The following is a 71,900-nucleotide window of genomic DNA, read 5'->3' on the forward strand; positions in this document are numbered from 1 at the left end:
TACCGCTAAAGTGACTGTGAAAAGAATATTGATAGAGGGTAGGGAGAAAGGGAAGTGGTGAAGTTCAGGTTTCAGCTTAAGACAAGGTACAAACCACACAGCAGGCATCTGGAGACACTAAGGGAGAGACGGTTTAAGACAAGCTGTGGTTCAGTTGCTAAGTCATGTCTGTCTCTTATTGACCGCACGGGTTGTAGCCCGCCAGGCTCCTCTGTCCATGGGATTTCCCAGGCAAGAACACTGGAGTGGGTTACATTTCCTTCTCCATGTTTTGGTTTTTTAGCTGTGAGGCGTGTGGGATCCTAGCTCCCCCACCAGGGATTGAACTCACACCTCCTGCGCTGGAAGGTGACGACTTGACCACCAAGCTGTGGGGAAGTGCCACCTCCTAGTCAGTTTTGACCCCTCTCACTGTTACGTCTTCTCCACTAGACTTGGAGACCATTGTAGCCTGAGATGTGCTTTTGAATATTTTGGTTTTCCATCAAAATGCTTACAGCTCAACAGTACCATGCACATAACTGGGGATCCATACATGGTTTTTGAATGAATTTATTTAGTCTTTCAAACTGTGTCTTTTGTAGTGAAATTTCAGATGAACACTTCTAATCAGGAGTTGTTTGGTTCTCCGGAATAATAAGATTGGAAGGTGTTTTCTTTCTTTCTGGCAGAATAAAATCTGCATGTCCCGGCGAGAGCTTTGGAAACGTGTAATTGATGTATTTTTGAAATGCTGCCCTGGTTTCCTGTAACTCTTCCTCCAGGAAGTCTTTCCAGTTCGTCATAATTCCCAGCTGCTTCGCGATGGACAGCAGCTCCCCCTGAGTGTTCACCAGCTTGTCCATCACATTTCCGAGTCTGGCCTGATGTGTTTTCTCTGCTTCTTGAAGCACTTCCTGAACCTCCTCTTGCTTCTGCCTCTGAGTCATGCAATAGTAGAGATTGATTTCATGCTGTTTCTCCCTTACCAGCTGGTTCACACTCTTCTTCTGATCCTGCACAACCGTGACACCTGTGCTCATAAGTTCCTCCACGGCCTTCCTACCGAAAAGAGTAAGAGCTGAATGTTAGTAGTGAGATGGATCGCCCACTAAAAACCAAAAGATTTTGTCTTTCACCACAGATGGAGAAGACATGACTGCATGGTTTACATGACTCACCAGTCTGAGACAGGCTTGTCAAGATGAGCTTTTGATCAGATGTTAACAATCAAAAAGTACTTTTCAGAACAGGGAAGGAACGCATGGATTTCCTTGCTGTGGGCTAGAGTGAAGCCACCAGTCTACTGACTAATGCTAATTTAGGGAGTCCACCAAGGTCAGAAAATATGAATGCAGAGTTCTATTAAGATGAAGAAATAAAGCCAGAGCTCCAAACCCCTAGAGAAAATATTTCTATATATCAACACAGCTACTCACCTTTAGCTAGAGAGCAGGAAACTATCTCACAAAGTGAGTTTAGCCTTAATTTTGATTCTATCTGAGCAATATTCTATGACAGCCAAACTGTTTGGTCTCAAGATCACTTTCACTCTTAAAATGACCAAGAAACCCAAAGAGCCTTTGTTTATATATATAGTTTATATCTATTGACCCTATCAGTTTAAAAATTAAAGTCAGACATTTCATAAGCATTATAAATTCATGTGAAATATTGGATAAATCCATTAAATGTTAAAATAAAAAGCTTACCTTGTATGAAAAATATTTGTTTATAAATCAAAAATCTTTTGATGGGAAAAGTGGCATCATTTTACATTTCTGTAAAATCCTTTATTGTCTGGCTTAATAGGAGAAAAGCTAGATTTTCATTTTGCTTCAATCTGTTGAGGTATCATCACACATCATAAAACCCTGGAAAATGCCACTATATACTCCTGAGATGGAGTGAAAAGACAAATCATGTCTTAATATTATTAAGAAAGTAGCTTTGACCTTAGTGTCCTATTAAAGGATCTGGGACCATACTTTGAGAACCATCGCTGAACAAATTCATAGGCCTCTGATTATAATATATATAAAGTAAATCAACCTTGAATATTCATTGGAAGGACTGATGCTGAAGATGAAACTCCAATACTTTGGCCACCTGATGTGAAGAACTGACTCGTTGAGAAAGACACTGATGCTGGAAAAGATCGAAGGCAGGAGGAGAAGGGGACGACAGAGGGTGAGATGGTTGGATGGCATCACTGACTCAATGGACATGAGTTTGGGCAAACTCCGGGAGACAGTGAAGGACAGGGAAGCCAGGTGTGCTGCAATCCATGGGGTCTCAAAGAGTTGGATGCGATTGGGCAACTGAACAAGAACAACAAGAGATCCACAGTGGAATTCTAAACAGTGGGCTTCCTTAGCGGCTCAGCTGGTAAAGAACCCGCCTGCAATGTGGGAGACCTGGGTTTGATCCCTGGGTTGGGAAGATCCCCTGGAGAAGGGAAGGGAGTGGCTACCCATTCCAGTATTCTGGCCTGGAGAATTCCATGGACTGAATAGTCCATGGGGTTGCAACGAGTTGGACACGACTGAGTGACTTTCACATCTACTCCACATGTGAAATGCTCTAAAGAATGCTGGAATCGAGCAAAGTCTCTAAATGAGATCTGGCATGCTGCAGAGTGGGTTCAGCTGACTGGAACAAATCTGAACCTTTGACAATTATTTGAAGAATGCCCACCGTGTGCCAGGCTCTCTTATAGGCCCTAGGGACACATCAAAGACCAAAATTGGATATTCTAGGTGGATATACTTACATAACAGGCATGGCAGGTCCCTAGTCTCAGTCAACTGGTTCAGTGAAAGATGGCCACTGAAAGTCTTCCACCTGTGAACTTCATGGAGGAAGGGGCCAAAGGTGGACGAAAGTGAAGGAGGGAAGGAGGGAGCAGGAGGCTCAGGGGAGTGTGAGGAGAGACCCACACGCTCCTTTCGGACGGGCAGAGTTCCTGAGATGGAGTGGAGGAAGCAGAGGGAGAGGAGAACCACCCTCCACTGCTTTGGACAACTCACTCAGGAATTACTGTCTTCTCTGACTTTCTCCCCAAATCCTCTATTTTCTTCCTCCTCTAACTCACAATGACTTACAGCCTATGCAGGTAGGGAATCACTGAAATAGCCAAGGCCGCAGCCTTCATTCCTATTTATCTGTACTTCCTATAGGATTCTACTTTTGGCTCTCTTCTAAACAGTTCTAACAAGGAAATTTTGCCCATTAATTACATACAAATAGGTATGATAACTTAAGCAGTGAAGCAAGAGACAAGTCCTAGACCAGGAGGCCAAACACAGAGGTTTCAGTCTGGGTCCTGCTGCGTCAGCTACATGAGCTTGGGCAGGTCGCTGAGTACCTGGAAACAGAGGTTTGGAAGCTCTGGATCCTGAAAATCACTAGGCTCCTGAGTGCTGACCTGTTAAAACTGGCCAAACCCACCAAATGTTCACTACATATATAAAATGGTTACTTTGGTATTTTTCACTTATATATTAATAAGTGTATATGTGATCTGATTTATGTAAAAGTTATTTCAAATTATGCACATATATAAGGCTGTTCAGTTCAGTTCAGTCGCTCAGTCATGAATGACTCTTTGTGACCCCCTGGACCACAGCACGCCAGGCCTCCCTGTCCATCACCAACTCCTGGAGTTTATTCAAACTCATCTCCATTGAGTCAGTGATGCCATCCAACCATCTCATCCTCTGTTGTCCCCTTCTCCTCCCGCCCTCAATCTTTCCCAGCATCAGGGTCTTTTCAAATGAGTCAGCTCTTTGCATCAGGTGGCCAAAGTATTGGAGTTTCAACTTCAACATCAGTCCTTCCATTGAACACCCAGGACTGATCTCCTTTAGGATGGACCGGTTGGATCTCCTTGCAGTCCAAGGGACTCTCAAGAGTCTTCTCCAGCACCACAGTTCAAAATCATCAATTCTTCAGTGCTCAGCTTTCTTTATAGTCCAACTCTCACATCCATACACGACCACTGGAAAAACCATAGCCTTGACCAGACAGACCTTTGTTGGCAAAGTAATGTCTCTGCTTTTTAATATGCTATCTAGGTTGGTCATAGCCTTTCTTCCAAAGAGTAAGCGTCTTTTAATTTCATGGCTGCAATCACCATCTGCAGTGATTTTGGAGTAAATACATCAAAAGAGCAAGGAAGGATACAGAACTACATTCTTTTAAATGATTGTCTCTGGGAGACAGTGGGCAGGAAGCAGAGAGTCATGACTTAGTAAATTTTGCTCTCTCTGTATTTCTAGAAGCTCAACTTTGTTTATAGCATTATGACTTGTGTAAAAAGAAACAGGCCAAAAGTAACACATCCACAGTAGTGTACCATGTGGGCTAAAGGATGTGAAAACTGACTGTTAAGTGTTTGTGGAAAAACATTTCTTGATTCCTTGCCTCCCCTAAAATTGGAGATATGGAATGAAAAGCACAATTTTTAGGGCAGTAGTTACCATGCAAGATAGGAGGAGAGGAAGCAAATGTGGTTGAGGAAGAACGTGGGACTTTCCAATCCCCTCAAATGGCTGGTAGGCCTTTGAGTATTCATGTTATTTTTCTTTTTTTTTGTTTTTTTTTTTTAAATTTTATTTTTAAGTCATATTATTTTTCTTTACATCACACACACACACATACACACTACAATATATTATATACTGTTCCCCATGTTTGATATATTCTGTAGTAAAAATGTAAAAACACAAAAAGTAGGAAGTATCTATGGCATCCACCCCATCCTTTTTTCCCAGTTGACTCAGACAGAGGGTACACTGATTTTCTGACGGGGGTACGCTGATTTTCCGGCAGGGGGTATGCTGATTTTCTGACAGGGGGTACACTGATTTTCCAACAGGGGGTACGCTGATTTTCCAACAGGGGGTACACTGATTTTCTGACAGGGGACATGCTGATTTTCTGACAGGGGGTGCGCTGATTTTCTGACAGGGGACACGCTGATTTTCTGACAGGGGATACACTGATTTTCTGACAGGGGGTGCGCTGATTTTCTGACAGGGGACACGCTGATTTTCTGACAGGGGATACACTGATTTTCTGACAGAGGGCACGCTGATTTTCTGACAGGGGGTACGCTGATTTTCTGACAAAGGGTACGCTGATTTTCCGACAAGGGACACGCTGATTTTCTGACAGGGGGTATGCTGATTTTCTGACAGGGGGTATGCTGATTTTCTGACAGGGGATACACTGATTTTCTGACAGGGGGTACGCTGATTTTCTGATAGGGGACATGCTGATTTTCTGACAGGGGGTACGCTGATTTTCTGACAGGGGATACACTGATTTTCTGACAGGGGGTACGCTGATTTTCTGACAGGGGATACACTGATTTTCTGACAGGGGGTACGCTGATTTTCCGACAGAGGGTACGCTGATTTTCCGACAAGGGACACGCTGATTTTCTGACAGAGGGTACGCTGATTTTCCGACAAGGGACACGCTGATTTTCTGACAGGGGGTATGCTGATTTTCTGACAGGGGGTATGCTGATTTTCTGACAGGGGATACACTGATTTTCTGACAGGGGGTACGCTGATTTTCTGATAGGGGACATGCTGATTTTCTGACAGGGGGTACGCTGATTTTCTGACAGGGGATACACTGATTTTCTGACAGGGGGTACGCTGATTTTCTGACAGGGGATACACTGATTTTCTGACAGGGGGTACGCTGATTTTCTGATGGGGGTACGCTGATTTTCCGACAGGGGTATGCTGATTTTCTGACAGGGGATACACTGATTTTCTGACAGGGGATACACTGATTTTCTGACAGGGGGTACGCTGATTTTCTGACAGGGGATACACTGGTTTTCTGACAGGGGGTACGCTGATTTTCTGATGGGGGTACGCTGATTTTCTGACAGGGGGGACGCTGATTTTCCGACAGGGGGTACGCTGATTTTCCGACAGGGGACACGCTGATTTTCCGACAGGGGATATGCTGATTTTCCGACAGGGGACATGCTGATTTTCTGACAGGGGATACACTGGTTTTCTGACAGGGGGTACGCTGATTTTCTGACAGGGGGTACGCTGATTTTCCGACAGGGGTATGCTGATTTTCTAACAGGGGATACACTGATTTTCTGACAGGGGTATGCTGATTTTCCGACAGGGGTATGCTGATTTTCTGACAGGGGTATGCTGATTTTCTGACGGGGGACCACTGGTTTGCAGGGTGCTCCCTGGAGTACCTTCTCTGAGCCTGGATCTCTCCCTGGGCCACCAGCCGCTCCTGCTCTCGGGCTTCCTGCACGGCCTGGACCTTCTCGCGGTGGCACTCCATCATGATCCTCTGGATCCTGTGGACCATGCGCTGCTCGGCAGCCAAGTGTTCTCGCTGCAGTTCTTCCTCCAGGTTTTTATGCAACTGCATCTCGGTCCTAGCTGCCATTTCCTGAAGCAACAGGAAAACCAGGTTTAGATGCTATAGCTTTGATGTTTAAAAATGAATACTAAGAGGTTATTCAGATCATAATTCATCTGCCTGATGGAATATACACTGATTAAGCCTGATGATTTAAGGGTGTATAAAAATAAGAGGCAGATCCACAGATATAGAGATCAAACGAATAAGTGGCCAGTGGGGAGAGGTAAGGGGGAAGGGGTGATATAAGGGTGGGAGAAGAGGAGGGTTTTTATGGGGTTGTATGAAATCATGTGTCTGACACTTTTGAAAATTGTAAAGTATCATAGAATTTAAAGAATTTTTCATTCAATACAAAAGGAATTGTTTAGAAAAGTGAAGGAATACATAAAAGTAAAATTTTTAAAAACGGGGGCAGGGTTTGGGAGGGAGGCCCGAGAGGGAGGAGATATATAAATATACACACACACATATATATATACACACACACATATATATACACACACATATATAGTTATGACTGATTTACATTGTTGCATGGCAGAAACCAATACAATATTGTAAAGCAATTATCCTCCAATTAAAAAGAAAAACTGAAATGGTGTATCTACACCACGGAACATTGTTGATACACAGCTACTGAAAAGGAAAGAAAAGGAGTATATGCTATATGGGGAACTTATAATGATGCTAGGTAAAACCGGAAATGTACAGACTATACAGCGTAAGTATGTATAGTGTAGCTGTTGTTTAGATGCTAACTCACGTCTGCCTGTTTTGCAACCCCATGGACTGCAGCCCACCAGGCTCCTCTCCCCATGGGATTTCCCAGGCAAGAATACTAGAGTGGGTTGCCATTTCCTCCTCCAGGGGAATCTTCCCAACCCAGGGATCAAACCCACGCCTCCTGCATTGGCAGGTGGATTCTTTATCACTGAGCCACCAGGGAAGCCCAAGTATATACATAGATAATATTGAAAAGGAATGTGCAAAACGAAAAGTAATTGAGTCATGGTCATTTTTTGATTGTTCAAATCTTCTATAGCATCCTATTATCTTTCTCCATGACTAGAAATACAGACTATAATTCTGCTTTAGGAAGTCAGTCCTGGAAAGTGGCAGAAATAATGACCAGCAGAGTCCCTTGGGTAGCAGGGGACCTGAGCAAGCAGCCCACAGGCCGGCAGTCTCAGGAAGCTGCCTGCACGCCCTCACTGTCCTTCTGGAGTATTCCAGCTCGTTCACCTCGAGGGGCCCGTTCTCCATCATGAAGGAGACAGGAACAAGGTTCCACCACTTGTTCCTGCAGAAGGACCTATGGAGCCTTCAGCTAGGTAAGGAGAGGAGACACTTGTCAAACCAGGACTAGGGACTTTCCTGGCGATCCAGTGGTTAAGACTCCATACTTCCAATGAAGGAGGTGCAGATGCAATCCTTGGTCTAGGAATAAGATCCCACATGCTGTGCAGCATGGCCAAAGATAAAAAAACAAGACAGGACTTGAGGGAAACAGGCTCTCAAGGGAAACCCTGTATCCCTGGAAATGCCCAATGAAGGCATGGTATGCCAGGCACAGTGCTGAGCCCACTGCTCCAAGCAGGAGGAGGCTGGAATTCCATCCTCGGGACTCACTGCCTACTGGAGGAGACCCAAACACCATCCTGCAATCACTGTTCTAAAAGAAATACATGCCAGAAAGGAGGGGCAGTTAATTCTCTCCAGTTGTTTCAAAACTTTCATTTAAAGGGAAACGTGTATCTGTATTTTAGGGATAAGAGAGATCATACAGAAACTAGGCTGTTCAACATTCTGTAATAACCTAAACAGGAAAAGAATTTGAAAGACAATAGATCCATGTGTCAATATGTGTATAAGTGAATCAGTATGCAGTACACCTGAAAATGATACAACACTGCTAATCAATGATGCTCCAACATAAAATAAAAAATGCTTTAAAATGCAAAAACAGAACAAACAAAAAAGAAATTGAGTTACTTCACAGAGTGAGTCATTGGAAGAACTAGGACCAGAAAGCAGGATTCTCACACACCAGTCTCTCACTTCATTGCTGGCTGTGACGCTGGGGTCTTTCCAGAGATGCATGGGTTTGCTCTCATCCCAGAAGCTCTGTCCAGTCTTATCAGACAGTACAGTAAGTCTCCTCCCTCCCTTGGAGCCCCTCCCCACCTCCCAGAGACAATTTCTGAGCAGAGGATGGAAGGTTCTGCTATGGGTAATAAGTCTAAGTCTCCACCTTGTAGTCAGAGGCTGCTGTTGAACATCTTAGGGGATATTTTAACTGCTTAGGTATCATTTCTGGGTTTTCAAGTACATTTTCCAGCAACTGAGACTGCCGAGTGGTTGAGCCTTGTAAAGATGATATGTTACCGTAAGACATTTCTATTTGAATCATAGAACTTAAAAAGGGTACCTCAGCCCTTTATTTTGACTGGGTTCTGAATTTAATTCAGAGAATGAAATCCCGTTCCTCTTTCATGTAATGATTTAGTGAAACCGAAATCATTTTACTGTATCACATAGCATGTCCAATAGCTATTTAAAGCTACAGAAAATAATTCAATGACTGACTGGCAGTGTTCCTATTCAACAGAAAGCCTTACAGCCAAATTACTTTTATTGAAGTGCATTTTGAGCGAATGGGCCTCTATTGTGAGATAAGAGCCTCGCCAGCACCATCCTGACTGTGCAGATGTGTGACAGACCTTCCTTCACGCCACTGTGTCTCCCTCAGGAGAAGTTTCTCTCACATATCACAGGCAGGAAGATCTTGGGCCTTGATCAGTCTTTAGCTGGGGGACATGGTGATTTGCAGCACTGTCCCCTTTGAACTGTCAGAAAGCTCAAAGGCCCAGCTGTGGTAACAGCATAGGACCTCACGGCTACTGACATTTCTGAGTCTTGGATTCACACCTGACTTCATATTTCCTCTCCTCATTTCCCCTTAGCTTCCATTTTATTATTTACTTTTTAATATTATTGTATTTGAATAAGAAAATATTAGCACTTTTTCAGAACCCTATCTGTCCATTGGACAAGACCTGGAAATTTGGTTTCACAGTAATTCACCTAAACCTTCTCCCACATTCTTAGCATCACAGAAGCAGTACCTGGTGAGCTCTATGTATCAGAATGTAGGGCTGTTTGGGGCCAGAAATTGGTCTTCTGCTCTCTGTACTGGTAATCTCAAACTTTCTTACATATGAGTAGCACATGGTTAAACACACTGTCAGTGACTCTGTGGGACAGGTGGGACCAGGAATCTGTAGGAAGGGAGACTCTAGGGAGGTGGTTCAGAGGCACCCCCTGAGAAGCAATAATGAGGTCCATGTCTGGGGACCCTACAGCTGAAACAACCCTATGTACTCCACTTAGACAAATCTTCATTATATGGAAAAAAAAGTCACTAAAACTTCTATAGAATAATCTGGAAAGGCCAACATCCCTCTAACTATTCCCCTTAAATTTTCTTAGGACTTCAGTTTTAACTGGATTAACTCAACCCAAAGACTGCATGTGCATGTGTCCATGGCCAGTCACGGCTGACTCTTTGTGACCCTGTGGACTGTAGTCTGCCAGGCACCTCTGTCCATGGAATTCTCCAGGCAAGAACAACCCTGGAAAGGGTTGCCATTTCCTGCTCCAGGGGATCTTCCTGACCCAGGGATCAAACCTGCATCTCCTGTGTCCCCTGTATCAGCAGGCGGATCCTTTACTACTGAGCCACCAAAGACTAAGTGGGGTACCACCAAATGACTTAAAGCAAGACTGGGATGTGAGCTCCTGGAAACAGGCATCACATCCACGTTACCTTGTGTTGTCACAACCTACTGCCAGCAGTCATGTTTAAAACGTCCTCTGCTTGTAGCAGAGAGCAGGGACACACGGCCCCGACACCCATGGGAATGGCTGCCCCTTGAAATTGTTGGTTGGGTGAGTCCAGGGTGGGGGAGTCCAGGGTGGGCTTGGGGATCGAGATTTATCAGCTGATAGAGAAGTATGTCACTGTTCAAGAACCAGCGTGGCTGCTCTGTCTCTGCTGGGCGAGCAGCAGGCCTCTCTAGACACGCGATAAACGCTCCTCATGTTCTGAACTGAAATCAAGGATGGGCAGTGGTCCACTGCAGCCAGCCCCTCAGGGACCATGGCCCCTGGAGTCAGGTAGGGAGGGCCCACCACGCTTCAGGAGCCCTGGGATGGAGCTCTCTTTCCTCCTAGCAAGTTTTCTGAGGGCAAGGATGGTCTATTTAATCTCCCTAGTACAAAGCTGATCAATGACAGGTGTGCATGGCGTTAACAATGGACAAGTGGGCCTGTGGCCCCTGAACCATTTATGAGTTATGTTCTTGACTTCTGTTGCTCTCCCTCCAGCCTCTGCCCAGGAATCACGAGCGTGCACTGTGTCCTGTCCTCCCACGAGCCACGTGTGCAAGGACTTCTGTGTGCCTTTCCTTTGAGCAGCTTTGGACTGAACTGTGTGGGGAACCTGGGGCTCTGCCTTGATAGTTCACTAACCACCCCAAGTCATGCAGTCGTGTAATGGTACCAGGGACAGCCTGCAAAGAGTTTCCCTGGTTGTGGGACTTCTGATCCTGCAGCAAATACCTGAGAAACAGCTCAAGGGTCTGTCTTATCACCGTAGTAAATGCAAATTTAGGGAAAAGGATGCAATCAGAGAGCCTGCTTCCGCACTTACAAAGTCACGCCACCACACTGGCCCCAGGATAAGGGTGGTAGTGAGTCAGATGTGCCCTTGTGGAGACTGCAGGAGCGTGGCGACCAGACATTCAACAAGTAGTCAACCCTCCCATCTATGTACCTACACCAGTGCTGGGTGGGGATGCTGAGAGAGGGCGGGGTGACAAGGGCAGGGTATGGGTGTCAGCACAGCTGGCTGGGGAAGGCTTCCCTTGACCGGTGATGCTGGGTGTTTGACGAAGTGCAGGAAGAACATTCTGACAAGGCCTCCCCGTGAGAACAGGTTTGAGGATCCAGAGAAAGGCAGTAACAGGAGGAGAGCCAGGGACAAGAGATGCGGAGACTGACAGGCAGGGGGCCTCCTGCAAATCTCACCCGTAAAGGTGTGGGCTCGTCCAAGGCCACTCACTACAGCTCATTATGTCAAAGGGATTCTCCTGCACCCAATCATCGCTGCTGCCATAGAGTCCAGGATTTCTTCTATAAAAATCCTGGGCCTCCCAACCAAGCTCCATAAAACACGCATCTAGACTTTATGTATGATTGCCTTTCTCCCATTCCCTTGCCAGAGCTTTTTACTCACTCAAGTACTTCTTAAAAGACAACAAACAGGCCGCTATAGAAACTGTAAACCTCAGGAGACAAGCGGCAACAGCAGGGGAGGAGGAGGGGGGATGAGTCGGGAGCAGCGATGGCGCAATACACCACCACGCGGGAAACAGACATTGGTGGGACGCGCCCGCGCAGCACAGGAAAGCCGGCTGGGTGTTCTGTGATGACCTATAGGGGTGGGATGGGGGATGGACTGGAGGGAGACTCGAGAAGGAGGGGATATATGTATACTTATAGATGATTCATGCTGTTGTACGGCAGGAACTAACACAAAACTGGAAAGCAATTATACCCAAATAATAATTTTTTTAAAAACCTTTAACTCTTTTTCATGTTCCTCTTTCAGAAACTGGATTTGCATTTTGTACATGTCATTTGCTTCTTCGAGGGCTTTCTTCACTGCTTGTCTTTGGCGTTTATCGGCCTTTGAAAGAGAGTTCATTTATTTGTTAATATACATCAGGTTTTCATGTTTAATGAAAATTAGCCCCCACCATGGGCCCCCACTCACTGGCTCTGTCCCCATCTCAGACCTCCCAGAGCACACTGCTGTCTCAGGCAGAGATGTCCCTAACACAGCCCTGGCCCCTGGCTAACATTACTGTTTCAGGAGCTGCCCAGGAGAGCTTTACTGCACGCTGCTGGGTGGTCTTTTTTCTTTGGCACTCTATTTCTTGTTGACTAACTATCAAAGTAATGTAGGCTCATCCAAGAAATTACGGAAAATACAGAGAAGTAGAAAAATGCACAAAGTCAGAAAATTGCTGAGAAGGGAGGCTGAGTACCACCCTAGATCCCCTAGATCCCCTGCATCAGCTCAGTTCAGTTCAGTTGCTCAGTCGTGTCCGACTCTGCAATCCCATGGACTGCAGCACGCTCCTCTCTGTCCATCACCAATTACTGGAGTCTACTCAAACTCATGTCCATTGAGTCGGTGATGCCATCCAACCATCTCATCCTCTGTCGTCCCCTTTTCCTCCCGCCTTCAATCTTTCCCAGCATCAGGGTCTTTTCAAATGAGTCGGTTCTTCGCATCAGGTGGCCAAGGTATTGGGAGTTTCAGCTTCAGCGTCAGTCTTTCCAATGAACACCCAGGACTGATCTGCTTTAGGATGGACTGGTTCGATCTCCTTGCAGTTCAAGGGACTCTCAAGAGTCTTCTCCAGCACCACAGTTCAAAAGCATCAATTTTTCAGCGCTCAGCTTTCTTCACAGTCCAACTCTCACATCCATACATGACTACTGGAAAAACCATAGCTTTGACTAGATGGACCTTTGTTGGCAAAGTAATGTCTCTGCTTTTTAATATGCTGTCTAGGTTGGTCATAGCTTTTCTTCCAAGGAGTAAGTGTTTTTTAATTTCATGGCTGCAATCACCATCTGCAATGATTCTGGAGCCCCCCAAAATAAAGTCTGTCACTGTTTCCACTGCTTTCCCATCTATTTGCCATGAAGTGATGGGACCAGATGCCATGATCTTCATTTTCTGAATGTTGAGTTTTAAGGCAACTTTTTCACTCTCCTGTTTCACTTTCATCAAGAGGCTCTTTAGTTCTTCTTCACTTTCTGCCATAAGAGTGGTGTCATCTGCATATCTGAGGTTACTGATATTTCTACCAGCAATCTTGATTTCAGCTTGTGCTTCTTCCAACCCAGCATTTCTCATGATGTACTCTGCATATAAGTTAAATAAGCAGGGTGACCCCTGCATCAGGGTCTCCAGAAAGATGTTTCATTATTTTATTTGAAAATAATGCCCAAAACATTAAATAAACTTATACTTAAACTGTACATTATTCACAAAAGTATTCCCTTGTATTAGGGAATATAATTAATGGCTCACAGTCAATTTAAATTGTATTATTATTGATAAGGATAAATGACTACTAAGACTTTTATATCTATTACCCTTCACACTGAAGCATTTTGTACTTTTGGAGAATGCTCATACAAAGCTTTTGCTGGAAGTAATACTGGACAGTTCCAATACTCTTTGCTACGATGTCTATATTATAGAGAAACTGAGAAATAACTTCTAAGAACTGTGGTTTATCCTCCTCTCAAGGAGTGTTAATTCTCTTTAGGGAAGTCACATATAGCCTTTTCTTTCTTACTGGAAGAAATGGGAGTTGGAGGATGGAAGTTTTGCTTTATTGAAGAGTCTGGGATCTGACCGTGAGCTCCAAGGCACTGAAATTGCTCCCATAGCCCTCAGCAGTCACGTGGACAAGGTGTCAAGGACTTTGGAGCAAAGAGGAGCTGGGAGAGAATTGAAGAAGAGACTCAGCTATGATGCAGTATTTGGAAAAAAAGCCACTTGGGGTATTACACGTGGCACAAATGGATGGTCTACATATTAAAGACTAAGCAATAATAATTACCAACAAGAATGTCTTTTTTTTTTTTAGTTTTAATTCAATGAGAATAAAGGGAACCCGAGTCATCCACACGCAGGGGCAATTTAAAAGGATGGACGCTCCTGATGATTTCTCCTTCTTACTCAGCATCTACGTGTGCCAGGCACGTCATTTCATTGAACTTTCTCAACAATTCCAGAGAGTATTATTATTCCTCTCTCACATTGGAAGATGCCAAGACTACAGAGCTGAAGAACCTGCCCCACAGATGACCGGCATTCAAAGTCAGCCCTGCCTGACGCGACTCTTGCATACATATCCCCAAAGAGGAAGAAGTGCCAAGAGGCATGCGGCTGATTTCCGGTTTCCCTTACCTGAGCCCATATGTCGGCTTCTACCTGTGCAATTCGTTCTTTGAGGGCAGCCTCTTGAAACTGCTCTTCCTTATTCAGAATATCTTTCCCAATATCTGTGGAGTGGAAGAGGGAAAAAAATCACGTATATCCACAGACTGTATCTTGGCTTTCTTTTTCATCGCTATCAAGTTATTTACTAGAGTTATCTAAGAAAGAGATCCTTTGGGGGGAATTTCAATCTCTAAAGACACAGTGAAAGAGGTAAGTTACTCCCCCAACTGGCTGGGAAGCAGCTCACAGCACAGTGAGACCTGCATGGACTCAGCCCCTCTCACAGCCCACACTTCTAGCTGCTGTTCGGTCACTCAAGTCTGATTCTTTGCTGCCCCACGGACTGCAGCTCCCAGAGATGCTCAAACCCATGTCCACCGAGTCAGTGACACCATCCAGCCAGCTCATCGTCTGTCGTCCCCTTCTCCTCCTACCCTCAGTCTTTCCCAGCATCAGGGTCTTTTCCAATGAGTCAGCTCTTCGCATCAGGTGGCCAAAGTATAGGAACTTCAGCATCAGTCCTTCCAATGAATAGTCAGGATTGATTTCCCTTAGGATGGACTGGTTGGATCTCCTTGCAGTCCAAGGGACTCTCAAGAGTCTTCTCCAGCACCACAGTTCAAAAGCATCAGTTTTTCAGTGCTCAGCCTTCTTTATGGTCCAACTCTCCCATCCATACATGACCACCGGAAAAACCATAGCTTTGACTAGATGGAACTCTGTTGGCAAAGTAATGTCTCTGCTTTTTAATACGCTGTCCAGGTTTGCCATAGCTTTCTTTCCAAGGAGCAAACGTCTTTTAATTTCATGGCTGCAGTCACCATCTGCATTGAATTTGGTGCCCAAGAAAATAAAGTCTGTCACTTTATTTTAGATGAGGAAACAGGGACAGACTTTATTTTCTCCTTCTGTTAACAGGACCCATTTTCCTCAAGAACTTCCTCCCTTACCTGTTCTGGGACTGCCAATCACAGCAGCCAACTGGCTTGGCCCATCACATGCTCTCCTACCTTCCAGGCCCCGTTAACTGGAGCACAGACTCAAGCCTGGCCAGACACACTCTTTTTCTTATTTTGTATAAGGCCGTAAGGAGAACAGAGCTCTTTTCCTCTACGGTTTCTAAGCTGGAGAGACTAGGATGGTTAGAGCAGTTTGGAACCACTCCCACCCCTTTCTCAGTTGCTGGAGGAAGCTTGGCTGCAGCAGTAAATCAACGAAGCCAACTCATGAAAACAGCAAGTGTGGACAAACTGAGAGCCCTGGGCCCAGCCCCCTCCTGGTACCACTGTTCCAAGGGTCAAGGAATCCTCTTTGGTGAATAGTCTAGTCTGAGCTGCGTTTCTGTCACCTGTAACTGAAGTACATATGAGTTGGCATCAAGAGTCTTTGCTACTAGATTGTCAGTGAGTCTACAAGTATAAAGCAGTGAATGCGATGAGGAGGATGGACACATACTACACAGGCCCAACACTGTGTAGAGATAATTACAAAAGATTTAGAAAGCAATAGGACTAAGCACGGACTGGCAAAGTTCTGCACTTCATAAAAATGTGATACAAGTATGGGCTGCTATTATCCCTTTTTATACTTAAGTTCCAGGACTTTGTATTAGTTGTTCTCCACCCTAACTGTACAACAGCATCCCTGCATAGCTTTTCTAAAATGCTGAAAAGAGGAACACACTATTAACATGGAGAATAACTTAGATCTTAAGGGCATGCTGAGTGAAAAAAGCTGATTTCAAAGAGTTACATACTGCATGATTATATATATATATACAGACACACAGGATATAGAGAGAATATAGTATATTATATATATATATATGTTTTATATATAAAACATTGTCAAAGCGCTTTAATTATAGTGGCTGAGGACAGATTAGTGGCTGCCAGGGATTTAAATTACGAGGTATTAAGAGGTAACAAGAGGGAGTTTCTCTGTGGTGAAGAAATATTTCTGTGTTATGACTGTAGTGATGGTTACATGAATACATGTGATAAATTTAATAAAACTACACACCAGGGAAAAAAGAACAAACAGGGTCTGCACCTAACTTACCAGTATCGCTCCAACACCAATTTCCTGGTTTTGACAATGTACCAGTGTTATGTAAGGCATCAACGAGAGAACCTGGGTGGGAACTCTGTTCTATTTTTAAAAAGTGTCAGTCTTCAACTATTTCCAAATAAAAACCTATGAAATGTGTAAAAAATGCTGAAAACGTTTTTAAAAGGCCACATGCTGAGGGCCAGTTCTGAAGGCCCTAACTTCGTGGGTTTCTGTTGGATGGCTATTGTAATAGGGAAGAACAAACCTGACTCCATATTAGATGTTTGCGTTTACTTTAATCTTTGTATTCAATTGCTTTTACTTAGAGTGAAGAATGTTGCCTATAGCCTGAAATATACAGGGTAGCCTGCTCTCAAGGTTCTGACCTTTAAAGGTATAACACTTTTCCATTCACGTAGAGCCAAAAAGTTGCAGAACAGAGAATAAGATTTGTCTTGCTGGAGGTTTACAGGAACATCGGAACTGACCCATAATGGACAACTATAAGAACAAAGAATTCCTGCACCAGGAAGTTTGCAACAACCAACCCACCCCTCCTCCCCTTTTAATATAAAAAATGCCTGCATTCTGAAAGGGGTACGAAGGTTCTTTGGTACATTAATCTGCCATCTCTGTTTGCTGGCTTTCTGAATAAAGTCGTTCTTCTCTGCCCCAACAACTCATCTCCTGATCTATTGGCCTGTCATGCAGTGAGTAGAATGAATTTGGACTTCGTAACGGTATTAAATCCAGTGAAGTTTGTGTTTGGATTTAAAAGTTCTGTAGAACGCTTCCAATGTTGAGAACTACCCTCTGCAATACTTATTAGCATTTATACATGTTTTAATTTATCCACTTAATGTTTGAATTCAGATATACTAGGAGGCATAAGGAACCAACCAAAAAAAGCATATCTAAAAATGGATATCCACTGTTCTGGGTGTAAAAAGCCAAATCATTATAGAGATTATAATTAATAAGTCACACTAAACAGTTACTAAAAGTTAAAATTAGTGATAAGTTTCAGGATTGATACTTTTAGAGGATGATCCCAATTTGATCTCCCTCTCATTTTAGTTTTTCTCAAAACACCCTCCATTCTATGGCTTCTTACAGTTTCAAAGATCAGGAGTAAAATTTAATCACCACTAATGTAACATGTTAAAGGAAGACAGGATTTGAGAAATATTTTGAGAGTACTTAGGAAAAAACTTCTAAGGCTTAAAGTCAGACTGAAAACCTGAGAGGAATGAGGAGAAAAGGAAACGTGTAATTAAAATTTGATTTGCTTATTAGAAGTGCATATATAGGGGAAAGAGATAAGTTAGGAATTTGGGGGGTAACAGATAATACTACTATATATAAAACAGACAAACAGACTTACTGTACGGCACAGGGAACTATATTCAATATCTTATAATAACCTATAATGGATAATAATCTGAAAGAGAACATATACATATATATAATTCAACATAAAATATATTGAATATAATACATATTTATATATATATATAACTGAATCACTTTCCTGTACACTTCAAACGTCATAAATCAGCTATACTTAAAATATTTTTAAATACAAAAGGACTTAAAAGGTAAAAGAAGTATACACACAGTACACATTCTCATGATATTTATAATCTACCTTATGTCACCAGTACTAATAAAGAACACAGTTTCTTTCATCTGTTTATTAAGGTGTTACTTAGAGATATTTCTCTCCTATGCGTATGGAAAGTGCCCAAGTGTGGGTGAGGGCAAAAAGAACTCCAAGTTACTATTATGTGCCAGGCTTTAGAAGAGGGAGGAACATTTCATTAAAGCCTCAGAAGAAACCTGCAAGAAAAGCATTGTGTTAACATCCCTGTTTACATATAAGGAAACAGGCTGAGAGGCTAAGGATCCTGCCAAGGCACACAGCTGGAAAGTGGAGAAGCAGGATTTCAACCCATCCTCTGCTCACGCCTAACAGACACAGGTGAAGGACAAGGAGCTTTGCTAAGAGAGCTGATCAAAGTCTACACAACAAGAACGACACACAATGCTATGAAGCATGAGGACAAAGAAAAACAGCAACGTCACTTACCCAGTATATCTTTGTGAGTGTAAAAGCGTGTCTTAAATGGCTTGTATTCATGGATCCGTTTAAAGGTTTCCCCAAAAGGAGCTGGTGGAATTATTTTATTACAAACAGCACAGCAAACAAAGTTTGTATAATTCGGATTCCTGATCATAATTAGAGATGTCTTTTACTATGTACAGTTTAAAAACTCTCAGGATTAGAAAAGGTAGTTTTAAGAAAAGTTCAAGTTTGAGAAAGCAGAAGAGATTCAAGGTTTGAAGACAATGCTAGAGGCTTGTCAGGATTAAATGATTCACCATGATTAAGTAGTGGTTATATGCCTAGGGGTAAAGAATGGTACTGAAAGCCTCTGCTCATAGAAGGTCTGGGCACTGGATTTGGGAAGATTTAAGCAGCTACTCCCTGCTAGAGTCTAGATTAAATTGTCAACATACTTAGCAACTGTTGCTAGGTAAGACAAGCTTTGCTCATAAAAGCAACTAGAAATAATGACAGAAGGCAGCATGGTACAACTCTTCATTTCCCAGATACTTTCTGTATGTTTCCTTCTGCTGCTCTGACAAATGACTACATACTCGGTGGCTTAAAACCACACAAATTCATTCCCTTGCAGTTCTGGAGGTCAGAAGTCCACAACGGTGTCGGCAGCACTGGTTCCCCTGGAGGCTTCAGGGAGAATCGGTTTCCTTGCCTTTTCCAGCTTCCAGAGGCCGTTCCCATTCCTTGGCCCGTGGGCTTGCATCAGTATAGCCTCTTATCCTCTTGTTTGCAGGGTGACATTGCTTCTTCCTCTCATCATCTGCCTCCCTCTTATAAGGACTTTTGTGATTATATCAGGCTCACCCAAATAATAAAGGGTCATTTCCCTATTTCAAATCCTGAACTTAATCATATCTGTCCAGTTCCTTCTGCCATGGTTTTTTTGTTTTTTTTTTCCCCAGTCGTGTCTGACTCTTTGTGACCCCCCATGGACTGCACACGCCAGGCTACCCTGTACTTCACTCTCTCTCTCATGTCCATTGAGTCGATGATACCATCCAACCATCTCATCTTCTGTCACCCCCTTCTCCTCCTGCCCTCAATCTTACCCAGCATCAGGGTCTTTTCCAATGAGTTTCTTCCAAGGAGCAAGTGTCTTTTAACTTCATGGCTGCAGTCCCCATCTGCAGTGATTTTGAAACCCAAGAAAATAAAGCCTTTCACTGTTTCCACTGTTTCCCCACCTATTTGCCATGAAGTGATGGGACTTCATGGATGCCACAATCTTAGTTTTTGGATGTTGAGTTTTAAACCAGCTTTTTCACTCTCCTTTCACCAAGAAGCTCTTTAGTTCTTCTTCACTTTCTGCCATTAGGGTGGTGTCATCTGCATATCTGAGGTTATTGGTATAACCTTGACCTTTCTGTCATATAATGGAACATATTTACAGGTTCTGGGATTAGGATCCAAAAATCTCTAGGGTGGTGTGGGAAAAGAAGTGTATTATTCAGTCTACCATACATTCTGTTAAATGGTTTATTTAAAGAATTGATTTTTTAGGCCAGAACAAAAAAAGAGTTTAATTTTTTTTAGGTTATCTATAATGCTTTTGTGCCAGGGCAATAAAACTGGGAAAATCACACAGTACCTTAAAGGAAAAATTACTTGCAGTAAGCAAGCACTCAAAATTACTAAGCTTGGCTTTTAAAATCATAGTTAATTCATTTGTTGTCCTTGTTTTAAAATGGAAAGAACTGCATCCCAAGAATCCCCTCCATGCTTAGAAAACAGGGACCGATTGGTTGCCTTACAGAAGATAAGGCTATTAAATAATAAATAACTTCACTGTTCACACTGGGAAATTCTTATCAACTAAACTGCTTGGTCTTCTGGGCAAATGGCTCTTCTATCAGAAAAGATTACTTCCCTGGGCTAAGAGGTTGCTTGCAGCTTACCGGTAGTTCATTTATCAATACTTGCTTCAAGACAATCTATTATGTTACAGTTTGCCCGATCTCAACCAGATTCCTGCATTGGAAAATATTCCTCCTACCACTTGAACTCAGACTCCAACATGCTATAAACATCTTGCCCTGAGCATCCCCTCCTTAGACCACTGACTTTGTCTCATTTTTCTTTAGAGAAGGAATGAAGACATCCACAGCCAAGCAGTCTCTGACACTGCACACAGAAGACAGTGCTACGGAACTTGGAACAGACCTTTGAACAGTATCACAGTTAGGTTGAAAGTGAAAGTGAAGTCGCTCAGTCCTGTCCCAACTCTTCGCGACACCATGGACTGTACCCTACCAGCCTCCTCTGTCCATGGAATTTTCCAGGCAAGAATACTGGAGTGGGTTGCCATTTCCTTCTCCAGGGGATCTCCCAGACCCACCGATCAAGCCCAGGTCTCCCACATTGTAGGCAGACACTCTTACCGTCTGAGCCACCAGGGAAGTCAGTTAGGTCACTCGTTTCTAAAAGTCAGTGGATCCTCCCCTTGCACTACTTTTTGCAGCTGGGCACCCTGTGGAATCTGCTGCGGCCCCGGCTCACTCACACACACTCACGGGGCCCAAGGCTGCCGTCTGCCCAGTCCTGCAGCCCTTCTTTGCTGCAGTAATCTCCTGATAGCCCACTAATACCTCCCCCACCAAACAGTAACTGCTTTTGTTGGCTATTAGAAGAACTCTAATGATGATGATGTGGCATTAAATGCATAAGCTGAAAACAGAAGAACTCTAGTTCTCTACCAACCAACAGCAAAAGATAAAACTTTAAAGGCACTGTACACCACCTAAGTATATTTAAACTGTATGAAGTGTACTATATAGAGAGACCCCGCAAAGAAATACTTAAGGCTCAGTAATAAAGATTTAATTTAGTTGCATATAGACAATTCAATTAGCTAAGCTCTTTAATATCTACAAATCAGACATAATTACTTTTTCATGTATCTTACAAAACCACCATAAAGCACTGGAAATTAAATCTTACATTATGATGATAAACTCTGCCTGTGCAATTATTTTACTTGTTAATAATGGAACAAAATTTCAGAGACAAGATTTATTTACTAAGATGCAATTCCAATGATTTGGAGAATGTGGTAAATATCTAGAAATAAAACACATCTAGAACCCTCATCAGAAAGGTACGAGGTAAACCCATATACTTACCGTTACTTTAAATCTAGACCTTCTTACCTACTGAGCAGCTCTAGTTTTCAACTAACTATAAGAACATCTGGTCTTACATTTATCATATCATTGTAACATTAAATTACAGTGATAACAATGAAATACAAGTAACAATGAAATAACAAATTACAATGAAAACAAAATAGGTAACATTTAGTTATAGTCAAATAAAAACATCATACTCAGTATACCATACTGTCTGTTTTTTTTGTTTTTTTTTTTTTAAGAAAAACTCCAATTACTCTGGGTTATTCTTTCATTTAATCTTTATTTTAGTAATTGAGTGGGAGTATTTTTTCAACTAAAATAAAAATCTGGACCAAAGTTAGCTGAAATGGAAAACTGAAATATATGACCCATCTGTAACCCTATAAAAACTGTTTTTAACTGCAGGCTTTACAATAATTTATAATCATTTTCTTCTTCACCAGGTAGAAAGAGAACACTGCCTTTGCAAATAGCAAAACTAAACCTTCACAACATTGTACATTTACAGTGTAAATGTACATTCCCCTTAAAATATTAACAATACCATGCAAATTTAAGAGCAGCAGTACTTTTATTGGACAGAACTTTATAATTTACAAAAATGACTTCCATTTTCATGGCACTTTTTAAAAGAGGATTTAATAAAATTAAAACACCGAACAGCTCTTCCTCTGGGAAGAAGAATGCGACAAGGGCTCCGTTTTGAAAGGACCACATTCACTCCAGGGGTCTGGCTGCAATCGCCCTCCTTCCTCCTCAGCAGCATCTTCCGGAATAAGAAAGAAGACACTGTGCGGTCCTAATCTTCAGCTGAAGATTTCAGAGCTCCCAGGAAACCTTCATTTGCAGCAACCAGCTCAGTTAATCCCATTTAGAGGTTTTCCGCCTCATATAACTGTGTCCCTCACTATCAATAGCTTCATAGAGGTCCTTCTTATTCTCCTGCGTCGCATGTAGGTAACCGATATAAGCCACGCAAAGCGAAAGGGTTATCAATCCGAAAGCCATTACAGGTTTGTTCTGTCAAAGGAAAAAAAAAAAACCACAAGGTCTCAATAAGACCAAATATCTCTTGCAGTTTCCGCTTGTCATGCCAAGGCTTGAGTACCACACCAGCATTCCTAGGGTAAAATTTCATTTCTAGTATTTATCCATTTCTTTACTCGGTTAACTCAACTCTTGCTAACTTAGAGACTACGGAAGACTCCTCCTTCTCTTCACAGCTGGGACATCTCTGACCTTCACCTTTAGGAAGGAAACTGGCTCAGTTTTCAGTTACCTATGTTGTGAAAAAGTTGCTTAACTTCTTTGGGCCCAAGCTTCCCATCTGCAAACCTTAAACTAGTTATTTTTATTAAGAAGTGAGGAATGAAGTCTACATGCTATTCTTGTCACCCAGGATCATGAAAAAACTGGCAGAAAGCCTTTCATGTTATATACCAGGGACAGCAAAACACACACCCCCTTCTCTGGGAACTTATTCTATTACCTCAAGAAACACAGTCACAGAACAGACATGCTGTTACAATAACTCTGATTTGCTGTGTAAAATCCAAGACCCTAAGAGGCAAAGGGACGCTACTCTGATTTTTCTTTTTTGTCACACCACACAGTTTTTGGGATTTTAGTTCCCCAGCCAGGGGTTGAACGTGGGCCCTTGGCAGTGAGAGGGCAGAGTCCTAACTGGATAGCTGGGGAATTCCTGGATTTTTTTAATAAAAGCTTTTAAATTCTGTATTTTCTGCTTTTGTCATCATTTCTGCTTCTGTTTCATTACTATTCTTAATCATCAAAAAAAATTAAAGTCAAACTATTTCAGTGGGATGGACATCTGAGAAAGGCTACATGCTCAGAGTAGCTTACTTTTGCAGTTCTTGAAATGTACTTGGCAAGTAAAAAAACACATTAGTCCAAAGTTTTTAAAACTTTCTACCTTGATTTAATGATTTGATTGCTAAACTGACCTATTTAACTTTCAAACAGTTTATACTGGTAACTATGTTATTAAAATTCTAATAAAATTCAAACATTTAAGTACATTTTATGACTTGACTTGCATTTTTCAAAAAATAAAACTTAACAAATCAAATGTATTCAGTAACTTGCTACAAGAATATGATTAGCTAACTCCCTAAAAGTGTATAAATGCATGTTTTCATATTTTTCAATATATGTTTGCAAAATCTCCTACGTTACAATATTATTAATAAGCCTGGAATTGTAGACTGATCAGATTTTCATTCTGTTTTCTTTGTTTCAATGGAAGGTCTTATTTACCTAATAGTACCTGATCAAACAAGTTTCCTTAAAATCAATACACCTATTAAAATAAAATTTTAAACAGTAATTTGACCAGTTGATTCATTAAAATTCAACTATTTACCATTTAAATTCTCAAACACCCTCAAAATAATTAGTTTTATATGTGTATCTAGTGAAACAGCATTTAAGATTTTCCTTCCATCTGCTTCTTATCCACAGAGAGGTCTTACTAGTTAACATCAAATTTCCATGATAAAATCAAATGTTACAGGAGAATTAGAACTTTCTATTTCTGAAAGCCTAGGTAAACTGAACATAAAGTCTCATCCTAGATGTATTTCTTACAGGTTTAATGAAGAGCTCTGGATTCACAGCTCGAAATAAGGCTGTGGTGCGGACCCCTCTGAGCCCTGCGTTTCCCGGGTCTTTCTTCTTGGGCGGCTCCTGTTTAAAGACTGGAGGCTCGGGTGCTGAAGACATCTTGACTGATGATGATTTAATACCTAAAAATAAAATAAGAGACTTTTTTCCCCTTCAAAGTTATGTTTTTCTGATAATGCTCTTAAAAAAATCATTCTATATTCAGTCTTTTTTCAAATTCCAGTCTGGATATATACAAAAGTGATGGTCAATTCTTTTATTACTTTATATAACACGTACTTTGGCCTTTAGGTTTTGTTTGGTAAGATGGTTATTTTATTTTTCATCTCGTGGAATCAGTGAGGTATGCAAAAGCCATTTTCCTACTTTCCAGGAGCCTACAGAAATTGTTTGTTGGTATGAGTCACGCTCTATCTTGCTATGTGAAGGGGGTACTAAGGGTCGGAGTGGCCAGTGGGCTGTCCACACCGTCTTAATTTCCTTCCATTTTCACCGTTGCTCACCTTCCACAGCCCTTTCAGGACACCGACCCATGAAGCCTGAGCGTTCTTTCGCTCCGTTCCTCCGACAGATCGACTCCTCCCCCGCCTCCCCTTCCCGCCCCTCTGCCTGCCTCCCCTGGGCCACCCCAGCACCAGGGCCACGCAGGAGGGGGCACAGCTGTCTCCTCACCCCTCTGCCCCCGCTCTCTGGCAACAAACACCATGCCACCTCCGTAACTGGAAATCCTCTTTCTCTTAATGACTCAGAATCCATCCTAATATATCCAAGTATGTCTTTTGGCTTCTGTTCTCCCTGCCAGAATGTCAATACTTTGTGAATATTTTTTTCTTCTACATACTACTGGGCAAAAGGTTATTCTTACCAACCCTACCAAGGAATGCTGGCGGGGTGGGTGGGGGGAAGTTTGGAAGGGAAAAGACAGGGGAAGAAGCCTTCCAAAGAGCGGGTGAGATTCATCACAATATCATAAAATTCTTTGGGGGAAATGCTGGACCCTCAGTAAACGTTATGAAATGAGACTCAAACACTCACATTTAAACACTTGTTGGGGCTTTGTTTATTCAAGTATTAAGTTTTCCATTTTACAGTCTTTATAAGAGCAATATTTTTGCAACTTTATTACTTATGGAGAAGCTTTTAGGAGTTCAGTTTTTTCAAAACTGTCTTTGAAAAAGATTAGTCAATGAGAAAACTCAACACATGTAATCCAAGCACGGGAGTGTGTTGGGCAGAACAGGTGTCCATCAGCAAGAGGATCTTGCTTTTCACTCCTTTCATCCTTCTGCCAACCATTCTGTTATTCATCAAATAAACCTCATGTTCTTTGGACATGTATTCTGGCTCCATCATCACTAGGGAGCAAATGAACATCTCTGAAGCCCTGGCTGTTAAGTGACTTGCCAATGACAAGTGGTCTCATCTCTTCCGACCACAATGCATTACAGCAGAATAGAACGATCATCAACCTCCATCTACCTCTTCTTCAAAGCCCACCTTGGACATGAATCATATGAGGTAACAACTCATAAAACACTTAGTTCAACAGCATTTAAAACATCATTCAAGTGGTAACTAGCAATTTTTTAAAAATTTCAACAGCATTCAAGTTACTAATTTTCTCTATTGGAACAGTGATTTTTTTTCCACTACAGACAACTTCTGAAACAATTCCATAATATGCCTGAAATCTGTTCAGCCATCACATGTGTCCAACACATCATGCCCAAGGTTACCAAAAAACTCCAATGTTTTCTGCTGAACCAGGGGTCCACTCACATGCACATTTCTTAGGTAAATTTCTTGAAACTGTAAACTGAAGGAAAATGCACAAACTTAAAGTTGCAAGATAAGTTTTATTTGGGGATCTTATTGAGGTCTATCGCCCGGGAGACAGCCTCTCAGCTATATGTATGTTGTATTTGCACAAGATTCTCTCTTTCCTTAGCTGAACCTATACTTACTTTGTGATGAAACAAGTAAATAAGCAATCAAGGTATTATTTATTATACCATAACCTCTAGACACCCACATTCCATTTACGTCAAACTGTTCATGTTAAACTCTTTGCCAGAAATGACAATTAAAGAATACATAGGCTGGAAACTACTGCAAATGTTTACTGAAAGAGACTTTTACAAATTAAAGGGCTTCCCTGGTAGCTCAGATGGTACAGAATCCACCTGCAATGCAGGAGACCCCGGTTCAATTTCTGGGTCAAGAAGATCTACTGGAGAAGGGATAGGCAACCCATTCCAGTACTCTGGCCTGGAGAATTCCATGGACTGGATATTCCATGGGGTCACAAAGGGTCAGACATGACTGAGCGACTTTTACTTTTACAAATTAAAGAATTACCTACCACACTATACTTTAAAAGATTTAATATACCACGATTTTCATTGTTCTTGATACTTTTAGGAACATATGAGAGTCTTGGGCTTAGTTGCTCAGTCATGTCCGACTCTTTGTAACCTCATGGACTGTAGTCTGCTAGGCTCCTCTGTCCATGCAGAGTATTCAGGGAAGAATACTGGAGTGGGTTGCCATACCCTCCTCCAGGGGGTCTCCCACGTTGCAAGCAGATTCTTTACTGTCTGAGCCACCATGGAAGTCCAAGAATACTGGAGTGGGGAGCCTGTCCCTTCTCCAGGGGATCTTCCTGACCCAGGAATCAAACCAGGGTCTCCTGCATTGCAGGCGGATTTTTTACCAATTGAGCTACCAGGGAAGCCCAATGAAAGTACTACTTTCTATCATGTATCATTCTTCTACTCGGCCTGGTATAAGACAGCTCAGTACTGTTGCTGCTTCTTTTTGTGTGTGCCATAGTCACTGCAGACGCTCCAACAGTTCTCCCCAAAGTTCATGAGCTTGTTTGTACCACTCATGGAACTAACAAAATGTTAACAACCTTCTATTCTTGCCTGGAGAATCCGCGTGGATGGGGGAGTCTGGCGGGCTACAGCCATGGGGTCACAGAGAGCCGGAACTGACTGGGTGACGAAGCGCACACACACACATCTTACATTTATGAAAATAATTACACCAATATTATTTTACTTAAATATAAAACTTTATATATTTATTATTCTTAGGACTGGCCAATGCATTTCTATTACAGTATGATAAAACACCCCCTAAATAGGACAAATCTTTGATTTGGAAATTATGTTAGAATCTTACACTTTAGAACTACTGACTTTAATTCATGTATGAGTGTGGAGCAGGACCATAATGAAAACAGCGCTGAAGAATTGATGCTTTTGAACTGTGGTGTTGGAGAAGACTCTTGAGAGTCCCTGGGACTGCAAGGAGATCAAACCAGACAATCTTAAAAGGAAATCAGTCCTGAATATTCATTGGAAGGACTGATGTTGAAGCTGAAGCTCCAATACTTTGGCCACCTGATGTGAAGAACTAACTCACTGGAAATGACCCTAATGCTGGGAGATTGAAGGCAGGGGGAAAAGGGGACGACAGAGGATGAGATGGTTGGATGGCATCACCGACTAGATGAACGTGACTTTGAGCAAGCTCCGGGAGATGGTGATGGACAGGGAGGCCTGGTGTGCTGCAGTCCATGGGGTCGCAGAGAGTCAGACACGATTAAGTGACTGAACTGAATGACTCACTGATACTTTAAATAAAAAGAGACAGATTACTGAGGCCAAAAAGGGACTTATTAGGTAAGAATGTGTAATAAGAACAGAACCTAATGAGACTTCTCATGTAAGAGAATGCCCTTTCATACCTCCTCACACACCTGGCCCAGAGCTGTAGGAATATGACTGCGAAAGACATGCAAGATGTGGTGGTTGAATAAGTACATAAAATACAAAACCTTAGTTGTTTCTTCACAGGTGTGTTAATCAGAGCTGATATAAGTTCTAATTTTAAAAGCTACAGAACTAATCATAAATTCAAAGCACAGCAACAACCTATTCCAACACTGAGTGGACAGTACCTCAAAAACTGTTACCATCTGACACACATCCATGAGAGCTTCTAAGTCTCCCCATCACTTTCTCCCAGTTTTTCTCTTACTATTTTTCCCCACTGCAAGGCACGAGGTAAATCACACTTACTTATTTGCATATGATACGGATCAATCTCTAGATACACTTGCTTTCAAGATGAGTTTGTTTTTAAGCCAGAATCCACATCTACTGTGCTTCCTCCCGTGTGCGCACACGTGTGCATGCACATACACACACACACACACACTAGCTGGGATGATAGGAACTTGACACTGCACTGCTGCTGGCTAATCTGTTGATTAATTTCTGCGCCGGTTGACCTCTAAAACACTCAATAAGTTAGGTATCCCAGGGGCCAGCCCCTGGCTGTGCAATCTGTCCAGGTGCCCTGTTCTTATTTCGATTTTTTCCATCACACATTTCTTATTCCCTTAAATAAGAAATTGTGTACATAATTTTAATAGAAGAGACTTGCATTTTTCATCAGCTCAGTTCAGTCACTCAGTCGTGTCCGACTCTTTGCAACCCCATGAACAGCAGCACGCCAGGCCTCCCTGTCCATCACCAACTCACAGAGTTTACTCAGACTCATGTCCATCGAGTCAGTGATGCCACCCAGCCGTCTCATCCTCTGTCGTCCCCTTCTCCTCCTGACCCCAATCCCTCCCAACATCAGGCTCTTTTCCAATGAGTCAGCTCTCCTCATGAGGTGGTGAAAGTATTGGAATTTCAGCTTCAACATCAGTCCTTCCAATGAACACCCAGGACTGATCTCCTGTAGGATGGACTGGTTGGATCTCCTTGCAGTCCAAGGGACTCTCAAGAGTCTTCTCCAACACCACAGTTCAAAAGCTCAATGCTTTGGTGCTCAGCTTTCTTCACAGTCCAACTCTCACATCCATACATGACCACTGGAAAAACCATAGCCTTGACTAGACAAACCTTTGTTGGCAAAGTAATGTCTCTGCTTTTTAATATGCTATCTAGGTTGGTCATAGCTTTTCTTCCAAGAAGTAAGTGTCTTTTAATTTCATGGCTGCAGTCACCATCTGCAGTGATTTTGGAGCCCCCCCAAAATAAAGTCTGACATTGTTTCCACTGTTTCCCCATCTACTTGCCATGAAGTGATGGGACCAGATGCCATGAGCTTAGTTTTCTGAATGTTGAGTTTTAAGCCAACTTTTTCACTCTCCTCTTTCACTTTCATCAAGAGATTTTTTAGTTCTTCTTCACTCTCTGCCATAAGGGTGGTGTCATCTGCATGTCTGAGGTTATTGATAGTTCTCCTGGCAATCTTGATTCCTGCTTGTGCTTCCTCCAGCCCAGCGTTTCTCATGATGTACTCTGCATATAAGTTAAATAAGCAGGGTGACAATATACAGCCTTGACATACTCCTTTTCCTACTTGGAACCAGTCTGTTGTTCCATGTCCAGTTCTAACTGTTGCTTCCTGATCTGCATACAGATTTTTCAGGAGGCAGGTCAGGTGGTCTGGTATTCCCATCTCTTGAAGAATTTTCCACAGTTTATTGTGATCCACACAGACAAAAGCTTTGGCATAGTCAATAAAGCAGAAATAGATGTTTTTCTGGAACTCTCTTGCTTTTTCGATGATCCAGCAGATGTTGGCAATTTGATCTCTGGTTCCTCTGCCTTTTCTATAACTAGCTTGAACATCTGGAAATTCATGGTTCATGTATTGCTGAAGCCTGGCTTGGAGAATTTTGAGCATTACTTTACTAGCATATGAAATGAGTACAATTGTGTGGTAGTTTGAGCATTCTTTGGCATTGCCTTTCTTTGGAATTGGAATGAAAACTGACCTTTTCCATTCCTGTGGCCATTGCTGAGTTTTCAAAATTTGCTGGCATATTGAGTGCAGCACTTTCACAGCATCATCTTTCAGGATTTGAAATAGCTCAACTGGAATTCCATCACCTCCACTGGCTTTGTTCATATTGATGCTTCCTAAGGCCCACTTGACTTCACATTCCAGGATGTCTGGCTATAGGTGAGTGATCACACCATTGTGATTATCTGGGTCATGAAGATCTTTTTTGTACAGTTCTTCTGTGTATTCTTAATATCTTCTGCTTCTGTTAGGTCCATACCATTTCTGCCCTTTATTGTGCCCATCTTTGCATGAAATGTTCCCTTGGTATCTCTAATTTTCTAGCAGAAATCTCCAGTCTTTCCCATTCTATTGTTTTCCTGTTTCTTTGTATTGATCACTGAGGAAGGTTTTCTTATCTCTCCTTGCTATCCTTTGGAACTCTGCATTCAAATGGGTATATCTTTCCTTTTCTCCTTTGCCTTTCGCTTCTCTTCCTTTCACAGCTATTTGTAAGGCCTCCTCAGACAGTCATTTTGCTTTTTTGCATTTCTTTTCCATGGGGATGGTCTTGATCCCTGCATTTTTCATACCTGCCTGTAAAAAAAGATCTAAACTACGCTGTATTTGCTTCATACATCTCTCCTGGAGAAAAGACAAGTCTGTTCAACAACTGCTACTGGGAAAACTGGATAGTCACATGTAAAAGAATGAAATTAGAAGATTCTCTAACACCATATACAAACATAAACTTAAAATGGATTAAAGACCTAAGTTTAAGACTGGATACTATAAAACTCTTAGAGGAAAATACAGGCAGAACATTCTTTGACATAAGTCTCAGCAATATCTTTTTGGATTCCAAAGGATCCACCTACTACAGTGATGAAAATAAAACAAAAATAAACAAATGGGACCTAATTAACTTAAAAGCTTTTGCACAGCAAAGGAAACCATAAACAAAATGAAAAGACAACCAACAATGGGGAAAAAAATACTTACAAATCATGGGATCAAGGGATTAATCTCCAAACATACAAAGAGCTCATGCAGCTCAATAGCCAAAAAAAATCAAACAACCCAAACAAAAAATGGGCAGAAGACCTAAATAGACATTTCTGCAAAGAAGACATACAGAAGGCCAAAAAACACATTAAAAGGTGCTCACCACTGCTAACTGTCAGAGTATCAAAATTACAGTGAGGTATCACCTCTCACAGTTCAGAATGCCCATCATTGAAAAATCTACAAATAATAAATGCTGGAGAGGATGTGGGGAACAGGGAAACTTCCATCAGTGTTGGTGCAGCTGTATGGCAGCTTCTTAAAAAACTAAAACTAGAGCTACTATGTGATCCAGCAATCCCACTCCTAGGCGTACACCCAGAGAAAACCATAATTCAGAATGATACCTGCACACCAGTGTTCACTGCAGCCTGTTTACAATAGCCAAGACATGTAAGCAACCTCAATGTCCATCAGCAGATGAATGGATAAAGATGTGGTACATATATACAATGGAATATTACTCAGTCCTAAAAAATGAAAGAAGAAAAGCTATGACAAACCTAGACAGCATGTTAAAAAGCAGAGACCTTACTTTGCCAACAAAGGTCCATATAGTTAAAAGTATGGTTATTCCAGTAGTCATGTATGGATGTGAGAGCTGGACTATAAAGAAGGTTGAATACTGAAAAATTTAAGCTATGGTTTTAGAGAAGACTCTTGAAAGCCCCTTGGACTGCAAGGAGATCAAACTAGTCCATCCTAAAGGAAATCAGCCCTGAATATTCATTGGAAGCACTGATGCTGAAGCTGAAGCTCCAATACTTTGGTCACCTGATGTGAAGAACTGACTCACTGGAAAAGACCCTGATGCTGGGAAAGATTGAAGGCAAGAGGAGAAGGGGACAACAGAGGATGAGATGGTTGGATGGCATCAATGACTCAATGGACATGAGTTTGAGCAAGCTCTGGGAGATGGTGAAGGAAGGCCTGGTGTACTGCAGTCCATGGGGTAGCAAAGATTCGGACACAACTGAGCAATAACAAAAAATGAAATAATGCCATTGCAGCAAAAAGGATGGACCTAGAGATCATACTAAGCAAAGTCAGTCAGAAAAAGAAAGACAAATACCATATGATATCACTTATATATGGAATCTAAATGATAGAAATTTATTTACAAAACAGAAACAGACTCATGGACATAGAAAACAAACTTATGGTTACAAAAAAGGGAACGGTAGCATGGGATAATGGAGAAGGAAATGGCAACCCACTCCAGTGTTCTCGCCTGGAGAATCCCAGGGACAGGGGAGCCAGGGGGGCTGCTGTCTATGGGGTTGCACAGAGTCGGACACGACTGAAGCGACTCAGTAGCAGCAGCAGCAGCATGGGATAAATGAGGAATCTGGGATTAACATACACGACTATATATAAAATAATCAACAGTGATGTACCGTATAACACAGGGAGCTACACTCAATGTTTTGTAATAAACCATAAGGGAAAAGAATCTGAAAACAACGCACGTATAACTAAGTTATACACTGTGTTGTGCACCTGCAGCTAACGCAGCGCTGTAAATAAACTATCCTCCGATCTAAGAGCTTCTTTTAAAAACAGATCTAAACTAAACTGCTTTTCCTTCATACGTCCCTCCCAGTAAAAGCTTCTTTACCTTTTTCTCCTGCCCATTCTCTGGGGAAGGCAATATGTGACAGGAAAGCAGCAGCAGCCTCTTTGTAGCAAAGTCCCAGAGGACGAGTGAAAATGGAGCCCCCAGAACGAATACACCGTGCGAGACGGTACAAAGATGGTCCTGAGCAGCAAGAAGTTTAAACCATTTTCTCTCCTTTATTAAAATTCCTGCTCTGTGGGATAATCCAGAATGTACTTGGCAGCTGATATTAAACAATTTGCTGGCACAAAACTGGCATGACATAAAAATTAGACCAAGATATAAAGAATAGGAGTTACTTTGGTGAAAAACTTAATCCTTAGATATTCATTTTGAAATAAGCATCTCAACAGAAGATAAATGAAAAAAAACTGTCAGGATCACAGAATACTGGTGAGAAGGAATGCCATCAATAAAGCCTTGCTTTTATTAAATAAAAGCCTTAGGGAATTATAAAATGGACAAAATAACTTTAAGTATATATATAGGTACTTGTTATTTTTGTTTCACATACCACACTATTTCAAAATTTAAGAAAATAACTTGAAGTTTGGGGCAGGACACCTTAAAAATAATTTGATTTAGAATAAACAAGTTCAGGGCAGAATCAGACAGCTTTCTGTCTTAAGGGAATGTACCATTGCTGCAGATTCCAACTTTGCAACCGATTAGGTGTATGTTTTTGAGTGACAACTTCTCTGAGCTTCAGTCTGCACTTTTATAAAAGAGGTATTACCTATTGCATAGAATGACATTGTAGATTAAATGAGGTAACATTTTTTAAAGGACATAACAGAAGTTCAACAAATGGTAGCTATTTTCTTCTCCACCAATGAATTCAATCCCGTTTTCTAAACAAATCTAAACCAAAAGAGACTGATTGTCTTTGCCATGGAAGAGTGAGATAATCCAGGTCACTCAAGTTCCAGCCAACCCCTGGCCTACCACTTCACTCCTAAATTGCTAAGACTCAGCATTTGTAAGTCACTACAAGATTTAAGAAATGTAACAAAATGTTTTAATTGGAGAATAACTGCTCTACAGTGTTAGTTTCTGCTGCATAACAACAGCGAATCAACTATATGTATACATATATCCCCTCTCTCTTGAGCCTCCCACCCCACCCCTGTCCACCCGTCTGGTCTCACAGAGCACAGAACTGCGCGTCCTGGGCTATGCGGCAGCTTCCCACCAGCTGTTTTACAACACCTGGGTTCCTGCCTGGAGAATCCCAGGGACGGGGGAGCCTGGCGGGCTGCCGTCTCTGGGGTCGCAGAGTCGGACACGACTGAGGCGACTCAGCAGCCGCCTGTGAGTGTCAACGCTACTCTCTCCACGTCTCAGCCTCCCCTTCCCAGCCCCCCACCATCCACAATCTGTCCTCCACATCTGTCTATTCCTGTCCTGCAAACGACTTCATCAGCACCATTTGCTAGATTCCATATACATGCATTAATATACAATATTTGTTTCTCTCTCTCTGATTTTCTCCACTCTGTATGACAGACTCCAGGTTCAACCATTTCTCTACAAATGACCCAATTTCGTTCATTTTTATGGCTGAGTAATATTCCAACGAAGCATAAAATTATAATCACTTAATTTTTTAAAATTTATTCTTAATTGAAGGATAATTGCTTTACAATACTGTTTGTTTCTGTCATATATCAACATGAATCAGATACACATTATGTCCCCTCCCTTTTGGGTTTTGAATTTTAAAGATGAACTCTACATTTGTTGATTTTAAGGTAAGATTTTTTTTTTAATCCCTTGAAATTTACCATACCTAGAGACAGATACTGACAAAGAATGTTATTTACAAAGGATGTTGCCAACAATCTGAGGGCGGCAAAGTATTATTTGGGTCTGCTGCCTTCCCCATACTGTGGTACCTACACTACATCTTGCTATCGGTCAAAGACAGATGCCTTTGAAGCCTCCAGAAAAAGAAGCTGCATTCAATTAAGTTCTAGACATTGTCTTGCAGGGGGCACACAGGACTGTAAACACAGTTAAAAAGAGAAGAGGAACCTCCCGTGAGAAAACTACAAAACCCCTTTCCCCTAACGAGGAGTTTGGTGAGGTGGGACACCAAAAACCTGTCCAGAAAATGAGACGTTCTTTGGGTGCAGGCGTCCACGTCTGGGGCGGGACACGCGCCCCGCGGGCTCAGAACCCCCCAAGACCCAGCTCGGGGGGCTCACCGAGTGCGCCGGCCGTGCCGGGAAAGAGGGGCTCGAGAGAACGCCGCCGAGTCCGAACCCACGCTCCTGGGAGCGGGGGCCACAGGGCGGCCGGGCGCGCCACGGCCAGGGCCGAGACCGCTGCGGGGCGGCCGCCTCGTCCCCGACCCGCCACCCCGGCCCCTTCCGCCGCTCACCTGTCGCGGGGTCACCTCCCCTCCCCGCCGCCGCATCCGTCTCGGCTCCTCCTGCGGGAGAGAGCGTCTCAGCGCACTCCGCGAAGTGCGCTGCAGCGGCCCCTGCAGCCTGGAGGCTGCGGCGCAGGGGCGCGGGAGTAGTCTAGAGCCTCTCCCCACCACCCTGGTCCTCCAGAGGGATGGAGTGTGCAAGGGGCATTTTTGGTTTCTTCCTTTTTTACTTTGTGTTTTCAGTCCCCTAGGTTCCAATAACTCTCCAGTTTCCCGTGTGTGTTTTGTATAAGAAAAAGGAGAAATTACCTAGAACTGCATAAATTTCTTTAATGGAAGGGGAAAGCTTTCTGATTTGGGAAAGAACCCTCGGATCTGGTGTCCTCCGGGCCCCATTTTATAGGCACAGTCTTTCAAAGGCACAGTTACTGCTCTGTCATTCTTTTAGTGCCTTAAAATTCCAAGATGTGGTTATGATTGTGATTTGCACACACTTTGCTGATGGTGATGGAGTGGGTTGCCTTACCCTCCTCCAGGGGATCTTCCAAATCCAGGGATCCAACTGGGCTCTCCTGCATCGCAGGCGGATTCCTCACTGTCTGAGCAACCAGGAAAGCCCAAGAACACGGGGGTGGGTAGCTTATCCCTTCTCCAGGGGAACTTCCTGACCCAGGAATGGAACCAGGGTCTCCTGCTGTGCAGAGGGGTTCTTTACCAGTTGAGCTTCCCAGGAGGCCCTAAATGTCAAATACCACTATGCAAAGAAAAGCACTTTTACTATCATGATCAACCTAAAGTGCTCAAGTAAAAGAATAAGTGAAACCTAAGAACCTGATTAATTAAAAAAAAGCATAAACTATAGGTAATGATAAGAGAGAAAAGCCTAAAGACCTTGTCAGTTTAATGGATATGAGTACAATGCAAATGATATGAATAGACGATAGTTCTATTTTATGATGCTTTTAAGAAATTACTTTGAAGAATGATGCTAGTCTGAATGCAGCTTTTATAATCCTGTTTTAAAATAGCCTCATCAATATTTAATAATATTTAACAGAAGATCTGATATTTGCTAGGGTTAGGAGATTTTATATTTGATGGGATTAGCTGCATAAAACAAAGTTTCATCCATGTGAAAATTGGTTCAAGTTTACAAAAGATGTCTGATTTATTTAGAAGTTCCCAAAGTGTGCTGCCAGGACAATACTGGTGGTCTGTGAGCCCTTTCAAGGGAATCTCATATGTGCTGGTGCATTTTTTTTTCAGGCAAGAATTAATAGTTAATTTGTAAGGTGTAATAGAAATCATATTAACTTATTACCATGATGTTAATATGGTGTTTTGTCAAAGGCAGGGTTTGTTTTATTGCTGCTATAATTTTTGTAAAATAAATTCTGGCTTCTTTTCCCTAGCATCAATCCAAGTCAAAGTAGTTGATATAATTAATGTGGGTTCAGCATACAATTATTATTTTCAGCTGCAAATAACTGAAAGTAACTCAAGTGTGAAAGGATCTGTGTTACCTCCTGTAATTAAGGACAGGGAGGGGACTTGTTTGGGGAACAATGAGACATGGCACATGCATATACACCAACAGGGCTCTCTTGTCTCATTTCTCGCGTGCTCCTTACATACACTCACTCCACGTCTTGGAGTAGGGTTCATCACGTTAAGGTCCATCCAAGCGGAAAGGGAGCTTTTCTAATCATCTATATATCAAATCTCACAACAGAGCTCTGGCTGGCTTTCATGACTTTTGGGGAATGTACCGTTTTTCAGGACAAATTGCAGTGGACAGGAGGAAAGGATCCCATGGCTGGCCCAGCCTGGGTCAAGGTCAGATCATCATACCTCTGAGATTTAGGACGGGTTAGAGGTACTGCTGCTGCTGCTAAGTCACGTCAGTCGTGTCCGACTCTGTGTGACCCCATAGACGGCAACTCACCGGGCTCCCGTCCCTGGGATTCTCCAGAGAAGAACACTGGGGTGGGTTGCCATTGCCTTCTCCAGTAGAGGTACTAGGAAGACAAAACCAGCAGATTTCCACCTTACCAGTAGACCTGCTTTCCGGTCCAGATTACACAGAACTCCTGAGACGGGCAGCCGGCGGGGCCCACGGAGCAGAACTTTTCCACCAGGGCGTCACAGCCACGTCTTCACACGGTGGTGAGGCGAGGCGTCCTTCTCACGGTGCGAGAACGGCCAGAGTGAGAGAAACGGGGGCCTGGAGCTGAACACACGCGCGAGACTCCCGAGGGACCTGAGAAAAAGAGTGTCAGCACCGGTCACGGTACAATTTACTTCTTTATTGTCTTTCTTCTCCATTCTTCTTCATGTAAGCTCCATGAAGACGTGAATGTGGAGTCCTAGTCCGAGGCTACAGGTGTGAGACCTGCCATGAAGGCTGCAGAACGGGAGCCCAGGAGCATGGTCATCTCCAGAACTGAATAAGCCCGTTTGCAACCATGGCCGAGAGGCCCCTGATCGTCACCAGCAAGCTTCCTGAGTCCTTAGGCAAAACGCCCACCTGGGTGCTGACGTTATAGCACCCTGACCAATCACCTGATGCCAACCTCCAGCAGGAAACGTCTCTTGAGGCTATAAAAATTGCCTGCTGCTGCTAAGTCACCACCAACTCATGAAGTGCTGGCTTTCCCAGTTCTGTCAGGAAGTCAGCCCGCTGTGTTTGCAGCACCCACATTACGTCTGCTGTTTACTCTTAATAAGCTCACTCCCATCTGAAATGCTCTGTGTCTGGAAATTCTTTTCCAACCTGCACTAGGATTGCCATGACAATGAACACACCGTGAAAGCTCCACGGAGCTTCTACAAGGAGCTGCATGAAGGCTCTACATTTTGCTTATAGGTGTATTTCCAGACATGAAGAGCTCCAGAAATAGTCACTGAAGGGATGTTAAGTGGACTAGGGAAGTGGTGAGGAGGAGGTTCCATGATGAAGAATAGCCAACCAACCCACTGCCCTGTGCCTCTGAACCATGAGGAACACTTTCCCAGAATGGGCTGCCAGTGAGATATTGTGAAAGGCGGCCTAGTGCAGGGGGGCGGAGCTGTTGGGACAGGCCTGCAGGCCCACAGTCGTGAAAGCAGCATCAAAATGGAGGTGGTATTGCTGAGAGAACTCTCTCAAATGGAGCCAGGAGGCCACCGGGAACGTGTCACTTGACGCACGTCTCAGCCTGGACGGAACCTGGCTTTTGATCACTTACCATCTAAAGCAGGTGTCCAGAGAATCTGCCCAGTGTTCCAGAAACTCAGATACTTGTTGGATTTCCCTAATATAACTGGTGACGACGGCCTATCCCTTAAGGACAAATATTTCCTTCCTTGGACTTGCCTGGTGGCTCAGTGGTAAAGAATTCACCTGCCAATGCAGGAGACGCAGATTTGATCCCTGGTCTGGGAAGATCCCTCATGCTGCAAAGCAACCAACCCCTGCGCCTCGGCTACTGAGCCTGTGCTCTGGAGCCTGGGAGCTGCCCTACTAAGCACATGTGCTGCAGCTACTGAAGCCCGCATGCTCCAGAACCCACGCTCCCCAACAAGAGAAGCTACCACAACGAGAAGCCTGAGGACCGCAGCGAGAGAGCAGCTCCCACTCGGAGAAACGAGAGGAGAGCCAGGCGGCAACGAAGACCCAGCACAGGCGAGACTGACTGACTAATCAATGACAGGTTTAAAGGTTTCCTTCCTTGCACCAAAGTCAGTCATGATTATTGAACAATCTTATGGCTTTTGCCTTTATATGTGTCTGACTCTCTTCCCCAGAAGAGTCTTTCATTTGGTTTAACCTGCATCTGTCTCCCAAATTGTAATTTTTAAGACCCCTCAAAAAGCTCTTTGTTCCTTGCAGCCTTGATACTGATTATTGTTGGACATCAATTCTGTGACTGCCTCCAATAGCAACCAAGGCTGCAGAACCTTCTCTCAACTGAGGCACAGATGTTTTATTACTTTATCAATCTGCTCCCATCATTGGATAAAAACACAAACACATCCCCAAGCCCACCCTTCTTACTCTTCCACCCTTGCCCAAACCCAATTTCCCAAACTAGGGAGAGCCCCCTGAGATAGAGAGGGGCCCATGCAAGGCTTTGCGACCTGCCTGTTTAACTAGCTACGCCCTTGGGTGGGGAGATCCTGAGATTTACCGGTAGGACAAATATGCCAGTGAAACACCAGTATCAAGGTTCAAGAGACCTTATTTTTATCTAGATGCTTGAAAAGCTTGGGGATATTTGGGTTGTACTAGAAAGTATTGTTTCCTGTACATATCTTTGAAATAAAGCAAATTTAATGTAGTTATAAAATGCAGTATATTTTAAAAATTTACCAACATTTAGAGAGCGGTTGCCGAGCCTAACAAATGAGCTCACAAGATGCATAGTGTTTCTGAAGTCTTGTCAGTTGGTCTGACATCCACATACCCTCAGCATCTTCCCACATCAAGGGTCTGTAATCTGAGCAAGCGTCAGACTCACTCAGAGGGCTTGTTAAACACCAGCTGTGAGACCTCAGCTGCTTGGTCCTGTCCGACTCTTTGCCACCCATGCACTGTGGCCCGCTGGGCCCCTCCGTCCATGGGATTTCCCAGGTAAGAATATTGGGGCGGGTTGCCATTTCCTCCTCTAGGGAATACTCCCAACCCAGGGGTTGAACCTGCTTCAGTCACCAGTGTCTCAGAAAGGAGGTCTGGGTGGGGCCTGGGAAATTCCACTGCAAGTTCCCAGGTGCTGCTGTTCCTCGTCCTTAGACCTCACTTTGGGAACCGCAGACATTCATGGTGGGTCACTTTCCTTCTTCATCCGCCAGGTAAGACATAACTGGTTTTTATAATAGAGTTTCTACCCTGGGGAGAGGGATGTGTCATACTGTAACCCATCTTAAGAAATTCCTCTGGAGATTTATATGTCTGACTGGATGAAGCCTCCAGCAAATCAGACAAAATGGCCATTTCAGACGGTGCAGATTTAAATACAGTTGGTGTTGATCCTGGGTCTGTATGGATTGGGATCAGTGCAAATATAATCAAGTGAGTGGGATAATTTTATTTGGGGGCAATGACGTTTATCTTGAGAAGATGCTTCCTAAGCTTCGAAAACAAAACAGAGATGTGTACCTACCGCATAGTATAGGGAACTATAATCAATATTTTGTAACAACCTATAAGGGAAAAGAATCTGGATAAATATATATATGTGTATGTATGTATAAGGGAGTCATTTTGCTGAACACCTGAACTAACACAACATTGCAAATCAACTCTACTTCAATTTAAATAAATAGAGCTTTTAGGAAGATTAGAAACTCTATTCTAATTATTTTTGACTCTATCCTTTTAGGGCATAAAGCAAGTAATTGAGTTACTTTGATGCATAAAATACAATAAAGATCTTTATTGCAATGGCCCTAAAAGAATGTCATGTCCTGGCTTAAACAAATAAGAAAAGTCTCTTTAAGTTCGAATAAGAAAGATTCCCTTTTCTTCTATTTTCTTTGACTTTCTCTCTTTTCTCCTGCTCTTTCTTTAGTTTGAAAACACCTGGAGCTTTTCCTCAAGTCATGTGGAGGTTGTTACACAGCAGACGTCACACAGGGCACGTTATTCGGGGATCACAGCACGTGTTTTTACTCACAGGACAGCTGCGACTCTGCTGAAGTCAGGTAACCTGGTGACGAGCTCAGTGCTCTTCTGGACTAATGGCAGCATTAATGTTGTTAGAATCCGCAGTGAAAAGGCAAAGCAGGAGGCCAGCCTCCGTGTGAACAGGGGCAGAGGTTTCCAAGCTGACCCAGAGGCTCGCTCTATTTCCGCTTTTGTTTGTTTGCTTTAATTAATTTTTACTGGAGAGTAGATTCTTTACAATGTCGGTTTCTGCCGTATAGCAAAACGAATCAGCCTCCAGGCAAGAATACTAGAGGGGGTTGCCATTTCCTTCTCCAGGAGACCTTCCCAACCCAGGGGTCAAACCTGCGTCTCCTGCGCTGGCAGGAGGCTTCTTTACCACGGTGCCACCTGGGAAGAGCCCCTTCATTTTGGACTTCCTCCTCACTCAGGGCACCACAGCACGTTAGGCTGAGTTCCCGAGTCTATGCAGTATGCTCTCATTAGTTCTCTCCTTTATATGTAGCATCAATAATGCATACATGGCACCCCCACCCTTCCAGTTCATCCCACGGGCCCCCTTCCCTGGTTGGTAGCCATGTACTTATTCTGGACCTCTGTGCCTGTTTCTGCACTGTAAATAGGACCATCGACACTGTTTTCCCAGATTCCACATGTATGTGTTAATATACCGTATTTGGGGCTCTTTTCTTACTAACTTCACTCTGTCTGACATTCTCTGGGTCCACCCACGTCTCTACAAATGATCCAACTTCTGTCTTGGATCAATCAGACTCTACCACTCACTCCAAGCAACCAAGAATGTCTGTCTTTCTTCAAACCACGCGATGTACACTGCAGCCTATTACCAAACTTACGCACATTTAGGGAGAGCTCCCAAAGTCTAACAGATCCTCGTGAACATCATATTGTACAATGTTTGTTTGTTTGCAGGAAGGATGCAGAGCTTTGATCAATACAATTGAGTGGGCAGGCAGAGAAAGAGCACCCTGCCGTCAGTGCCTGGGTGCCTGATGGAATAAAGCCAAGTGATGTAGGCACAGAATAACAGAAAGCATGTGAATCAAGGCAGAGTAACAGGATTGTGTACTTATGAGGAATTATTTCCTTTTATTCAGGTTTTGTTTAATGTTGTTGGTATACTTATTTTCAATAGCAATCATTTAATATAAACTGGTGAGAGAACTTAGATCTCTCTTTTACTCACTTCTATTCTTTCTTCCCTGGTGGCTCAGGGGTAAAGAATCCACCTGCCGATGCAGGAGACCTGGGTCTGATCTCTGGGTCGGGAAGATCCCCTGGAGAAGGAAATGGCAACCCCACTCCAGTACTCTTGGCTGGAAAATCCCACAAACAGAGGAACCTGGTGGGCTACAGTCCATGGGGTTGCAAAGAGTCAGACACGATGAGTGACTGAGCACACACATATGGTGCTAGAGTTTAGACTTTTCCTTTATTCACCTCTATTTTTTAAAATAATCTTCTTGTTTAATTAAAAGAAAGTATACAAATCCTAAGTGAACAGCTTGATGGATTCTTATCAAGAGTACACACTCAAGTGACCACCACTTGAGTTAGGAGCTAGGATATCTCGGAATATCCCATAAGGGCATCTCAGAACCCCATCACACCTCCTCTCAAGTCACTATCCAGCCCCTTCTTTGGTAACTGCTATTTTGATTTTTATCACCATGTATTAATCTGTTAAACTTTTATGTTTTAAAATTCATTCATATGATTCACTTAGTCTATTATTTATTTCTATTGCTACACAGTATTGCATTGTCCTGAGAAGTGAGATTTCCTGCCTCAACATGAACTTAACTAATGGGACTGATTGCTGAGACCACCCAGTGTCAATATAACAAGGAAGATACAATAGCAGATCAATAAATTATGTTACTATTTATATCAGGAAATTTTTTGCTAACCAATTAATAAGTGAACAGTTTTTCTGTCTAGGTAAACAACTCACTTACCAAGACAATGGTTTTATTTTTTGAAAACTCACCTGCAGAATGTCACCACTCCTAATATATGGTTTCATGAACTTGACACAATCCTAACCAGTTCTCTACCTTGAAAGACCTGCCATTAATCTTGTGAGCCCAGAATTCCAAACCCTAAAAACACTCTTCCCTAATTCCTGCATTACAAAGACTCTGTAAGCTTTGCTTGATCAACAGTTTTTCCTGGTAGTCTTTGTGAGGAGGTTGAAAATATGAATACATCACAATTCATGTACCCATCCTTATGCTGTTGGACATTTGGGTATTTTCAGTTTGAGACTGTTATGAACATTAGTGTATTTTGATGCACATACATACACACTTGGCATTAGAATTGCTGAGTCATCAGTGAGTGTACGTTCAATTTTACTACATTTAATAGTTTCCAAAGCGATTGCACCAGCTGATACTTCACCAGCAGTGTATGAGGGTTTCAGTGCTGCACACTCCCACCAATATGTGAATATTGTCTGTCCTCAATCTCAGTCATTCTGGTGGGTGTGTGGTGGGACTCCTGGCAAAGTCTTCTCCCTTCTGTACGGTGCCTGACACACGTCATTACATATGTTGGGCCTTCTCAGCCTTTCCAATAGGCTAAAGATGCTGAACAGTCTCTGAGATTGCTATGAAGCTTTGACCCGGGGTGCCATAGTGTTAATTCTGTGTATACAGAATTATGCAGGCTGGGTGTAAAATTAACTGTGTGGACAGCTGGACCATAAAGAAGGCTGAGCACCAAAAAACTGATGCTTTTGAACTGTGGTACTGGAGAAGACTCTTGAGAATCCCTTGGACTGCAAGGAGATCCAACCAGTCCATCCTAAAGGAAATCAAGCCTGAATATTCATAGGAAGGGCTGATGCTGAAACTGAAACTCCAATACTTTGGCCACCTGATGTGAAGAGCTGACTCACTGGAAAAGACGCTGATGCTGAGAAAGATTGAGGGCAAGAGGAGAAGGGGGCAACAGGAGATGAGGTGATCGGAAGGTATCACTGATTCCATGGACATGAGTTTGAGCAAATTCCAGGAGGTAGTGAAGGACAGGGAAGCCTGGCGTGCTGGAGTCCATGGGGTCACAGAGACTCCAACATGACTTAGTGACTGAACAACAACAAATTATACCACAGGGAGCAAAAGGTAAGCATACCTAGGCATCAAAACTCAGAGGAGTGTATGGCTGTTACGTCCATGTGAACTTTACAAAACACCACCTGCTGAAATGTTTTGGCAACACGTGGAGCGGCCAAGCCACAGGCTTCAAGCCCTGAATGGAATTTCAAGTGTGTGCTTCTCATCTGAATCACACACACACAAAAGTCTCAGGTAATTTTTAATCTGGATGTGGTTTTGTTTTTATTTTTGCCCATCGATTGCATGGAAATAACCAATACCTCCTACTTTTAACTTATTGAGATCCCCTTTCATATGGGAATCTCAGATTGTTTCAGCTGTGAGTCATTAGTCACCTTTTCAACCATAGATTTAACTTTTATCAAATGCCTCTTGCAGGTCAGACATTGTTACCCGATCCCTGCACGCTGTTGCCGGACAGTGGAGCTGACTCCCCAGCACATAATGAAGCTGCAGTCACAGCAAGTATTCCAGCCACCCTGGAGTGGGGGACACTTACTCGTGTATTTATCTATTTATATTTCATAGTATTAATCTCCAAGGTACATTTACAGATTTCCATAGACTTTTCTATACACAGTGGGATTTTGTTGCCTGTACCCGTGTCTCCCATCTAGAATTTAGCTATCAAAATAGTATTATTTTTTGGAAGGGTGGGGAGGTATGCAAGGATTACATGAGGAAGCATTTGACACAAATTGGTGAAGATATAAATCTGCAGTTTGTTCTCCAATATCTGCATTAATATTTACGTATACACAAAGCCATCCATATTATTGTTTTTCTTAAAGAAAATTCAAATAATAAAAGGAGAAAAATGAAAACCTGGATCTAAATGTTTTCTGATACTGCATACTTGTTTCTTTAAGCAGAGGTGGGTAAAATAGGGTCTTCTAACTGTAGACTTGACAACTAGAAACATCAAGTGGAGGGATTTCCCTGGTGGTCCAGTGACTAAGACTCCCCACTCCTAACACAGGGGGCCTGGGTTTGATCCCTGGTCAGGGAACTAGATACCACATGCCACAGTGAAGACTGAAGATCCCACCTGCTGCAACAAGACCCAACACAGCCAAATATATATATATATATATAAAGAAAACTCAACCAGAGCTAAAGGCATATGCATTGATTAACTCAGAGCCCACTCAACCCCAGAAAAGTTTGAAAGCCTGGTGCCTAGGGAATACGTGACTTCCTTTTACTTAGGAAAAACAGTATCTCAAACAGGAAAGCAACATCTCCTGACTATGGAAAATGCTTAGAAAATACCTGGGTGCTTTCAGTGACCTGGGGGGAGATGTGGTTTCTGAGCTGGGTCTCTGCTGATGACTGCCTGGTGTGGGGCAAGCCCATCGTGCCCCTGGATCCAGAAAGGGCTGATTTAGGAGGAGTTACAATCAGGAGAGAGCTGCCCTGGTGGCTGACACGGTAAAGAATCTGCCCACAATGCAGAAGACCCAAGTTTGACTGCTGGGTCAGGAAGACCCCCTGGAGGAGGGCATGGCTACCCACTCCACTGTTTTTGCCTGGAGGATCCCACGGACAGAGGAGCCTGGTGGGCTAGTCTGTGGAGTCGCAAAGAGTCAGACATGACTGAGAAACTAACACACAGTCAGGAAATGATGCTCATATTTTCATTTGAAAAATGCTGAAAATTCACTTTAGATATAGAAATGTGACCTTTCCAACCCCTCAGATATTCTGTACCCACAAGGCATTTTTCCTCAGTCCTTTCCTACATCAGTCAGAAGTTGAATGAATCACCAATGGCACCAGAATGAGAAGCTCAGGATACAGAGCCCTTTGGCTCATTCTTACCAGAACCTGAAGCCTAGGAAGCACTATACTGCTCTCATCAACAATTACTGAGACATATATGGGGAGGGGAGAGATAAATTAGGAGTGTGGAATCAACATACTCTCTCTCTTTAGTCTCTAAGTCATGTCCGACTCTTGCAGTCGCATAGATTGTAGCCTGCCAGGCTCCTCTGTCCATGGGATTCTCCGGGCAAGAATACTGGAGTGAGTTGCCATTTCTTCTCCAGGGGATCTTCCTGACCCAGGAATCGAACCCAGGTTTCCTGCATTGCAGGCAGATTCTTTACCAACTGAGCTATGAATGAAAGTGAAAGTGAAGCCGCTCAGTCGTGTCCGACTCTTTGCGACCCCATGGACTGTAGCCCGCCAGGCTCCTCCATCCATGGGATTCTCCAGGCAAGAGTACTGGAGTGAGTTGCCATTTCCTTCTCCAGAGGGTCTTCCCGACCCAGGGATCAAATTCGAGTCTCCCACATTATAGGCAGCCGCTTTACTGTCTGAGCCTCCAGGGAAGCCCTAGTACTATGAATACTATTGTATAAAACAGATAAGCACGAGGATCTCCTCTATAGCTCAGGGAACTCTAGCGAGGTTCTGTAATAACCTAAAAGGGAAAGAATCTGAAGACACGTATGTATGACTGAACAATGTGCTCTACACCTGAAACTAACACAGTATTGTGAATCAACTATGCTCCAGTAAATAAATAAATGAGAAATACTTATTGTGTTCCTGGAGTTGTTCTAAATGCTAAAAATCTTCCACGAGCTCCTGACATAACTGAGGATTGCCATGTTAGAAAGAGACAAGTAGGGACTTTGCTAAGACTCTGTCTCTACTGCTGGAGACACAGGGTCACTCCCTGATTGGGGAACTAACAGCTTGCATTATAAGAAGGAAATTAGAGGCAACTTTCTCTCCGAGTTCACCCATGTGTATATCCACATGTACCCCCTTTCCTCCTAAGAAATACTTTGTTTCACTCAAAAAAAAAAAAAAAAAAAAAAAAGAATGAAATTAGAACACTCCCTAACACCATACACAAAAACAGACTCCTAATGGATTAAAGACCGAAATGCAAGGCCGCACACTATAGAATTCTCAGAGGAAAACATAGGCAGAACTCTCTCTGACGCCAATTGCAGCAATATCTTTTTTGACCCACCTCTTAAAGTAATAAAAATAGAAAAAAATGAACAAATGGGACCTAATTAAACCCAAAAGCTTTTGTTCAGCAAGGGGAACCATAAACAAAATGAAAAAACAACCTATAGAATGGAAGAAAATATTTGCAAAGAGATGGACAAGGGATAAATCTCCCAAATATACAAACAGCTCATGCAGCTCAATAACAAACAAAAAATACAATCAAAAAGTGGGCAGAAGATCTAAACAGACGTTTATCCAAAGAAGACTGGATAAAGAAGACGGGGTACACATATACCATAAAAAGAATGAAATAATGCCATTTGCAGCTACATGGATGGACCTGAGAGAAGTAAGTCAGAGAAGGACAAATAAGGCATGATATCACCTACATGTGAAATCTAAAAAAGTGGTACAAATGAACTTATTTACAAAACAGAAACAGAGCTATTGACGTAGAAAATAATCTTATGGTTACCAGGAGAGACGGGGGCAGGGATAAATTGGGAGACTGCAATTAACATATACACACTATTATATATAAAATTTTGAGCATTACTTTACTAGCATGTGAGATGAGTGCAATTGTGCAGTAGTCTGAGCATTCTTTGGCATTGCCTTTCTTTGGGATTGGAGTGAAAGCTGACGTTTTCCAGTCCTGTGGCTACTGCTGAGTTTTCCAAATAATATAGATAACTAATAAGGATGTAGTGTATAGCACAAGGAACTCATTATTCTGTTATGATCTATGTGGGAAAAGAATCTAAAACAGAGTGGATGTATGTATTTATAACTGCTTCACTTTGCTGCCCAGCAGAAAGTAACAGAACACTAAGTCAGCTATGCTCCAATAAACATTTTTTTAAAAAGGGGAGGGGGAAGAAAGAGGTACTTTTTCATGTAAGTACCTTGTGTTCACAGATTGTACTGGAGAGCAATTGTTCTGAGGCGTGAAGGCACATTCTCCCCATATGTAGTTTGCTGCCCAGGGCAAAACGTAATTTTTTTGCTTTTCAAGTCTCTGCATAGTTCTCTATTTCTGGTCCCATTTCTTAAATTTATTTTTTAATTGGAGTATGATTGCTTTACAATGCTGTGTTGGTTTCTGCTGGACAAAAGCGTGAATCATCTGGTCCCATTTTTCTTTACAGGAAATCTCGCAACTCTAAAGTCAGCATTGCTTTCGGTGAACAAAGATAACAATAGCTACTATTTATGAGGAGTTATTATTTTATTTAAGCACTATAAGAAAACCAAAGAAGGGAATGCCTTTCCCATTTTGCAAACACAGAAACTGAGGCTCAGATAATTCAAGCACCTGGAGTAAGTTCACAAAGTTTGAAAAACAGGTCTGGAATTCCGACCTTTGTATATCTGAACTCAGGTCTACGGGATCTCTACCTCTGCAAAAAAAAAAAAGAAAAATTCTTAATAGAGAACTGACACAAATTCTGGTAAGTCGGTCCCTTGAACTTTGCCTCTCTAGGCTAAATACACGCCTTCAATCCATCTTTTTAAGATTTATTTAGAGACACCCTCTCCACTGGTCACTGTCTTCGAGACCTACTTGAGTTTATCGAAGGTCTTACTGGGGCCAGAAAAAGCGCAGTGCCCCAGCTGTGTCTAAAGTGAGCAGGAAGGATTCCTGACCTCCCTTGGAGGAAACGCTCTGCTGGGAGACGATCAAGGCTGAGTTCAGAGCACAGCCCTCGGCGTGAGGGTTCCCACACACAGGAGAGCTTAGCCCTGCATCACCACCGCAGCCGTGATGTGAACACTTAGACCTTGGCTGTCACACGGCTCCGCGTTCAACACACGTCCGTGCTCTTTCTGAACACAGAATACCCGAGCAGGTCTTCCTGCAGCCTCGACCCCCGTGCAGTCCCTCCAGGGGGACACGCTCGATGCTCGACGGCTCTGGCTTGCTCTGCTCCGGGCCCTGCTCCTGCTGAGATCCTGCAGGGCCACAGTCTCACGCTGAGGGGGAAACAGACAACAAGGCAAACGGCCTTCATTCATTCTCTCTCCAGCTGCGGCTCTTTTACCTCTCCCCACCCTTACATGTCGGACTCTAAAATGATGGTATTTTCGCGTAACTCTGTGGCTGATTCATATCAATGTATGACAAAACCCACTGAAATGTTGTGAAGTAATTAGCCTCCAACTAATTAAAAAAAAAAAAATTAAAAAAAAAAAAAAATAAAATGATGGTATTTTCCCCACAACATGCCGCTCCTTTTTCAGTTCTTATTATGTTTGTTACTTCTAAACAAACAAACAAACAAAAAGGATGGTGGGAGAATTAAATCTCTGGCAAAAACGTGAAAACATGAGCGTGATTAAGAGTGTCAGGTTCAGCAGAGCAAACCCATGTACTCTTCTATACGACCTCTCCTGATGGCCCCGTCCCAGCAATTTCTGCCTCCCCTGGCTCATGTTACATGACCCTTGAGGACAGGGACCTTTGTCTAGAAAATCACACATCTACCATGCTAGATCATCAAATGCTACCTTTGTTTGGGTTCGTGCTAACATTATCCGAAGGCTGGGATCTTCTAAATCATTGGTGCTGGAGCTTTCAGCAAGGCCACCCGGAAGGTTACCCTAACAACACGCCATGTCAGTCCAACCATGCCCAGAAGCAGGTGTCTGAATACAACAGGTAGTGTTTTAAGGAAAGGGTGACGTTTGGTAAGTGCTCATTATGAACAAAGGAGTGGAAGCTGAAAGGAACGGTCAAATCCGGAAGCAGGCTTTGGGATCTTGTCATGACAGTAACCATGGACAGAAGAGCCTGTGGTCACAGTCGGATGCGACTGTGGGAGCTGAGCACACACAAGCCTTTGGGTCACCACTGAGGGGTCCCGGGGTCTCTCCGTAAAAGCGAAACCCAATCAAACAAGATTTGCACTAGGTCTGGAAAAGGTTTATCTGGTAATATAATTCATAGTGTAAATCAATGTTTTTTTCAAAGTAAACTGCACTTCTAATTTTGGATTAAATGTGTGAACGTATGGAATAATTTTACAGGTCGTGCATGTTAACAGCAGTTAAGAGAGAACTGAAATCCACATGGTCTGTAGAAGGTCTGTCACAGTGCGGAAATCTCGGACTTGGGTGTCCTGCCTAGCTCTTCTCTACACTTTATACCCTGGCTCTGGGACCAAGCTGCTCGCTGTGGTTGTTTTTCTCATCTCTAACATGAAGGCATTCAATTTCATGACATCTAATATCATTTCTAACTGTGAAAATTCTGTTTCTAAGCTATTCTTATTCCAAGAGAGAGGGATTTCATTTTCACTTCTGCACGTCTTAAATTTTAGCTGAACTCATGCCTAGAAATGGCTCCATAAAAAGATAAAATATTTTCTCTCTCATCTATTTATATACATTAAAAATGTCTATTATCAATGCTCCCTGGGTTTAGAAAAGTGATTTTTACTATGCCTTTTAACTTTCTGGATTTCTAAGATTGGAACCCATGATGTGAAGTTAAAATAAGCTCATTAAAGATAGATTGACTTATTCTTTTGCTTAGTTTTTTTCCTGTCAATGTCTTCTGATAAATAACCTTGGGAAATCATTTAAAGATGAAACACCCTCTCCCATTGTTCCAGCTTCTTTGTGTAGATGATGACAAGGTTTTTTAAAAAGGCATGTTCAATAAACCGTGTGTACGTGGACAGCTTTGAATTCGTTTTTCAGTTTCAATTCTCTTTTAACGTTTACTGTAAACAGCAGAGACACAAGAATTCTCATCAAAGTTATGAGCCAAAACAAACGATCAGGTTACACCTGTTCAGCTCACACTACCTTGGAAACCACTACACTCCATTTTCCTCAGCTTAAAACACCATTCCCTCTCAGGGAAATAATATAATCAATTCATGGTTTTTAAATTGAATGAGCAACGACCGGATTTCTTCTTAATCTTCACATCTGTGTCAAGAGGTAAGTTAAGCTTATTTCTCCTATGGCAAGATTTGTTTATTTAATGGGAAGATAAGCCACTTATGGCAATTGAGTAGTCATTCCTCTTTCCCTTTAGGAAGGAATCTTAATTACTGTATTACAAACGGAGACAACCCGCTTTGCAGTTTTGTGTCGCATCACAGGTGCCTTTTCTGGGTGAGCTGCTTCTTAGTAAAGTTGCTCATTTGGGATGTGGAGGTGACAAGGGTTTTGGGAGGCTCTGGCCGGGGCAGAAGCCTGGCCTGAAAATGGGACATTGGCTGCTCTACGTGGGGTGATGGGGGCACAGAGGCACAGCCTGGGACCTTTCAGCGGCCTTTTCTATGTGGCCTGAGGACAACCTTTGCACCGTTCCTATGAGGGGATCCTCTAAAAATGTCAACACCCTTATTCACGTAGGAAAGTGAAATACCAGACAAGCGCTGTGTGTGGACACGAGTCAGCCTGGGTGGGTCCAGTTCGCCTCAGTGCCGCTCGTAGACGCTCACTATTGACACTTTTTTTGTATACTGTGATCGACGGGTACAAAAAATAAAATTAATCTTCAGACTTACAAGGCTAATCTTCAGACTTACTACTTCCAAATATATACATTTATATGGCTGCATCATGTCTTAGTTCCCCGACCAGGGACTGAGCACAGAATCTTAGCCACTGGACCATCAGGGAAGGCCCCGGACTTGCGAGTTTCATGCGGCTGTATTTACCAAAGGAAAATCAAACACCACAAAACCAATACAGTAAATTAAAGTTAATTAAAGTTGAGTGGACAGAAGACTTCACTTTGCCTGACTTGAGACTGCTACTCATGGCGAGGATGAGGTTCTGACTACAGGGTCCTTGCAGCGGGCCTGCCCGGCGTCGGCAGGCCAGTCCTGGCGGCCTCTCCCTCCGCTGGCCCGTTCCTGCCACCAGCTCCTGGGTTCCCGCTGGCCCGTTCCTGCCACCAGCTCCTGGGTTCCCGCGGCCCTCCCTGCGGCTCCCCGTGGCCTTCTGCCGAGGACAGCCCATCCTGTGCCGTTGCTCACAGGCCTAGGTGATTAAAGTTCTGCACCCTCGTTCCAAGCTTTAAAACCCACTTTAAAGACCAGAGGTCAACAAGCATTTGCTGCAAAAGGCCTGAGGGTTAATATTGTAGGTTTTGAGAGCTGTTACATCTCAGTCCCAACTACTCAAGTGTGCTGCTTTGGCGACGAAAGCGCCCAACAACAGTAAATGAATGGGCATGACTGTGTCCCAAAACTTTATTTACAAAACAGGTGGTGGACTGGATTTGGCCAGAAGGCTTCGTAGTCTGCCAAACACTGGTAAATATGAGTGCTGAAATCCTGGGGCAGCCTGTGTTATGAGCTGGTTGTCCAGCGTTGCTTCCATTTGATTGTTTCAAGATCCTAGACCAAAAGCAGACACATTCATACACCTCTCACACACCCTTGTGAATCTAACAACAGGTCTTCAGGGGCCACAGGTCTTGAGCTGAGAAAATCTCTGGGGGATTTTTTCCAGCAGGCATCTCTCAAAATGAAAATGCTTTATATTCAAACAAGGGGTTGGAGAGTTCACACATGTCAGGAGGTCCTATGGGCCTCAGAGGTGGAAAGAGGCCCTTGAGAGGAAGCTTTTCTTTAGGGGTTAAATGATTTGTGTGCAAAGTGGGGCAGAAACCAGCTGCAGGCAGAACTGGAGACCTGTCCTGCAGGATCTAATTTCTGCTGCTGGATTTCCACCTGATCGTTGGGAGGCGTAGACAAGCCTCCGCCCTCTCTGTCTCGTCTCTTCATCACTGCCCTGAGGGTCCTACTGTACACTACCAACTCCAGAGGATGGGGCGGGGGGGCAGACGAGGTGCTGTGAGATGCTTTGGAAATACTCGAGCCCTACCCAAGGATAATAACATCCAAGGTGTTATCATCACTGAGAAGGGAAAGCAGCTGGGCACGGAGGCTGATGATGTTGTCCTTGGTCGTGACGGAGCAGGTCCCTGGCTTCCCGCAGTGCCAGGGTTTCTTGAACAGTGCCATCTGGAGCCCAGAGAGGGCACTTGGCTTGTTGATGCCTGAACCACACAAGAAGCCTCCTGTGTGGGACGTTGCTGGCATGGCAAAGGCTCATCCTGCAATAAGAGGAGGACAGGAAGGTTGGTACTCAGGCCCAATGTTCAGAAGTTCGGGTGTATAGTTAGTTCACCCCAAGCGGAGTCATCTTTAAGGGACTCATCCACATTAACCAATTCCTGGGAGGCCTGATTTATTTATTTATTTTTCATTTATTTTTATTAGTTGGAGGCTAATTACTTCACAACATTGCAGTGGGTTTTGTCATACATTGACATGAATGGGAGGCCTGATTTATAAAGTGCCTCTCCAGGGACTGGAACTCTTGTGTCTAATCTCAGGAAAACGTCTTTGGACAGCTTAAGGAGTCTCAGCCAGGACATGATCACTCAGGAGGTCACTTGGAGTGGTGAGACTCACACGATGGTGATGGACGTTCACTCCAGGACGCAGAGATGCCGGATGCGTTGGCCCTCCTTGCTCTGCTGGGTGGTCAAAGGGACTCATCTTTTGAAGCTAAGACTTGTACGCGTTCTCAGCAGCTCAGCATGCTTGCAGTGGGGTCGTCTCAGGAAATCTAGGCTCCTCGGTTGCAGGAGAGCAGTGTCCACACATTTCAGCGTTCTCCCTATGTAGAGAGCCGTGTAGACACTGGGCAGGTACACGTCACTTTGGGTTATTTCTGCTCCCGTCTTGCACACAGAACTCTGCTCCCTGTGAATCTTTGCTTCTGTATCACGACGCCAGTCACAGGACCACACGGCTGGCTTCCGTTTCTTCCTTCACTTCCCACCTTACTCAGGTACCCTCTGATTGCTATGATTGGGGAAAAAATCCCAATTCTTACCTTGATGTTTGAAGTCCTGAATACTGCTACATCCTTGTATCTACCAACATTCTAGTACTTTCCAGTTTATCCCAGGAATACAGGACAGATGATCTCTTTGGCGTGGGTTTCTTCTACAAAGAGTTCATCCTTTTTCACAATGTTTTTTACTCATTTCACATTCAAAGGAGGTATCTGTCTCCAAATTCTGAGTTACTTAATTTATCCTGGCTGTGTCTCACTCCAGGATGTCATGTTTTTATGGAGGGTTGTAATTCCATTAATTTTTCTTTTCTTTTTTTAAAATCTCATTTTTTTATTTTTAAAAAAAGACAGATTTAGGATTTTATAAGAAACTACTGTTTTTTTTTTTTTTAATCAGTCAAGTACTACAGTAATGGAATAAATAATAAGATTTTTAAAAATTCAATGTTTATAGACATATTTATTAAAAATTACTAAATTAGGAGACATTAAGTAACGCTGATCCACATCAGGAAGGGATTAGGTAAGTAAAGGCACATCATTTCATCACAAGAAATAAAGACCATAGTCGGAAGTTAATGACCCACCAAAGCTCTAGGTCTTGTGGTTAGTTCTCCTAGCTCCAGAGGGTCGTCATGGTGGAACCTTCTTTATGGTACTTGGCTGAAATAAACAGATACAATTAGAAAGTTTTACTCAGTGACCTCAGCGCATCGTTAAAAATGGAAAGCGCTCTTCAGTGAGTCCAGTGTGTGAGGAGGGAACGAGCAAAATTCTAAAGTGGTTTGGTGATACTGGAAATCCTACTGACATATTAAAAGATTAAAAAAAAAAAAGTAAAACAAGGTGAATCCTTTTGTCCGGATGAATCAGTTAGTGGAATCTTAGAACAGCTGGTGGAGGATTTTGCGTTTCATAGTTTTGGCAACCCACTCCAGTGTTCTTGCCTGGAGAATTCCCATGGACAGAGGAGCCTGGGGTGCTGAAGTCCATAGGGTCACAAAGAGTAGGACACGACAGAAACGACTTCACACGCGTGTACGCGCGGTTTCAGCGCTTACATTTAGGCCATCAATCCATTCTGAGTTAACTTTTTTAATGGTGTGAGGAAGTGATCCAACTTCATTCTTTCACATGTGGAAATCTGATTGTTCTCGCACCTTCTTCTCACTCTCACTTTTGATTGAGATCAAATGTTTGGGGGAAATTTCTAATTTCCAAAATTATTTCTTATATTAGAATACTGAACATTTTACTTTTAAAAAATATTGGAGTTTTCCAAACTAAATTCCTGTGCAGTAAACTGCTGCTTCTTAAGAGAAAGGAGAAAGTCTAATTTGTATATTAGAAATGGTCAGTGGAAATTCTTCAAAAATTGGGAGCAATACTTAGTGATTTAAGAAAATGGATAAATTAAAGACCCTTTTTAAAATTAAGGAGGTGATCTACATTATTAAGAGATTAAAATGTTGAGCTGATGACTTCACAGCTTTCAAGTGCTCAAAAGGGCTACTGGGAGATTCCTATTACCCACATTCATAGGAACAGAACTAGAGGGGAAAAACGCATTTACCTTGCAATTGGAAAGACTTCACTTTGACATCAATAAAAGGTTTTCAAAGGCAAAACTAAAAGCCATGATGATGCTTACTGACTACCTAACGGGTGTCAGTGTTTTCAGCCCCATGAGGGAAGCACTGTCAGCATCAGAGATGAACCTGGACTTGAACCCAAGGGATCCAATGCTGTGCCCAGACTCTTACCCACAGTGCAAAAGCACCCCCGTTAAAAGCGGGTGTTAGAACACCCCTCCCTCCTGAGAAAACTTGCCTTTCTACCAGCAGAGAGATTCAAAATAGGATGGACACTGGTCAGATGAAATTCATAATCCTGGCACTTTTGATGGCATCAGTCTTCTGATCCTACTTAAACACTGGTCACTTTCTTACTACTTTTCTTTTGGAAAAACAGGAAAATAATCTCTTAACCTTTATCCCTTCTCCAAAATGTCCAACAGGCTACTTTTAAATGTTTTGCAACATTACATAAACATCCTCCTGAGTAATATGGACAAATGCCCAGTGACATATGTCATAGGAAACATAATATCCCCCTTTCCCCTTTTTAATCTTTGAGGCTTTGTTTTAATAATTCATGGAGATGTTAACCTTTCAGGTGGATTTGAGAATCCTTTTTATTTAATGTAATTTTGTTTGTGTTCTGAAGCCAAGGACACTGAAGTGTTTTATTCCCTGCTGAATAGGGCATTGTGTACCTGTGTCTTTGTTTTTTCTGAAAACACCTCTTCACTTTCATACATCTCCTTGGGGCTCTAGCAGGTGGGCTGGTTACATATTGTTCCCTCTGGAAGAGACCATGTGATGTGCTCTGATCGGAATGTTGTCACAACATCCCCATTTTCTTAACCCCCTGGTTTCCCTTATGTCATCATTTTCATGATACTCCTTTGGCTGAGTCTACAGAGAAAGCAAGAAGTAACTCATCTTTATAATTGGAGATAGAACCTGAAGTGGCAAGATTTTCACCTGAGAAATAACGCGGTATCTTAGTATTAGACCTGGAGCTCCAGTCCATATATTTTGATTGTGGTAGACAGTTAAGACCAGTGGTTTTTTTGGGTTTTTTTTTCGGTGCACCGTGTGACATGCAGGATCTTGGCTCTCCAACCAGGGACTGAACCCATGCCCTCGGCAGTGGAAGCACTGAGTCCTAACCGCTGGTCTGCTGCAGAAGTCCCAAGAGTAACGGTTTTCAACTGGAGAGATTTTTCTGTCCCTAGTGTACGTGTGGAAACGTCTGGAGACATTTTTGGTCATCGCAAACGGGGTGGGAGGTGATGCTACTGATACAAAGCTGGTAGAGGCCCAGGCTGCTGCTGACAGTCTGCATCCACAGGAGGGACGCTGGAGCAAAGACTTACCCGGCCTCAGTGTCAGTGGGGACCGGACGAGCAACCCCATCCCAGAGTAGTGGAGACTGGGTTTGAACCCTGCTCGGCCTCTTATTTGGTGAGCTTGGGAGATGACTTTATTTTTCAGAGTCTGCGTTCTCATCTGAAAACACACCACCACCACCACAGACAACCACACCCCGCCTTCCCAGGGTGGCTGTCTGCGAACCAGAGCGCGCTGAGCGCACTGCAGGCCCGACAGACCGATCAGGGCCCAGACCGCAGGGCCCAGGCCTACTGCGAAAGGGAAGCAGAGAGTGCACGAGAGACCGTGCCACCGAGATGCCAGCTTCCCGTCGGCGTCCACAGGGCAGAGCGGAGGAGGCAGAGAGGGGAGCAAGAGAACGGAGCGGGCGGACGGTGCCCTAGGAGCGGAGGGACAGGAGCTGGGGATTCAGACACAGCTGCACGTGAGACCGGTGAGCAAGGAGGGCTGACTGCCCCGCGCAGGGGACTCTGCCCAGCACCCTGTAACCACACATAATGGAAAATAACCTGAAAAGAACAGACAACCGAAGCACTTTGTCCTGTACCTGAAACCAAGGCCATGTTTTAATCTACGCTGTGGCTTTCCTTTCGCCGCTGCGGCCGCGGCCATGAGTATGCTCAGGCTTCAGAAGAGGCTTGCCTCCAGCGTCCTTTGCTATGGCAAAAAGAAGGTCTGGTTGGACCCCAATGAGACTAATGAAACCACCAATGCCAACTCCTGCCAGCAGATCCGGAAGCTGATCAAAGATGGGCTGATCATCCGGAAGCCTGTGACTGTCCATTCCCGGCTCGATGGCAGAAAAACACCTTGGCTCTCCGGAAGGGCAGGCATCTAGGTATAGGTAAGCGAAAGGGTACTGCCAATGCTCGAATGCCCGAGAAGGTAACCTGGATGAGGAGGATGAGAATTCTGCGCCGGCTGCTCAGACGAAACCGTGAATCTAAGAAGATTGACCGCCACATGCATCACAGCCTGTACCTGAAGGTGAAGGGTAACGTGTTCAAAAACAAGCGGATTCTCATGGAACATATCCACAAGCGGAAGGCAGACAAGGCTCGCAAGAAGCTTCTGGCGGACCAGGCTGAGGCCCAAAGGTCTAAGACCAAGGAAGCCCGCAAGCACCGGGAAGAGCGGCTCCAGGCCAAGAAGGAGAAAATCATCAAGACTCTGTCCAAGGAGGAAGAGACCAAGAAATAAAGTTCTCCCCCTCTTCTCTGTACATAGTGGCCTCAGCAATTGCATAGATCACTCATTCAATAAAAGACAAGCCTTTATCTGCCTAAAAAATAAAAAATAAAATAAATCTACGCTGTGTGCTGTGCTTAGTCATACCAGGCTCCTCTGTCCATAGGATTCTCCAGGCAAGAATACTGGCATGGATGGCCATGCCCACCTCCAGGGGATCTTCCCAACCTAGGGATCAAACCCGGCCTCCTGCATTGCAGGCAGATTCTTTACTATCTGAGCCACCAGGGAAGCCCAAATCTACTGTACTTCAAAAAAAAAAGAACATTATAAAAAGAGAGAGAGAGAAGATGGCATGTGAGAGGTATCTGAAGGTACCCAGGTCACCTAGGGGGTCACATCTAACTCTTTCCAGCTCAGCCACAGAGCCCAACCACCCTGAGAGAGAAGCCATAAATTAGAAGGATTTGTTTGGAGATGGGATATTATTCTGGGTGACCAAACAAATTCCAAATCAAACTGGGCATAGGATCATTTATGTCCTGTAGACCAGCTGTGTCATCTCCTTGTATGAAAGCAAGCGTATCCTATGGGATGCTTAGAGAGCCTCAATATCCAGGGTTGTAATCATGTAAAACCTCCATAGCCGACAGGTAAGGCAGCAGAAACGATCAATGGAATAGAGATCAATGAATCATGAGGGAACTGTTTTCTTTTGCAGAATCTTGCCTTCTTTGGAACCTCAGCCATGAGTTGGATGTTCCTCAGAGACCTCTTGAGTGGAGTAAATACATACTCCACGGGGATTGGGCGGATCTGGCAGGCCGTCCTGTTCATCTTCCGCTTGCTGATCTACATGGTGGCGGCGGAACACGTGTGGAAAGCGGAGCAGAGAGAGTTTGAGTGCAACGTTAGACAGCCCGGCTGTGCAAACGTGTGTTTTGACTACTTCTTCCCCATCTCCCAGGTCAGACTTTGGGCCTTACAGCTGATCATGGTCTCCACGCCGTCACTGCTGGTGGTTCTACACGTAGCCTATCGCAAAGGCAGGGAGAAAAAGCACAGGAGGAAACTCTGCATCAGCCCAGGCACCGTGGGTGGGGGCCTGTGGTGCACCTACCTGATCAGCCTCGTGGTCAAAACGGGCCTTGAAATTGGCTTCCTGGTTTTATTCTACAAGCTGTATGGCGGCTTCCGTGTCCCCCGCCTTTTGAAGTGCGATCTGAGGCCCTGCCCCAGTACTGTGGACTGCTTCGTCTCCAAACCCACGGAGAAGACCATCTTCACTCTCTTCCTGGTCGGGACTTCATGCCTGTGCGTTGTGTTGAATGTCACTGAACTGAGCTTTTTGGTCCTCAAGTGTTTCATTAAGTGCTGCCTCCAAAAACACTCTACAAGACTGCAGTCCTCCGCGTGTGAGCGCCACGAGCTCAGGCATGTCGCAGGCGCTGGGACAGGGGCCCCGGCCCTGCTCCAGAGACACTCCCCGGACTCGGCCACCAGCACAGCCCAGGGAGGAGAAACCACGCTCCTCTGTGGACACACGACACGTGACCAAGGCAAAGCCTGCGTCTCCCTCATGCAAGACCTAGGCTTCCTTGGAAAACAAAGTGTGTCCACTCGAATGTCATTTGGGAGGAATTCTTAAAGAGTTTCATGCTCAGTTGTATATACTAGACAGAGGTCTCATTGTTTGGTTGTAGGGTTCATGAGGCCACGTGAGTTGTGTTTGAATAGTTAACTGCAAATTAGTGTGAAGAAATCCAGCAACATTCTTCTCAGCGCTTAGATCTATCAACTAGAAACAAAAGTGACACTTCTGCCCAAAGTGACGGCCTCCAAGAACCGCGGAGGCCCCGGGCACTCAGCCTTGCCCAGTCTCTGCAGAAAGGCTGTGATAAGCGGGCAGCAGCAGATGAGCCAGGAGCCCACAGGAGCACATTCGGTGAGAAGGCTCAGCCCGAGCGAACCGCCACAGGGTCCAGGACACTTTGGAGTGTAGGCATCTCTGGACAGAAGTGGACTCGGGGAAAGGGGAGGAGAAGGCGATGGCACCCACTCCAGTACTCTTGCCTGGAGAATCCCATGGACGGAGGAGCCTGGCCGGCTGCAGCCCATGGGGTTGCTAAAAGTCGGACACGACTGAGTGACTTCACTTTCACTTTTCACTTTCATGCATTGGAGAAGGAAATGGCAACCCACTCGTGTTCCTGCCTGGAGACTCCCAGGGACGGGGGAGCCTGGAGGGCTGCCGTCTGTGGGGTCGCACAGAGTCGGACACGGCTGAAGCGACTTAGCAGCAGCAGCAGCAGCAGCAGGGGAAAGGGGAGAGAGCCATCATTTATCGGTCTCCAGCTTCCCAGGCAGCTCTGGCGGTAAAGAATCCGCCTGCCAATGCAGGAGACCCGGGTTTGATCCCTGGGTGGGGAAGACCCCCTGGAGAAGGAAATGGCAACCCACTCCAGTATTCTTCCCTGGAGAATCCCATGGGCAGAGGAGCCTGGCGGGCTACAGTCCATGGGGTTGTGAAGAGTTGGACATGCCTGAGTATGCACGCAAGGCAAGGCAACTTAAATACAAACATTCCTGGGGGACAGTCCACTAGAGCCTGAACTAGCAGACATCTGCAAGGGGCGCGGTTAGTCACGAGGGAGACAGGTCCCACAGGGATGGGGAGCAGGGCCCAGAAAGAAAATACGCCCACCTGATAATCTCTGAACACTTGTCTTAAACCATAGAACACTGAACGATTTTGTACATTTCCACATCTACAGGCAGGAATTCACAAGGGTCATGGCTTGCCTACAGTTTGCTGGCACATCTCCCTCTAGGATAGATAGTAACAGTGTACTATGCTGCTATGTTAGTGTAAAAAATTGTTAAAAAAAATGGTTACGTTTATTATCACTTGATTTGAAGACTATCACTTTCTTTTACTTTCCTACTTTCTTTGGATTTAATATGGTAATACAACTGCATTTCTCCAGAATAAAAATGAATTGACTTTGAGGTGTCACTTGACTGTCATTGATATCATTACTTGGCCACACTGGGCATGGTTATCCTGTGAAATAAAGCTTGTTCTGACAATTTTAGAATAGGATTTGCAACCCTGCCTGGTAAAGAGAGCTCAGAAATCATTCTTCTCCGCTGGGATTTTTTAAATGAAAAGTGAGGGCATAAAAATGTAATTTTAACAAAAACCAATTATGTCATGTCTGTGGCCTTCCCTCCTTTAACCTAAAATGTCTGGTTACAATGCACGTGTAACAAAGGCTGTGTCCTCATGCAGCCCACAGACCACGCCATCAACAATAGCTGTAATCTGTCTTGAAGACTTGTCTTGGAGAGCAGAGATGATGTGAACTGTGTGGTCCCCCTTCCTCCAGTTTATTCCACAGGTCACTGCTGGACTCAGGTGCTTATATCCAGTATACTTCACCTCGTGATATGGAAACAGGCAGCCGTCACAAATGCAGGTAACCACTGACAGACTTAGTGTATGTAATAAGACTTTATATGTATATATATTGTACGTGTATATATATATATCTGCAGTTAACAGAGTTTTAAGGTTTTGGAGGCCCTGATCAGGGCATGAAATCTAGAAAATAGGCTTCTGTGTACAGAACTGGGAGGGAGGTCAGGGAATTTTTCGGTCTGAGGATGAATTTGCTATCAAAATGTCTGCGGGGACCTCAGTCTCCTCACCTATGACAACAAGCTCTGCTCAAGCTAAAGGGCTGGAAGCATGTGGACATTTGTGCTTTTCCATTTTGCATGCAGAGAAGAGTTGAAGCTAATGGAAGCAAAGGCCACGCATTAAGTTGTTTAGACAGAAAGGGGGATAATTTTTTTCTTTAAAGCTTAATTTACAAAATGAGTTCCCTATACACACATTCTGGAAGCTAGCTGAGTATCAGTGAAGACTCAAAGCATTTGAGAGAAACTGGAAGTTAAATTTTGTCTTCTTTATTCTCTTATGGATACATTGATATTTATTGAGCAATAATTAATAGAAGACACTGAGCTGCCTGTCTTTAGAGATACATAATTCCCATCTCAAGAAATTTTCTGCTTCTATTAAGGGGGGTGGAGGCAAAAGTGCCAAGGAATATTTCACACCTGTGTTCTGTATTTATTAATGTGCTACCTCACTTAACCCCCTGCATGCTTCTGGTGCCCAGGAAGCAGACAGAGAAGAAAAGTGAGATCCCAAAACACAGTTGCCTTTTTCAGAGACACTCATCTAGTAAAAGCAGAGTTAAAAATCACCATAGGTCTCCCTTAGACCACCTGCTTACCACACCAGGCTTCCAGATCACTAAACAGATTTAATTCAAGCCATTCCCTGGTGGCTCAGATAGTAAAGAATCTGCCTATGATGCAGGAGATGTGGGTTCAGTCCCTGGATCTCGAAGATCCCCTGGAGAAGGGAATGGCTACCCACTCCAGCATTCTTGCCCGGCATAATCCCATGGACAGAGGAGCCTGGCAGGCTAGTCCATGGGGTCCCAAAGAGTTGGATGCAACTGAGCAACTAACACTTTTCACTTTCATTCCGGATTTGCAATGATTTTGTCTTCCTTGTACTTTTCCGCAAAAATCTTTCTGGTTACAGATTTTGCCCCTGGCCACAGCGTTTCCTCTAATTGGAGCTGGAGGGAAAAAAAAAAATTTTTTTTTTCAAGTTCTTGGATGAAAGAATGCCTAGGCATGCAAGTGGTTATGGTTCCTGTCTTTCCAAGGAAATTAAGCCAGCTTCCTTCAAACAGACTGCAGAGACTAGAGAGGAGGTGGGGGAAAGGCAAAGACCTGAGGATGTTTGATTCTTCAGTCCTGCTGTCCCTGGCACTGGCTCCACCCTACTTTCTGCAGTTTACTTACATGGAAGGTAAGTCCCCATTTTTGTTTAAATTGGTTTAAATTAAGTTTCTGGATCTTGCAACTAAGAGAGTCCTAATAAAATTCATGTTCTTAAAGAATTTCTTCCCTGTATACTAGAAAAAAGAGGTATGACTCGTATCAGCCTTTCCTTTTCAGGCTTCAAGCACTCTAACTTTGACACATGTGTATGTATAGAATTTTTGTGTCAATAGGAAGAAAGAAGGGGAAGGATGTCAACACTGGTTACAATAAGAGGAAAGATGAACTTTTCCTTTATAAATCTTTTCATTGTTTTGCATCTACTTTTGCCTGTAAGTTTTTAATAAACAAGGCAACTGAAAACCCCAAAGTGCTCCATCTCACAATTTTTCTAGCTCATATCCCATCACAGGTATGTAACACTTTCCGTAAACACTGATGTGAATTTACCCCTAGTTTACATTTTATTTGTATATTTAGTATGACAGCATAAATGAGAGGCCATTTCACAGCTCTGAAAATCTGGCGATGAAAGAAAGCAGAGGTGGAGCCTGTGGAGACAAAAAGCATCAGCGTTCAACAGAATTTTAATGACAAAGCCCAAGGGAGGTGTTCTGGAAGAGAACTGCTGGCAGCTCTTTCTTCAGTATGAATTTGGGTCTTCTCTCCAAAGCAAATCTTCCTTCAGCTATAAAAGGCATCGGTGATTGTGGTGAGTTCTGAGAATGTTCCACAGAGCTATCCTGCCTGCCAAGCTCCTCTGGCCAGGGAATTCTCCAGGCAAGAATACTGGAGTGGGTAGCCACTGCCTTCTCCGGGGGATCTTCCCGACCCAGGGGTCTAATCCGGGTCTCCCGCACTGCAGGTGATTCTTTACCTTCTGAGCCGCCGGGGAAGTCCTTCTTGTGCCAGAGGGTCTAGTAAACAATTTTCCGGCTCTGAGAAGGCAAAGATGAGCTTTCAAAATTCTATAATGTACCCACATACTGCGTCTGAAGGCAAAGGGAAATGATTTCTTATGTTACCCAAGTCAGTCAACAGTCCCCCTACTTACAGGTGAAGTATTAGATCCTTCCCCAGCTATGGAGATCTAATGTTCTATTAAAAGGAAAAAGAAAACATGTTCAGATCAAAGTAATAGATGTAATTTCTGTCAACTTACTTTTATCTTAAAACTTTTCCCAGACATTAACGCCTCCTATCAGAGGAGAGATCGATAGGACAGCTATGGTACAGAGCTGAGGCAGAGGCCAACCGTCGGCAGAGTAACAGCAAGTGGAAGAGGTGGGCCGCAGGGTCCCGAGCCCTAGGAAAAGGTCACTGTTCAAACCGCCGTGGAGTGAGGCAGAGGAGACACACTTTTAAATTAATTTTTAGTGAGCACAATTTCCACATTCTTGCTATAAAAATGTCATTAACTAAATTGATGGTCATCAATCTCGTTACTAAAAGTAGTATGAATCATTAGGTTAGCCAAGTGACTTCAATTAAAAAGTATTTATCTCAAAGGAGAGTAAGTACAGTAACTTGAGACGTGACTTTCTGTAGATTAGCAAACCTGGTAAGCCAATCTTCCTAGAGAAGATTGCTTCTAATCACATTAATTTGATGATGACATTAGAACTACGGACTGTGACCAAGGTTGAGAATCTTATCTTACTCATCTCTTCACATCTTTGTATTGCCACAGCTTTTTAGGTCCATAGTACCGAGAAGCACAGTGTTTCTGGGGAAGAAAATGTGTTCCTCTTGCTTCTTCCATCTTTTATCTATTTATTCCTCTCCACCTAAAAGAATTCTGATTTTGTTGGGGATGCCAATGTCCCCAGCTTAAAAAAAGAAAAGCACATCTCCCAGTCTCCTTTGCATGCAGAGTTAGCAAGGTGAGAACCTTCTTGTCGAAACAAGATATCGTGACTGATGCTTTGGGGAGAGTTAAAAAGTGGAGCTGAACTACCTTGCATGTTTTTTGTTCCCCATCCTCTTTCTGCCTGAGACATCATAGTTGGAGCTGCTTATGGACCTTACGGATAAAGGAGTAGAAAGATAGCTCCTGGGACACTGATGGCGCAATATGGAATTGCCATCAGCCCTGCACTGCCTGTCTCTATGCTTTTTTTATTATAATATTTTATTATTTATTTTGGCTGCTTGCAGTCTTAGTTGCAGCATGGGAGGTCTTGGTTGTAGCACATGGGCTCCAAAGTGTGGGTTTAGCTGCTCTGTGGCATGTGGGATCTTTTCCCGAGCACAGATCAAACCCACTTCCCTTGCATTGGAGGGCAGATTCTTAACCACTGGACCACCAGTGAAGTCCCTCCATGCTTTTATTTTTGTTGTTATGTGAGAGAGAACTTAACTTCCACCTGATGGAAGTCATTGACTTGTTAGCCTCTTTTATTTACAGACAAAAACAGTTCCTGACTACATTCACGTTAGTGATTAGGATGAAGACAGAGAAGGCATGCTTCCATCTACTGAAGGCAGAAGGAATGACCAATATACGGAATGACAGAAATGAAACATGATAGGGACTGATTTTCCCAATGCCTGGAAGACAAGTTGCTTATTTCATGTTCCAAGATTTGAGAACCAGGACCAATGGGTGAACATCATAAAGATTTTTACCTAATAGAGAAACATTCTATTGACTTGAACTGCCTGCTATTTAAATGATGGCCTGATAAAGCAGTGAGATTCCTAAGTAACACTGAAAGAGATGATCAAGAATAATGCTGGACTGAACGGGTGGTATTGCTAGAAGAGTTCAGTGTTTCCTTTGAACTCCCCAAGGTCCAGATTGTGGTTCTTGTACCTAGAATGTATATTGTGTGGATGCAAAGTTAGACATTATACTGACTATATTACTATATAAACCTGATACCGTAGAAAGATCTCTCATAATTAAGAGAATCAACTTAAAAAAGAAATGGCATGTACAATAATAAGACCCCCTTGTTATAACAAACAATTTAGGTAGTTCCACAAAAATGATTATAAGATTTATCTTCTTTAAAATCATGGCTATATTATAGTGACATGTAAGGTAATCAATATTTTGTATTATTCCATTCTTCTTTTCTCCAGCTTGAGAAATTCTAATTTCATTTCAAAGCTTAGATCAAGTATTTCTACTAGGGAGCAAATTTTTGCTGTAAAATGGGGATAGAGAATACCTATCTCATAGGGTCGTTGAACAAAGTAAATGAGATGATCCACACAAAGCATCAGCACAGAGACGTCACTTTTTAAATGTTAGATGTTGTAATTACCACTTGGCTTTATTAGTTCACTTCTTCCTATATTATTTGCTTGTTTTCTTAACCCCACTCTAAATTAGTATACTGAATGCAGGCAGGAGTCAAGGCCTTCATCATCATACCTTAAGGGCTTAATCCATAGTAGTTGCTGGCATGAATTAATGTATTCATGAAATTCACATCATATCTGCATTGTATAAACTAAAAAAAATTATAGCATTCTGGAATCAGAGGAAATCTTAAAAATACTTACAAATGAGAAAACGACAACTCAGAATTATAAAGTGACTTACCCAATGAATGTTAAATGAAACGACAGAGCAAGAATTCCATTTTTTAAAACTCCAAATCTAGCCTTCCAGAATCTTCCTGTACAAAGTTTCAAAGATCTTTGGAATACTGGTATTCCATATAACAACCAACTGTGCTACATCCAGTTGTTTTTTTTTTCTACTTTGTTAGGTAATGAGTTTTGATTTTGCTGATTCTGATTTTGTTGGGAAAGGCAACACGCTCAGCTTAAAAGTCACATGTCCAAGTCTCCCTTGCATATACAGGAAGCACTACCTTTTTATCAAAACAAGATTTTTTGACTGGTGCTTTGGGAAAAGTTAAAGATACGCATAATCCATGCAAGGTGACTCTAGTCTGTTTCCATTGTAAACAGTGGCCTATTTATCCTGAAATGAATCAACAGCTAATCTATCATAGTCATCTCCCAATTTTTAAAACTGTTTCAATAGTTATTCCAATCATAAGTATTCAAAAATATAAATGACCACCACATATCAGCCCAGGCCCTTTACAAAGTATAAATAATAAGAAATAAAAACAATGAAAATGTAATTTCTTGTTCGATTTCTAGACCCTAACTACACACACGCTTCCCAGAGTCAGCTTGCCATCTTGTGGCCTCTCGCTCTGGTGCAGCTGAGCGTCTGACTAGCACCCGTGGTGAGGCCCCTGGTGTCCACGACTCTGCACATGCACATCCACTTTAGATGTGTTTATATGCATGTAAACGAGCGGCACCCAAGTTTCACCTCCAGACCAACTTCATTCCAGCAGAGGCTTACAAACTTTAAGTCAGAGAGAGAGGTGCTGGCAGCTAAACCCTCCCTGAGACACATGCACATAAACCATCTAAGTACTGATGGAACAGAACATGCATACGTGATTGCTGAAAAGGTATGTGTGTAACTTATCCTGGGAAGACAATACGAACATCGCCTCCAATAAAGATGGGAAAGCAAGGTGATGACAGGATTTAAATACGGGTTTTCACCAAATCTAAACGGTGGCAAGGTCTCTCTTCCCCTTCTGACAGGATTATAAAACCTACTGCAATGTCTGCTCTGTTGAAGGTATACATACAAACCTGTGTGTACATGCACGTATATGCTGTTAAAACTGCTATATACATTCCCTTCAAGTATTCTAGGGTTGGTAACCTCAGTAAGAACACACAGCTCTCCTGGAATAGAGGACTCTGGTGGTGACAGAAATAAAAACTCTGTGACAAATCTGTCCAACGCCAGCTTTTTCCTATGGCTGTGACTCAATGAGTGGACATCGTCAGGAGCTTTGGACGCAGGTGGTGCTAGTGGTAAAGAATCTGTCTGCCAATGTAGGAGATGCAAGAGACAGGGGTTTGATCCCTGGGTTGGGGAGATCCCCTGGAGTAGGAAATGGCCACCCCAGTCCAGTATTCTTGCCTGGGAAACCCTACGGGTGGAGGAGCCTGGTGGGGATAGTCCATGGGGCTGCAAAGAGTCAGACACTACTGAGCACATCAGGAACTCAGAACAGCATCTGACATGACTGTTTATTATTATCCACTGTCCACTTAGAGCCAGACTTCAGTCCTGGGTTCCCAAGCCTGCCCCCAGGACCTCTGAGCCCTGTGCTTCCAACTGCCGCGCCACTGAGCGCTTGATTCAAAGCATCATCAGACTTGAAAGTTCGGGTGGAGCATGTCAGCCCTTTGGGTCCCTGCTGTACTTCTGAGAAAAGCTGCCTGCGTGGTATAGCCTGGTCAGTGTGAAGGAAAACACATGACCAGGCCGCAGTTCTAAAATAGAAATTCAGATTTTCTCTTGTCAGGGATATAAGCTCAGAGAGGAGAGCACAAGAGCAGTAACACCAGCTAAAAGCCCAACGACTACACACAACCATTATTCTGTGTTGAAAAGGCGCACACCGTTATCACACAGAACGTTCTGGATGCTTCTGATTGCCTCACTTCTAGCAGAGCAACTGTTGCCTTTCATACTTCTGGCTCATCTACTTTGGCTGGAGAACTGGTGTGGGATCAAGGTTTTGTTGGAAGAAACGAGAGTTGCTTTAGTTTCTTGTTTTATACTGGTAACATGTAGACTACATTTTTTTTCAAAAAACTATTTTTGAAGTGTAAGACAGCATCGTGTGCCATGGCATGTAAGTTGAAAAATTTGTATTACTAAAATAAACATATTGCACTGCCTCCCATATTATCAACATGAACTTTCCATAAAACAAGGTTGCTAACTTTCCTGTGGTGGAGAATTACATTTTAAACCATTTAACTCAGGCTAGAATACCACCCAACCACCATCACGGATTAGAAAATTTCTAACTGCTAACTAGAGCAGAGAGTGAGTTCACTCCAGGCCCCCGCAGCCACTTCTCACCTCCTCTCTCTCAGCTTCTTTGGTTTCCAAGTGCAGACCTCTAATGGGGGGTCCTCTGCTCCTCCAGGTTCCCTGCTTTCATCATCACTGCCACCTCTGTCACGACACTAGATTGGGTTCCAGAAAGGGTTTCCCCTCCTTTGGAATCACTATTAAACTATAGACCAAAAAATTTAGTAGATGTGGGTCTTAAAAGAGTGAAAGTTGTTCAGTCATGTCCAGCTCTTTGTGACCCTAAGGAACTATATAGTCCTGGGAATGCTCCACGTCAGATTACTGGAGTGGGTAGCTGTTCCCTTCTCCAGGGGATCTTCCCAATCCAGGGATCAAAGCCAGGTCTCCCACATTGCAGGCAGATTCTTTACCAGCTGAGCCACCAGGGAAGCCCTAAAAGAAGGTGTCGTTTACAAATCATCTCCTAATACTGATTCCTAACCATTTGGGGAAAACTCCCTCCAGCTACCAGGACAATTCTCACAGCATCATCTCATTGAGACCCCGAGCAAGCTGGCAGCTCCTTTGCTGCCTGTGTGCCCCAGATCAAGGAATATGCACACTCTGGAGTCAGTCTGCCTGTTTTCAGCTCTCACCTCTGCCACATACTAGCCGTGGAATTATTAGGCAAGACTAGACCTAGACTTCCTCATCTTAAAATGAGAATGAGAATGAGCGCACCAAACTCTCTGAGTTGGTAAAAGAATAAATGGAAATACAAGGAAACTTCTTAGCACAGGGCCTGGCACATGGTGATAGTCAAATAACACAACTGTTCTGGGCTTCCCTGGCAGCTCAGCTGGTAAAGAATCCGCCTGCAACGCAGGACCCCAGTCTGACTCCTGGGTCTGGAAGATCCCCTGGAGAAGGGACAGGCTCCCCATGCTCGTATTCGTGGGCTTCCCTGGCAGCTCAGCTGGTAAAGAATCCGCCTGCAATGTGGGAGACCTGGGTTGGAAAGATCCCCTGGAAGCGACCCACTCCAGTATTCTTGCCTGGAGAGACCCCATGGACAGAGGAGCCTGGCGGGCTACAGCCCAGGAGGCGCAGAGTGGGACACAAGTGCCTAACCACACACAACACGACTGTTTCACTGCCAACGGCAGATCTGAAGAGGGAGCCTAGGCCGAGGAAAGACAGACACAGCAGATTCCTGTTAGACTGTGCCCTTGGCCTTGAAGAAGAAGTCAAAGCTCATCTTTATTTATATCTTCACTGAACCTGGATCTCCCAAGGCTTTGGGGCCAAGATGATACCATGAAGAAGCTATTTCCCCAAACTCCTACATGTACCACACAGTCTGGAAGGGAGCATGCTCCCCACCAAATCTCTAAAAGCAGGACTTCAGCCCTGGACTCAGTCTCTTACATCACTTCCTACTAACCGCATCTTCTGTGTACAGTCCATCCAATCAATCAGACCGAAATCTGTTTCAATTTCTCAGCTCATCAACATTCTAATTTAGGCTTCATCGACATTCTAATTCAGTAATATACTTCTACGGTCATTTCCAGACTCTGCATTAGTGAGTAACTACAATCTTAAGTTTCAACACTCCAGTCTTTCATGCCTAATTCTCAGCCTTATTCCCGTAATACCCTCTCTTCAGCACCATTAAGACCTCCAGTCTCATACTGATTACCTGTGGAATCTAAAAACAATACAACAAATGAACTTATTAACAAAACAGACTCAGAGACTTAGAGAAAGAACTTATGGTTACCAGGGTGGGGGGAAGATGAGAGGAAGGGACAGATCGGGAGTTTGGGATTGACATGCACACGCTGCTATATTTAAAACAAATGACCAAAAAGGACCTACTGTATAGCACACAAAACTCTGCAAAATCCTAAATGGGAAAAAATATCTAAAAAAGGGTATGGGAATACGTACAACTCAATCACTTTACTGGACACTTCAGTAATCAACTAGACTCCGATATAAAATTTAAAAAAATTTAAACTGTATAAAAATAAAAAACATTGAGTCTTCTAACCCTCCCACTCACCCCAAAACAGACCTCCAGTCCCTTGATTGTTCAATTTTCTTCTGTCCTCTTATGTTCCCTACCCTAACCAGGCTCGATTCCCCAATGAAATACCTGTCCTGGGACTATGCAACCTCTTCCCCCCGCCTCCTCTGTTCAATCAGAGCAGCACTACTGGAAATACTACAAGATTGTCCTCCTAACTTAGCTGGGTTTTGAATGCTCTATCAGCAATCCTTATATATATAGCCTCTCCTATTCTTCACCTCAAACTTTAACATTTAAAATTTGATTTCCTACTTTTTTAAGGCTTGCTGCAGCGCAGGAATGCTGTTTCCTAGATCATCACTGCTACTTAACAGACTTAGTCTAGAGGTCCTTTCTGTTTGGGAACGCTGACCTTGGCCACCCATTCGAGGCGAGGTCCCATTGACTAACCTGCCGACTTTCGCCTCTTCAGTGGGACCTGCCCAATCTCACTCAGTCACTCAGGCGTGTCTGACTCTCTGTGGCCCCGTGGACTGCAGCCAGCCAGGCTCCTCTGTCCATGGGGTTCCAGCTACCACTCTATCTCCTCCTTTACAACCAAACTTTCCAAAAACAGGTTTTTACAGAGTCAAGTTATGAAACTGCCGAGGTCACCAATTACTTTCTTACTACTGAATCCAAGGGATACTTTGCTTCCTTTTAGTCTCATGATCTTTCCTTTCTCTTAATCTACTTTAAAATACTCAGTTAAAAAAACAAACAAACTCAGTTAACTCACCTCGGAGTTCAGCCACAGGCCCTTTTGTATACATTTCTCTAGCCAATCACCCATTCACAAAACTGCTCCTCTTCCTGTCTCATCTACCTGAATAAAGGGTATTTCTTCAACCATTTAAGCCAAAATCCTGGAAATCTCTACTTCTCCCCTCCTCTTCCTTTTTCATAACTCATAATGATTAAGTCCTGTCCAGTATTCTAGATCTCTCAAGTCCATTCACTTTTCTCCTTTGGCCATCACCATTCCACACCAACAGTATCCTCTCCCCGCCACATGACTTGGAAAGCCTTAACTGGTCTACTTGAATTCCCCAGTGAAATA

The 71,900-nt window shown here is 43.4% G+C and overlaps 3 protein-coding genes and 1 pseudogene across 4 annotated transcripts; 2 read left to right on the forward strand and 2 right to left on the reverse strand.

The window, feature by feature from the left end:
* Positions 1–462: 462 nt before the first annotated feature.
* C28H6orf163 (chromosome 28 C6orf163 homolog) lies at positions 463–15,276 on the reverse strand. The gene is made up of 5 exons (XM_061131513.1): positions 14,920–15,276; positions 14,453–14,547; positions 12,038–12,145; positions 6,221–6,423; positions 463–1,041 (listed from the first exon to the last, which is right to left on the reverse strand). Exons 1-5 carry the CDS (start codon positions 14,999–15,001, stop codon positions 606–608), a joined length of 924 nt encoding a protein of 307 aa, XP_060987496.1. The 5' UTR covers positions 15,002–15,276; the 3' UTR covers positions 463–605.
* A 7,066-nt stretch (positions 15,277–22,342) lies between these two features.
* Positions 22,343–35,360, reverse strand: SMIM8 (small integral membrane protein 8). Of its 2 annotated transcripts, none has more exons than XM_061132015.1 (3): positions 35,311–35,360; positions 24,398–24,555; positions 22,343–22,810 (listed from the first exon to the last, which is right to left on the reverse strand). In XM_061132015.1, exons 2-3 carry the CDS (start codon positions 24,530–24,532, stop codon positions 22,652–22,654), a joined length of 294 nt encoding a protein of 97 aa, XP_060987998.1. In that variant the 5' UTR covers positions 24,533–24,555; positions 35,311–35,360; the 3' UTR covers positions 22,343–22,651. The 2 variants fall into 2 exon arrangements, with proteins under 2 accessions (XP_060987998.1, XP_060987999.1); XM_061132016.1 differs by lacking the exon at positions 35,311–35,360 and adding an exon at positions 35,135–35,256.
* Positions 35,361–50,838: 15,478 nt separating this feature from the next.
* GJB7 (gap junction protein beta 7) lies at positions 50,839–60,332 on the forward strand. The gene is made up of 2 exons (XM_061131843.1): positions 50,839–51,006; positions 58,759–60,332. Exon 2 carries the CDS (start codon positions 58,786–58,788, stop codon positions 59,683–59,685), a length of 900 nt encoding a protein of 299 aa, XP_060987826.1. The 5' UTR covers positions 50,839–51,006; positions 58,759–58,785; the 3' UTR covers positions 59,686–60,332.
* Positions 57,460–58,133, forward strand: LOC133048143 (large ribosomal subunit protein eL19-like; annotated as a pseudogene).
* Positions 60,333–71,900: the final 11,568 nt, after the last annotated feature.

This window comes from Dama dama, chromosome 28 (assembly GCF_033118175.1).
Source record: "Dama dama isolate Ldn47 chromosome 28, ASM3311817v1, whole genome shotgun sequence".
NCBI lineage: Eukaryota > Metazoa > Chordata > Mammalia > Artiodactyla > Cervidae > Dama > Dama dama.

Bases quoted from the DNA above. Each gene is read 5' to 3' on its own strand.
- SMIM8 (XM_061132015.1), bottom strand. From the start codon at position 24,532: ATGTCTTCAGCACCCGAGCCTCCAGTCTTTAAACAGGAGCCGCCCAAG. The intron at 22,811-24,397 runs GTAAGAAATACA...TTCCTTTGACAG, and splicing joins CAGAGCTCTTCATTAAACCT to AACAAACCTGTAATGGCTTT.
- GJB7 (XM_061131843.1), top strand. From the start codon at position 58,786: ATGAGTTGGATGTTCCTCAGAGACCTCTTGAGTGGAGTAAATACATAC.
- C28H6orf163 (XM_061131513.1), bottom strand. From the start codon at position 15,001: ATGCTGAAGTTCCTATACTTTGGCCACCTGATGCGAAGAGCTGACTCA. The intron at 14,548-14,919 runs GTAGGAGGAGAA...TCCACTCCACAG, and splicing joins GATGCTGGGAAAGACTGAGG to ATATTGGGAAAGATATTCTG. The intron at 1,042-6,220 runs GTACTCCAGGGA...TCTTTTCGGTAG, and splicing joins GAGATCCAGGCTCAGAGAAG to GAAGGCCGTGGAGGAACTTA.